The 62,117-nt window shown below is 42.8% G+C and overlaps 4 protein-coding genes across 5 annotated transcripts in view; 2 read left to right on the top strand and 2 right to left on the bottom strand.

Moving 5' to 3' along the window:
* The window catches only part of drd3 (dopamine receptor D3), a 12,678-nt gene extending 6,888 nt beyond the window's left edge, over positions 1-5,790 (top strand). Inside the window, exons 4-7 of the mRNA XM_071541950.1 lie at positions 597-790; positions 3,123-3,188; positions 4,124-4,505; positions 5,594-5,790. Of these exons, the coding sequence (XP_071398051.1) occupies positions 597-790; positions 3,123-3,188; positions 4,124-4,505; positions 5,594-5,790 (839 nt within the window). The remainder of the gene's footprint in view (positions 1-596; positions 791-3,122; positions 3,189-4,123; positions 4,506-5,593) is intronic.
* A 16,442-nt stretch (positions 5,791-22,232) lies between these two features.
* On the bottom strand, positions 22,233-34,673 carry LOC139663368 (queuine tRNA-ribosyltransferase accessory subunit 2-like). 2 transcript variants are annotated; one of them, XM_071542027.1, is made up of 9 exons: positions 34,608-34,673; positions 34,188-34,398; positions 34,016-34,071; positions 32,541-32,617; positions 32,215-32,424; positions 31,777-31,976; positions 28,997-29,148; positions 25,125-25,242; positions 22,233-23,843 (listed from the first exon to the last, which is right to left on the bottom strand). In XM_071542027.1, exons 2-9 carry the CDS (start codon positions 34,388-34,390, stop codon positions 23,591-23,593), a joined length of 1,269 nt encoding a protein of 422 aa, XP_071398128.1. In that variant the 5' UTR covers positions 34,391-34,398; positions 34,608-34,673; the 3' UTR covers positions 22,233-23,590. The 2 variants fall into 2 exon arrangements, with proteins under 2 accessions (XP_071398128.1, XP_071398120.1); XM_071542019.1 differs by having other exon boundaries at positions 28,979-29,148.
* Positions 34,674-35,281: 608 nt separating this feature from the next.
* Positions 35,282-53,172, top strand: LOC139663402 (coiled-coil domain-containing protein 191-like). Its single transcript, XM_071542059.1, has 17 exons — positions 35,282-35,359; positions 36,105-36,131; positions 36,242-36,377; positions 36,507-36,659; positions 37,090-37,268; positions 37,470-37,693; positions 38,370-38,514; positions 38,735-38,925; positions 39,218-39,473; positions 40,164-40,597; positions 42,461-42,543; positions 42,941-43,023; positions 43,237-43,338; positions 43,535-43,678; positions 45,151-45,303; positions 45,951-46,105; positions 53,000-53,172. The coding sequence occupies exons 1-17, from the start codon at positions 35,282-35,284 to the stop codon at positions 53,166-53,168; spliced, it is 2,712 nt and encodes a 903-aa protein (XP_071398160.1). The 3' UTR covers positions 53,169-53,172.
* A 1,152-nt stretch (positions 53,173-54,324) lies between these two features.
* Positions 54,325-60,714, bottom strand: LOC139663383 (palmitoyltransferase ZDHHC23-B-like). The gene is made up of 5 exons (XM_071542035.1): positions 60,394-60,714; positions 58,632-58,781; positions 56,970-57,656; positions 56,395-56,562; positions 54,325-54,654 (listed from the first exon to the last, which is right to left on the bottom strand). The coding sequence occupies exons 2-5, from the start codon at positions 58,769-58,771 to the stop codon at positions 54,381-54,383; spliced, it is 1,269 nt and encodes a 422-aa protein (XP_071398136.1). The 5' UTR covers positions 58,772-58,781; positions 60,394-60,714; the 3' UTR covers positions 54,325-54,380.
* Between the last annotated feature and the right edge of the window lie 1,403 nt (positions 60,715-62,117).

Genomic DNA, 62,117 nt, shown 5'->3' on the forward strand with positions numbered 1-62,117 from the left:
GGGAGAGTCAGATCGCCTCAGTTTGGACATGGCACTTACATGCAATATGCATTCCATAGCTGCGGTCAATGCATGTGCCAATTCACCATCACCTGTTGGAGAATTGGTCCATACTCCATTAATATGATGTCAAATGGTCTGGCCTCTTTTATCTTTGATGAATACAATTACTATCAAATCAATACTTCATACTCAGACTCATTTGAGGCTAAATGCACAGTATACATATACAGTACTGTGCAAAAGTCTTAGGCATATGTCAAAGATATCCATAAAGCAAAGAAACTAATGAAATGAAAAGTTTCTGAATATCAAAAATTTACAATAAACAGCAGTCTACTGACACACTAATGCAGAAAACAAACATCTAAGACTTCTAAGAAATTTATATAAAAAATCTAGGTTGCCTAAGACTTTTGCACAGTACTGTATATATACATAGAATGAGAAAAAGGACAAGTCTCTGAGGTCATTTACATGAACCAGGGTCAAATGTCCACCTTTAAACCACACCTAGGTTTTATTCTTATACTGATTCTGTCAAAATGGGATTTTGACCCAGTTTGTACATATCTGTGTTTTCCCTTTTAACCCAGATGACCCCATGGTGTGCTCCATCTCCAACCCTGACTTTGTGATCTACTCCTCGGTCGTGTCCTTCTACCTGCCTTTCATCGTCACTCTGCTGGTCTACGTCCGCATCTACGTCTTCCTGAGGCTGAGGCGGAAGAGGATCACCTTCGGCCAGGCCAGCGGGAAGGTCCAGCCGGGCTCCACCCCTCCGTCTGCGGTGAGACCAGCGTCATCTCGCTGCTGTCATGTGATCACATTTTCACTTCAATGAAAGGATTACATTCTTCTTGATGGGTTGAGAAAATTCTTCCATCCTCGGGCTTATAAAACCCTTTTAAACCTCACTGGAAAATCACAAAATCTCACAAAAATGCATGGTGCTCAAGCTTAAAACAAGGCTGCTTTTCTTCGCTTCTGAAAAGCGGACATTTTGAAGATACAAGGTTTTCACTCGATAGCGACAATATGTCTCTGATGTGGACACTATCACTCACACACACACACACCCATACTGAGTTGCAAATTGCAATTTATATTTCCTGTTGCGCAATGTCGCACAGATCAGATGCACACGATATCACTTACAGTTTCCAACCGCAAAACCTCTTTCAAACCCGCTTTGCAGCCACATCAGAGTGCAGCCTCACAGCAAGGCTCCGCTATAAGTGGTGTGACGTGTAATCACAGTGATAGACACGGCTATCAGAAACATACATCATGTCAAATCGCCATGGTAACAGATGTTTTTCTCGTAAGCACGGCTTTTTTATGAGCAGGTTTCCAAGGCGGGTGGGTTGACAGGAGATGTCATATGAGATTACTGCGCTCTGATTGTACTGATGATGATTCTGATCTGTAAATGTAGGCAGAGTGAGTGCAGCGGCTCTTTCAGTTGAGCACAGGTCAAAGCTGAAATGTATTCCTCTTCAGAAATGAAAGTCATAAGGTTAAAGTCATAAAGAGTATGATCTAAAACACTTTTCTAAAACACAATATATCAATTATTAAAAAAAAAACATCATTATCTCTAAAAATAGCTCTAGTCTTTAAAGTGTTTTGTGTGCATTTTGGGAACCAAGGGCTCAAGTTACTTGCTGTCCTTCAAAAAAAAGTACCATAATTTCTTCTAAATTTCTGCTATCAATCATTTTGTGAGGAAGGTGACACTTTTTTTCAAATGGTGTATATCTCATTTCAGAACAAAACTCAAATGGTTTTTCAACTAGCTGTCAGTTCTTTCATCACATCCATCATTCTAAGATTCGTCCCAGTTACGTTTATCATGCAAAGAGTGGCTTTATCTTAATATCCACGGACAAGGAGACATTGGGTCGTGTTCTGTGCCTCTGTACCTACACTATTTATAAAATATGGTGTAAAAAAAAAAAAAAAGACAGTAATAGATAATTCAATCTAGAAACCTGATCAGCCTTGCAATATGGTATCTTCCAGTGAAATGTGTCTGGTTTTATTCTATTCCATTTTTTCTGTCTTTGCCAACAGTTAACTCCTCTATTTTAAAAGCAGGTTATGGATAATTGCTTGTGGTTGAGTCCCAGTTTTGGATCTCAGTAAACCAGCTGTAAGATCCGAGGCCTGGAGGTGTTCAGGCTGAGAGAGTTATAATGAAATAGCATTTCGAAATCTCATAATAATACTCAGACTCAGTCAGCTGAAGAAACATTTGATATGGAGAAAGAAGTTTTTCATTTTTTGTCCTTGTTTCAAAGGGGGCTTTTTTCCTCCGGTGAAATTTAATTGAGTCACACAGTTTGGCTCAGGAGTGAGGCTGACTGGATCCACAGCAGACATGCACCACATCAGGAACTCAACTCAACTTCTCTTTATTTAGTTTGTCTGTTTTAGGGACACTGAAAGAGAACTGCTTGAAGTATAATAAAAAAAAACTTGTGTAGAGATGAATCGCACAGTTTCCAAATGGATGGTAAAGATTTTTAATAGCAGAGTTGGGGTCAATTCATGAATGAACTCATCAATTCCAAATCAACTGAGGAATTGGAACGTTGGAACGTGGAAAGTTTAATTTAATTCAATGAAATTTTGTGAAATCCCATGTTTTTTAGTGTTTTTCTTACCACATATCGGAGATCACATGTAGGTTTATACTGTATATTATCAATACTGAATATCATAAATGTTAAAGGAGCATCTCAGGTGGTATTTGATGCATAACATGTAATTGTAATTCATAAATTAGATTGAATGTATCTGATTTGTTTAACTGTCTTTTATTTGATTCCTAATGTTTGATTTATAATGTTTAGCAAGTCAAGACAACCTCTCTTATAAGTGGAATTTAATGGAATTTAATTCTGTTTCCTGTCATTCCAATTCAATTCCAATTCTGTTTCCTTAGAGCTGCGTGCAATTCCAACTCCAGTTCCAACCTTGAATTGGAATTTTCCATGCATTCTCAATTCAATTCATGAATGGCCCCAACCCTGATGAGTAGGCAATCCTGTTTAGCATTTTCTTTGGAAAATATTATTCCATCTCAACCTTCCCTGTGATCCCATGTCTACCTATAGGAGACCTGTCTACAGGAAGAGACCCCCAAGGTGAAGCAAGACCTGTCACCTATCAGGATTAAAGTGGTAGGTGTCAACTAATTTTCTTTTTTAAATGCTGCAATACTGCTCAGTACAGTACAATCTACTGCCTGACTAACCCCCATATTGACTGTGTTGGCGTATTCTGACACGGTGGCATGTGAGGCAGTTCTGTTTTTAGCTTTTCTCGTGGGTCTGTCCGTGTGTACGTTCATGCACGCTTGCGTTCTGTTCCGCTGTGTCGTCTCGGCCCTGAGGTCTGAGAAAGAGCAGAAAATCGTGATTCTGAGCCATGGCTGGTTGCTTTGCGTCACCTGGCCACTGGTGAACTGAGCAAAGTCTGTGGGTGTCGCATTGTATTTGTCACTCCAGCACCTGCATAATCCACAAACTACCTCAAAGATGGAGGGAATACCGAGCTCTAATTTTCCCTGTCTGGATTTGTCTGTTAGGGACCATGGGCAGGGTGGTGGGGCGCATTGAGATGGAATATAGGGAGAGAAGGAACAGGGACACAGAGGTCTGATGGATGTCTCAGATGTGTGAATAATTAGTTCGACCAGTGGTCCTCAACCTTTTTTGGCTTGTGACCCCTTAAAACAAAGCGATGCCAACTCGCGACCCCTCATCACAGTATGCAGAGTGGAGAACAGTTCAACCACAGAATGACTTTCATTTTGCAGGTTGGAGGAGGCCCAGAGGCTGAAAACTATTCAGCATTTCACAAGAAAAAAGCACAAATTAGAGAAAAATCTGAAAAAATAAATATGATAATACATTTGTATATTAGAAATATGGTTATTTACTGTCCCATAAATCACCATAAAATCAACCATAAATTTCACAACCCCTCATCCAAATTATCTTGTGACCCCCAAGTTGAGAACCACTGAGTTCAAGAAGGCTAGAAAATCATGCATTGTGCATCAGTGTTGCTGTGCCTATTGCCTATAGTGTCACTGTGCCGTTTGTCCCAGCAGGAGAGCGTGGAGGCCCCGGCGCCACCCAAGTCCCACCTGTTGTCAGGCTGTCTGTGGCGTAAACACCCGCGGACGGGTCCCGTGGAGAACTCGCTGTTTCCCCCGGTGGACACGCAGAACTACTGCAGCATTAGCCACGCCTCTTGCGGCCGCACCGAGCTGGACCAGGAGCAGGAGCAAGCCGAGGAAGAGGAGGAGGAGGAGGAGAACCAGCAGGACGAGGGGCCACCTGTCAGGAGGAGCTGCGAGGTGAAGGAGCTGTCCAACGGACGCACGCACACGGCGCTGCGGCCCCTCCCCCGCTCCCGATCCAACCAACCACGTTTCAGGAGCATGCACGCACGGGAGAAGAAGGCCACTCAGATGCTGGCCATCGTGCTTGGTGAGTAGAGGCTGTCTTTATTGGGGGAAGCTGAGGAAATGAGAATGTAAATGTTGTCAATGGCAACTTTACAGAGGCTTTTTATAGATGTAACATTTGATTGAGTCTTTTTATATTCCACTGCAACTCCCTATTCTGCTACATTTGCCTGATACACTGTGTGCTTCTCTGCCATATGTTATAGATAGATAACACCTGACTGCAGCAGCTGGTCACCTGTAGTGCACACTAGCCTGTCTGTGATGGTACCAGTATATTTGTTTATCCCATGTGCATCTGCTGCATGTTTCTGCGGAGCCACAGTGAATCAAGCTGAAACGTCAAGAAGTCTGGCTAGTTTTGGGATCACAGTATGTGTCCAGACACATGCTGCAGCACCTGACACAGCTTCCACACGCTCCAATTATCAGCCAGGTTGCTTTTGGTCCGGTCCAGCCAGCCCCGACCAGCTCAGGCGGAGCGCGGATCTCGCTGACAATAATGTAATCAGAGGTGTCTGCTTAATTGGAGAGAAAAATCTGGCACATAAACAGCAGATGATCCCGGTCCGGCCCGCTGCCCAGCTGCCTCTCCACTGCTGACCGCTGCTCCGCCATGGCGTTGTGACCCAATTCCAGTCCGTGAATGTAACGTGCGCTCCAACTACGCCCCAGGATAGTTGTATTCACAATAAACATCAGACCCATTAGACCCAGCTAGTAGACTCAACCCTGTTGGCTGCTGCTGGGTGTATTAAGTGACCTTAAGACTGGGATTTGTATACCACACAAAGTATAGGTTAATTAGGAACCAAAAGCGTTTGATGTTTTAATTATGAATGACTAACATGTGCTCTCTCTCTTTCTTTCTCTCCTCTCTCCTGCTGCCCACTTTCCTCACACTTTCAAATTGTGATCCTCCCCCACTTCATCTTCTGTACACACACACACGTTCCCACTTCCCACATTTGCTTTCTTCCATCTATTTGCATTTACACTTTACTTTAAAACCTACATTTTAAACCTACACTTTTACACCTACGCATTGTCCCACTTACACCCTCAACTCCCTATCGCCCTCTCTGTCTCTCTGCTCTCTGGGTGCTGCAGGGGTGTTTCTCATCTGCTGGCTGCCCTTCTTTGTGACTCACATTCTGAACACCCACTGCAGGACATGCTACGTGCCTCCTGAGCTTTACAGTGCTTTTACCTGGCTGGGTTATGTCAACAGCGCCCTGAACCCTATTATCTACACCACCTTCAACATCGAGTTCAGACGGGCCTTCATCAAGATCCTCAGCTGCTGAGGGAGAGGGAGCACCAGGAAATTAAAATGGAAATGAGGCCATGCACTCATGCTGCAGCTCAGATCTGGTACATTTAGTGAACAATGACCACAGATGGACACTGGTCAGGGTGAAGACAGCCTGGCCCCAGCTGTCCAGAGCACCAGTGCTTACATTTGTCATTTCTCGGTTTCGCTTGTTTGTTTTAGTTTGTTTGAATTTTTGGGTGTTCTGTAGGTCTGGTCTGGTGGAAGCGTCCATCTATGTGCTTTTTCTCGCATCGGTACAGATGTGGGTGCATGAGCGCTGCTCGGATTGCCCCGATTTAATTCCTGACCAATAAAAGCAAGGAAGGTGATGACGTTATTGCAAAGTGCCGCTTTCCTCACATTTTTAAAACATGATGGATACCGCAAATCAAATTTCTGTAGGCACTGTGGAGTTTTTTTTTCGTTTTATGTAGAAGTTATTTGTGTCATTAATATTACTGCACAAACAATGTAGCATCTGCCTCCACTTAGCCATGCTTCAGGGCTTCCAAACACGAGCGAACAATGTCCAATCAAAATATTGTCCTCTCTCCTGACCCCGAGCTGCAGTGCAGTTATTCCAAGCTGCTCGCCTCCTTTACTTGGTTCTTCATAAGTGCTATGAGGGGAGAAGCTATCATGACAATAGGTCTATTGCTACCTATTTCATCATGTACTAGAGGGGCTAGTTGATAAATTAGGCTTTTACTGAAGCCCATTGGCAAGACACCAAGTGCATCTTGTCCCCGAACAAAAACTTTTAAACGCGTATATTGCTATAGCTATATTCAGTATAAGGTCAGTGTTTACATTTTCATCCACCATGGACTTCAGACTACATCTTGACTGATTACATCATCATCCAAGACCCTGCCAACAATTTGAATGATGGAGATTTCCACTCATTGGACTGTCCCCTTCGATGAGGAGGCGACCAGACCTACGTCCTACCTAAAAATTCAAACAGACTAGGCGTGGTTAACATGCGGAAACAAACGAACGATACCGAAGGAAAACAAATGTAAACACAGGCGCTTCGAAGGGCCGGGACCAGGCTACTGAAGACATGCATGCCTGTTCCAGGAGTTACACTGCAAAGGCAGTGTGGAGCACGACAATGAACTCACACTGTGGTGTGCAATAAATGCAAGCAACAAAAGATTGTTACTTTTCTTAGATTTATTCCAACAAAGACTTTACAAACTCAAAGCTTTGTTTTCAAAGAGGGCTGGGTCACCTTTTCAACAGTATTACTCCTCAAATTGTTTATACCTCAATTTTCACCTACATGCAGTCGTATCAATACAACAAGGTGTGGACTTATTTGTGGATATGTAATGTACAGTATGTGTACTGCTCAGCCGCACAGTTCCTCAGTTCATTGCTTTCGGATCAATGCACCACTGTAGTCCTGGATTCATGACTACATTCCACCATCCAATTCTCTAAATTCTGCAAATTTGGAAGCGCTCTACTAGTAGCCGAGATGAAGATGTGAGGCAGATAGATTGATCTTAGATCTGTGTGTACGGGCCACTTCTATCCTGAGGCAGCCTGCCGCTGCACTATGTGAGGTCGCTGACGTTACTCACTACCCCAACCCCCGCCCCCCCCCTCCCAACATCATCATCACTTACTCACCAATGCATGCACAAATCACAATTCCAGCCAGTTTGTTTGAATTGTGCTGGAAAAGTGTCATCTGGGTCCTCGACAACTCTCAAGTCATCATGCAGCTCATCGTGTATATTGATGTGGAAGCATCGTGCTCAACGTGGAGTCTTTTGAATTCAAATGTGAGATTTTGATGTGATGCACAGTGGAAGCAATTTAAATGGGGTTTTTTTTAAGGGACTGTCAGTTTATTGTCAAACCTCTCTTGTGATTTAGAGCTGCCTGCTGGCTGTTCTGAAGGTCTGATGCTCTCTGCTTCCTTGAAGGTATGACTGTAGGTGGAGCTTTGTGATCTTAACGATCAAGCTGGATTGTAAACTGTGAAGTGGGAAGGTCTGTCATGGATGGAGCATACTGTGTGTTGTAAATAAAGTTAAATGGAACGCTTGCAGGCTTGCTATGATCTGTTTGCACACACAGACACTCACACACACACATATGCATACATACATATACATATATATACATATAGTACATGTAGGTATGTGTATGTGTGTGTGTGTGTGTGTGTGTGTGTGTCTGCATGCTTGTGATAAGAGATAGCACCGGGTATTACTGAATTAGAGAGCCAGTTAGCCTTCGGGGCAGTAACACACAGCAGGGGCCCAGCTGAGTGAACGGGAAATGGGGAGATTTAGAGAAAGAGAGAAATGATTTGCGAAAAGAACAATAGAGAAACAGAAGAGAGGGGTGAAAAACACAGAAGGAGATAAGAGATGATGGGAGAGCTGAGTAGGAAGGCAAGGAAAGCCAAAAAGAGAAAGAGGAGATGGGAGGAGTAGAGCTGAATGAGGAAACAAAGTAAGACATGCAGAAAGATGGCTGGAAGAGAGAAAAAAAAAGATGGATGGATAGCTGGAGAGGGAGAGGGTTGGTTGGAGAGGGTGGGGGTGGGGGGGTTGGAGGGGGGGCGGTCTTCCTCAGCCCAGGATCTTAAGCTCTCTTATTTCTCTGAGAGGGACAAACACCTGCTCCCCTGACGCTCTCCGCCTGCATCGCCTCGCTGCACTGACACGACTGATGATGATGACACGTGTGTGTGTGTGTGTGTGTGTTTATGTATGTATGAGGTGGCCAAAAGGTAGGTGACCTATGACCTCCAGTTGGTGATCATCAGCTTGCCATAGCTGCATGTATTATACAAGCCTATCCTGCGTCTTTTGCCGTTTTATGCACTTTTGTTTATTTGCGCTTATTCAGCTGTAATAAATGTTTACCTTTTGCATCTAAGGTGCTTCCAGACTATTTTGTTTATTTTGGTGATCAACATAAGACAAACATCCACCAATATAAACAAAAATAAATTATATTTTCAGAATTGTATGTTTTCTTCTTTTAAAAGACCCTATCCTTATATAACTTACATCAGTACTTAATATGATGTATACTATGAATGTCCATCACAAATATTTGTATCAGGCTAAAAAGAGGGGTAAACTGAGTTTAGGTGCGTTTAGCCTCCACTACACTGTACACATGTATCTTTGTATTTATGTATGTACTGTATGTGTGCTGTAGCTATGCATATTTGGATGGATGGATGGATGTGTGGTTCGGGGTTGTACTATCTGTTGTATGGCATGCATGAGTCAGATGTGTGTATGTGTGTGCATGTCACAAACAGGTGCATGTGCAAATTTGTATTTGTGTGTCATGCGTGATGGAACATGTGTAAACATGTATAAGTGTGTGGGGAGGTCCGAAAGTGAAGGGGAGCATCCGGGAGTGAAAGGCACAGCGGGGGGGGGGGGGGGGGGGGGGGGTTAGCTGCACTGTTCAGTATGTCTGGTGCCGTGCGAGACGTGGATGACACATTTCTAGCAAGACAAAGGACAAAGATGGATGTGAGGCACCGCATGCATGTTTATCAGCGAGTCTCAGGAGGAAGAGAATACTTCCTTTGAGTGATGGCTGCTGGCTGTCTAATTATTCAGACCTGACCAGACTCATGTGTTCAACTCCAACTTCACTTTATGAAGTGTCTGCTGCATCGGAGGCTGTGACTGAGGAGACAAAGCACATGGGGCAGAAATGAGTTGATAACTCAAATTGCCACCACTGCAGTCCCTGCACACACACAGGGTCACGCATACACACACAGACACACACACACACCAAGTCTCCTCCTGACACTTTCTTTTCTCTTAATGGATATGAGAGGCTTTCTCAGACTGTCTCTGTACATGTGCATGTCCTCGGGTGAGTAAACAGATGTGATGGCCAGTTGCAAAGTTCAGCAGTCGCTAATGGTGATGGAGAAGGATGTTGATTACAGAGATGGGTGGCTGTGCCTTGATTGACGTTCAATCTGTCCCGCTTTCCTCCTACCAGTGCCTCCCACCACTTTCTTCTCACCAGAGCCTAAAATCAGCATAATAATATTTCTCTCCCCCTCTCTCTCTCCTGCTCTGTCTCTCTCACTCTTTCTCTCTCTCTCAGCTGTTCAATCTATTTTCAGATCTGAAGTGACTGAATTCTCTTGGCTATATCTCCTTAGGTCTGAATCAAATGGACACCCACATGTGATCCCACTGTCGTCTGTCACATGTTTGTGTGTGTGTGTGTGTGAAGGTTTCCCTGGTGACAGGTTAATAGCATTAGATTCTAATGAATGCATGATGTGGCCAGGAGGGAACTTAAAGCCTTTTAAATAAGTCACCCAGTTTCAGAGGATCAAAGCAAGAGATGGAGCATATCCCACACATTCGCACACACATAAAAACACAAACACACACACATACACACACACACGGACACACACACGCATGCACAAACACACTTGTACACATAAAAGGACAAATGTTTATAACCACAGTAAAGCTGATGTATTCAGGCATTAACAGGTTTAATTCAAGCACTTGCCTTCTCAGATGTGAACACAGTTACATACAAATTTTAAAAATAGCTTGTGGGTGAAGGGACAACAAGTGATGTCTAGATTAAATTGGGATTTTACTGTGAATTGTAATGACACTCCTCTCCACTATGTACGAATCCCTTCAAAGATGATCTGGGAGAAGAAAGAGAGAGGGGATTTTACACATCCAAATGTCTTCACAGTGACTGGAGTCAAAATGACACACGAAATAAAAGAGCTCAAAAGGAATATCCACTCACTTTTTGGCTTTCAATCATGTCTCTTTCATCACTGGCTTAGTGAATAATAATAAAAAAAAATCTACAGCCTGCTTTTGCCAAATATAACATATGGTATCTTCAGTACGTATCCAAGGAAACTAGGAGAAAGTCTTTTTTTGTCTTCAAAGTTTCTGCACAGAGTCAACACGTTAGCACTGAAGGAAATGTTTAAGAACTTATAAGAATGCGATCTTAGATTTTAACATGAATACTTTAACAGCCACACAAAAGCACATGTGATCTAGGCCATGGTAAGAGTCATTGTACATTCTCCAACTCCAGCTATAGCTTACTGCAGGGGTTTGTTCTCTGTAACCCTGGCCTGGTTTCAGGGGCCACGCTGCATTGATTGGCTGGTGCAGTAGCAGCTACAGTGTGGAGACGTGACCGGACTCCGTTCTGTTATCTCCAGCAGTAGTCTGTGGAACATGCTGAGCGCCCTCTGATAACATGCAAATCTCTGCATGCTCCTAAACAGGCTTTTCTTTTCTTAATCAACCCATGAAGGATGTGGCCCTGCCCCGGACTCCCTCACACCTCCTTCATGCATTCCCCGCTGTGTCTCTCGTTCCCCCAGCTCCTGTGATAAGAGTAAAGAGAAGGAGGAGTGGAGGCCTCAAGAGGAGGACTCTCTCCTTGTGTTTCGTGACGAACATTCAGAAGCAGCACAGAGGATTTGAGATCATTATTTATAGTGATTAGATATAATTAGTTCTAGGTAGTTGCTGATGCAGAATGTAAATGAGTGGGGGAGAGGGGACATTTGAAGGACCTTTCAAAGTGAATTAATTTAGTAAGACACCATTAAAACTACATATAGATGGATAGAATAGTATTCTCTTTCTGTGTTCTCTGATGTACGGAGAAAGCCTGTAGCGAATGCTCTGAAATTGGTATGTTAAAATAAGGTAAAGGCAGTATGGAAATTCCAAGTGAAGCGCTTTGAAAATTCAATGTAAACAGTGTATTAAGAATCCTGCACTGACAAAGCTTGTTGTTTGGTTCTGCGAAGCTAAGGTAACCACTGATAAGTCCCTAAGAAACCCTTACACAGTTTGCATGATTACCTACAAACACACACAAAAAAAAGTGCACATGCACACACACACACACATTACCACACGTACTCAAAGAGTCATATAGTCAGCCTTTTAACGTGAGTGCTTCATTTCGATGCATTTTTAGATCCAATTCTATGGACGAGATTAGAGGGGCAACGCTCCTGTCCTGAGAATTAGCATCACAATGCAGGTTGTGATTATCATCTGCAGGCCAGGTCCTGACCAGGGAGCTGCTGCTGGAGTTAATGAGCAGAAGGGGAAGAGGGGGAGAGATGATAGAGGCACCACACCTATCAGGATTCATCTGAGCAGGATTTAACAATCCGCTCTCCCTTTTTTCACTGGGAGAACGCTAAAGGGGGAATCTCCCTCACTACACAAGCTCCTGTATTTCCCCAGAGTGGCTGATTCATTTTCTCCTCAGATGCACTGGCAAAAAAGAGGGAATTACAGCAAGGAAATTATAATTTTGCCCAAGCGGCAGGACGTATCTTGCAAATTGCACTAAGTTGCAGATAAGCTTTGCACTTTAGGTAGAGGCACCTGTTCAATATTTTATCAGCAATTGGCATACATAAGCAATGCATTCTGTGCACGGTCACACCTTTCTCACTTTGGACCCTCAGCACCTGGGCTCCCCTTATTCTGTCAATCTGTTGAGCAATTAAAGCTAAACCTCCCCACCGCCTTGGCAGGGATGACGGGGAGCGAGAGGAAGGTGCTGTGTGAGGGGCTTATGAGAAAAATGTGCACTGATTTGTGGGAGTGTGTGCTTGTGTGTGTATGTGTATGTGAGACAGCAAAGGACGCGTAGTAAAAAAGGGGCTTGGTTTGCATGCGTTTTCTTCCTATAGGGGACAGAGTGACTGCAGAGGCAACTAGTGTATAATTATACACATTATATTTAGACCCAAACTGCCATAATGATCCGTTAATTACACACTTTGTTCCCACATTCATCATCCAGTAGGCTGCCAATACTCCTACAAAAAGGGCAAGGGCGTATATCACCCTTCACCAGCCGCATTCACAACTGCGCAGCAAACAGAGGAGCCGTAAGGCCAACAAAAACACCGTTCCTCTTCACTGCCTTCCTCATTCATACATAATCAGGAATCTCAGGACGCGTTCGGATTCAGCAAGCCTGCCTCAGTGCCAGAGTCTGTGTTTACTGTTGTCCTATTCTCACAAGCATCTGGATTCAACCGGTTACCTTCATGAGCACCTAGACACACACTCCATCTTTCTGTTTCTTAGCAGTCTTATCTGCTATCGTCCTTGCTTATACTCTCACTTTCAATCTTCTCTCCCTCTCTCTCTCTGCCGGGTGAGATACTCTATACATGTGTCTCCAATGCCAAGCCATAGAGTGTGAGAGCCATATTGCATTGGATCAACACGCATCTATTTTTCCTCCCTCCTCTCTTTCCCCAACTCCCCACACTTTATCCACTCCTCATTTCTCCTGTGTCAGTCCTTCTGAATTGTTCCATCTGCGGCTCATTCCACCTTGCAATTGTGTGTGTGTGTGCTTTGTATGTGTGTGTCAGGCACTCATGTATTGATTGTTTAGCGATGATTCACGGTTGAGTGTGCCAGTAAGGCTTTGTGTGTGTGTTTTGTGTTGGCTGCATGCTTCTCCCGCAGTCCACATGTGAAAGTCAGAGAGAGGTATTGCAAACTGAATGGCAGGACAAGTGGAATTGACAATGGACTTCAATACTCAGCTGTTGCACATTATTGCAGGCGAATGTACGACTCATGTGACGACTGATGTGTGCTGCTGCGTTTGAAACACTAAATCTCTCTCTCTATCTCATTCTAATCTATCAACTTCTTTAACTCACTGTCCTCTCTTTTCTGTTCCCTGAGGCCCGGTCTATTTCTCATCCCAACTGCCTCTCTGTCTCTCACACCTTTTCATTCGTATTCCGCTTTCCCCCCGCCGCCATGATCCGCTCTCTCTCTCCCAGCTGCAGGCCCCTGCTGCCTGTTAGTTCTGTGAAACTTGTTAATTAAATCTGCAGATTGAGAGTCCCACCCTGGGGAACGGTGTTTAATCGATGAACACAAATAGATGACTTTGATTCCAGACAATTCCTCCCGTAACTCTCGCACAATCCTTGGCCCAATTGAGAAATGTGTGTGTGCACTCTTACAATTACAGAGATGCCCTCTACACAGTGCAACAACAATCTCAATCAATCACCTCCGCAACCGCCTGCAATCTCCCTCTCCCTCCGTCACAAAAAGTACTCGTTTTTCCTATCTGTTCTCCTCTCTATGCTTTTCCCACAGATATTACATTCATATATATCTTGATATTTCTGTACTTTAAATGCTCATTTCTTTAATTTTTTTTTTTGCTTTTACCCCACTTCCCTTGGGCTCTGTCCTCCCCACTTTCTCCCCTCCCCTCTGGCTGTTGATAAGTAGGCTAAATCAGAGGGGAGATGGTGCTTCTACTGGCGTAGTAATGAGTACCTGAAGAGGCTTTGCTCTAACCAGGGACTGTCGTCTTATTCCCAAAGACGGAGCAACATCACTGGCAATTCACATGGAGCAGAGGTTACATGCAGCCTTTTGTTAAAACACTGTGCATGCCATGAACATGTATAAATTAAGACAGAGACACGCATGCATGCACCCTCCCGCGAACACGTGTGCACTCACACACGTAGGGCCGCTTGGTAATCAGACAGAGGGCTTCAGCTGCAGGCGGGATCCCTGTTCCCCCAGCTGTTCTTTTGCCCCTCCAGCTAAGTCTGTGTCTGACCTCCCCATCTCCAGCAACAACAACCCAACCCAGCTGGCTGCGAGCATGAGGCCAGCTCAGACCGCAGCAGCACCCACAACACACTCACCGAAACACAAAGTCACAGAGAAAACAGTGGTGTGAATCATCACAGGCACGATTTGGTCTCACAACGGTGAAGTCCTGAAGGGCCCACATGGATGTCTTCAGTGACCCACCAGGAACGACAGCTTTTTTTAGGTCTTTGATAAGTGACCTCCAGGTGTGATGCGAAGAGAAAAGCAAACTTCTTAAAGGTCTCCCAAAAATGCCATCTGGCTCTCTGAAACAAACACATTTTTCACTCCCTCTTCCCTCCACAAACCCTTTCGCCTTGGGACCAGGGAGTAAATAAACTCCATGGCCTTTGCCATCAGAGCTGCTAGACTTTGGAACAACCTGGCTGCAGGAGCCCGGGCTAAATTTATATCACATTTTAAATCACGTCTTAAAGCTTGTTTTTACAGGCTTCAATTTATTTTCATTTTGACTTTGTGGTATACTTTTAGGTCGTTTGCGTTGTTTTTACAGTTTTTACTTTGCTTTCATTCTCTTTGCTCTCAAATTTTTTCTGCTTTATATACACATACATACATGCAACTGTGTTTTGAGAACTGCTATAGACTGAAAAATAAAGATATATGATTAGGATTATTATTATTATGTAAATCCCTCAAATCCCTTGAAAGCACAAACCCTAAAATATAATTCCCAGAATACTTTGAGGACCGCTCCAATGTGGTGATTTTAAGTGTTATTTCACAACACTGCACACGCTTTTATTAGACTTTGATTAGAATGGTGTGTCTCAAAACCTCGAAATGATCCTCTCAGTATGTCATGTTTGGTGTCTTTTGATTGAAAATGTAGCAATGCAGCTACTCCTTTGAATGAAAAATGCAAATTCAGACTCCCTTGTGTACTTGTGCTGAAGAGAAACAAGATGTTGTGTGACAGCAAAACAGGCTGAGGCCGCAGGTATCTGAAAGGCATGTGGCCTTAGGGACCAGCAGGCTGAAATAATGTTCTGGTCACGTTTCAATTCATATTCTTTCCTCAGTTACTATTTCCTATTGTTTGTATTGTTTGTAATGATAGATGTCGTTTGTGTACATTTCTTCTGCATCTTTTGTGTTTTGTCTGAATAAACCAAGTCAAAGAGTTTCTTCCTTTATACTGATTGCAAATCTAAGCTATCCAAAATCCAAGTAGTCTGCTTTACTTACTTAATAAGTTGATTAACATGTATGAAAATAAATCATGATAACAATTATTGATAAGAAACTACTCCACACGTTTTGCTTGCATACAATTTCAACAACCACATTTTGTTCACCGACCTTAAAAAAACCCTGAAGAGAAATGTGGAAGTATTCAACTACGTACAAGTGTGCTGTGGACTTGCATGCATTATATAGGCCATGTGAACAGAGACACAGGATGAAAAAAGTCACTCTGCTCTGGTGTAATGATACTTGAGGCGGTTGCAATAGTGCTGATTGGAGGTGGGTATACTGCGGCCACATCTTATGCATTTCAAATGACTTTGGTTTCATAGATGGGTGTGCCTGAAATACCCCCCCCCAACCCCCCAAATATAACAGAGGTAAATATCCTCTGTTTACCTGTGTGTGCTCTCAACTGTCCAACTGATCACGCTGCTGTCATCAATTCTCTGCTAGATGTCCCAGGAGGGGGTGAGTAAGTGAGGAAGTGAGGTGGACGCGAGATATGTGAGGAGCAGAGGACGACAGCAGAGATTTGTGTCTGTGCGTGGCTGACAGCCTTTTCATCAGTGGAGTCACGGCCCCGCGCCAGTTTCCAGGCCCCGCACTGCATCAGTCACAAACACACACCCTTCAGCCCGGAGCAGTGAGGCAAAGTATTAGGCTCGCACTTCCATACATCACTATTCAAGAGAGCTGTGACCGGCTCAAGACTTAACGATTTACACAAGGGTTAAACCTGCAATAAGCGATATCAGACTCATAACCAATCCTGAATCTAATGGGTGTTATGTGGAGATTTAATTTAGACATAATGATATAATGATATAAACCAATGTTGTGTTGCTGTTTTCACCTCTTTCTAAAGCTTGTTGTCAAATTCTGCTCCAGAATGAAGCTCCTCCCCGGCCATTTAGTAGCTTTTCATTTTTTAAAACTAGCTTGGCTCCTCCCTCGCTGTTTAAAAGCAGCGCTCACTCTCTCCCATTCCTGAGAAAAATTCTCAGAATGGTGGTATCGATGACGCGAGTGACTAAACTTGTTCAACTAGTAAACTTGCCAGCTACCTCTTCACTTGTCATTGTGGGACATGTAACCTTCAGTGGGAGAAAGATCTGGCAAAGTGAGACTGGTAACCGGCAACACGTTCTCCGTAGGTATGTTTAGCTTAGCTATTAGCCTGTATGCATGGTAGCCTATGTCCTTAGTAGGCCTCCGTAGTGCATTGGCTTTGCTGTGCTTTAATTACAAATATGTTGATATATGAAACTCACTTATTGCAGCTTTAAGCTAGCAAACACTAGCTGCCCCATTCTAGTTCAAATGTTTTTTATTTTGAATTTTGCAACATACATATAAGAAAAAAAGAAACAAGCATGCAGGCCCGAACATGGTAAACAAAACAACACAAATTAAGTAGCACACCTAGTGAAGAGGCTACCCCCCCCCCCCACCCCCCATCTCCACCCCCACCCCCACCCCCACCCCACCTAGCTGCCGCCTTCTAATAGATGCCCCAGTTAAGTACCCAATCTTGATTTCATCACAGCATGAAGATTGCTTTCTACTACTAATGTAGGTGTCAGATGATAGATAGAATCTATCACAACTCCTGGTTCCATGCTAAAAACTGAGCATGAAAAAAAAGCAGAAATATAGGGAACTCCAAGAATTTCCCTTTTGTGGTAGTTCTGCCCCATGCTGAGCAAAAGACATGTGATGTGAACTAAAGTCTGACAACCTCAGCGAATCTGCTTTTGATGATCAGAGCGAACTTCTAATTCTCCTCTAACTGTTTCCGTCTTGCTAGCTCCAAGTGAATGGGTAAGAAGAAAGCAATCCTCGTATTTAAGAGCAGAATGATGGGACTTAACTCCACAATCTTGATTTATCCCTATTAAAAATTCACTTTCTATACTGGTCAGTTTCTCTTTCAAAGGCTGCTGCCGCCCCCTCCTCTTCCTCACCCCCATCCCTCTATCTTCCTCTCATTCCCATATATCTTTTTTTCTTTTCTCATCCTTTGATTGTCTGTTTCTCTTCTCCACATCATCCTACACTTTATGAATACCAGGCTTGTCCTACAAAAAGAGAGAACAATGAAATCTCCCACGGCTTTTCATAGAAATATGTTGATGTTCTGCATCTTTAAGTTTGCGCCACTATAAAATGATGGCACACATCCAGCACCACTAAGTAGCTCATGCAACAGTGGGCAATCATGTCTGTCTGGGTCTTGGAGGCAAGAAGACAGACTCTCAGCTGATGTTTCACTTCATCATTACAAGGAGCGACCAAACTCTCCTGAGAGTGTGATCACTATTTAATCAAGACTCCGCATGTAAGCTCATCAGGGTGTTGAGTCACGCTCTTGAGAAAACAAGCCTCTGGCTGTCATTACAAGCAAAAGTCTATTGATTTTAATTTGATTGTCACGTCATTGTTGATGCCAACAACTGCTCAGTCTCCTCCAAGTGTTAATGTATCCGGGATCTCTCTGTCTCACGATCAAAGGAGACAGGCAACAGTTCACCTCATAATAAATGCTTTTCACACAGCTAATTAATTTGAACACTCACGCACACTTTGAATTTATGAAGCATAAGGCACGCGGCTGAGAAGGACGTGAGTGACGTGGGAGTGTTTGTGTTTTCTGTGTCCTCGTTACGCAGGTTCACACCTCTGGTAAAAAGCTGTAAATGAAGCAGAGAGATTACTATCAGTGGGGCAGGAGACTTCTGAGGTCCATGCTGCCATGAGAAAAGACTAACATTATACTATGTACTGTGAAATCCAGCATACTTTGTTATTCTTTATGAATAAATAAGTCAACTTACATAGAAGACCTGAATTATGATTTGATAGGCTATGCATCTGAATAAATCATTTGAACCACGTGTGAGTGGTTAGATTGAGAGCATCATTAAAGCTAGCTCTCCTGCACATCAAATTAGTCTCTGTGGATCCGCCGCCACAATAGCTGTGAACAACTGTGGCAATCAAATATAACTAGTTTCAACTTGCATCACCAATTACCCCTGGTGATCCACATGGAAATGGCATAAACAACTCCCTCTAGATTTGATCTCATACGTATCACGCCACCAGGAGAAGCTCAGTTCCCCAATCACCACTCATTGTGAGGCCGCTTTCAAATTGCTGACTATCCAGAAACAGCAACGCATCCGTGGAAATATCTCTACCTGTAAACACTTCACTCTGACAGTATATTACTCCGTGCCATTTCTCTTTACATTACAGTGTGTGCTGTTCTCATAATATGCACCAAGATCTTACATAGAGAAACCTTTTACAGCGTTAATGTTTTACCTAACACCGTTCCTCTTCCCCGCATCTCTCCCTCTCATTTCACCAAGCAGCCCACACCAGAAATTATGCTGAATGAGACGTTCCTCCCCCGTTTCCAGTACTAACGGATGACGCTCGTCAGTAAAGGTCATATCCTACGTGACCTTTTCATCCGTCCTCTGTCCTACTAAACTGAACATTGCTGACCTTTTGTTCAACTTCCTGTGACCTCTAGGGCAGTGGAGCAATAAAGATGAAAAGCTTGCTCCAGCCAAACGCAGTAACTATGGCAGCATTCATATCCTTTGCAGAGACTGGCTAAACTATCCTTCAGCTATAACATTCGGTGTACTTCTAATATTATTATCAACACAGTCAACACATTTTTAGCATATTTCGCAATGTCAATCAATGACTTCCAGACTATCCAAATAAAAGTGCAGTGCATACAGTAGATGTGTAGATGAGCCATTGATAGAGATTATGTTCTATCTGGAGTTTGGCTCCTGGGATAGTAATTATCTACACAGTACAATTATGCCTGCAGGGTCCACATCACTATGCAGATAGAGTGCCACTCCTGCAGTTTTAACTACGTGACTTTGTATGAAAATAAAGCAGATTCATACAGTATGAAAAAATAATGAAACATGATACCCAGAAAAAGGCTGCACACAGTGCTGCACTGTCATCCAAACAGTACACTATGTCTGATTACTGGCTGGATTTAAACCAGATCTAGATGTGCCCATTTTTTTTTGGCAGACGCAGCAAAACAGGACTAGTCGACACTCATCTCAAAAAGGGAACCAGTCTGCCTTTAGAGATTTCACATCACATCCCATTAAGATGTACAGCTGCACAACACCAGTGCAAAAGGGCATGAGGTATGTTAACCCGCAAGTCTGGAGCATTAATGTGTTATGAACTTCCCTCTATATTGTGGCAGAGTACTAAAACCCACACTTATACATTATGATGCGGAGAGTCAGGGGCCCTGATGAAATATTCACACAGGGTTTCTCAGGCGGAGGAAGAAGGTCCCCGCTGATTTGGAACACTGTCACCTGGTGATTTATGTGTATAAATGAATCCTGAAATATATCAGCGAAGTAATAGGGCATTTGCCCTCCTGTTTAGTGAGTAATCATTTACAGTCAGCCTGAGCCAAGTGGCGAGCTTCACGGCTGCATCTCACCAGCTGTTTAACAGCCAGCGGTCAAGGGTTACCATGGGGACAGAGCGCAGGGTCAGGAACTACCGATGGAATCACCGCCATGACAGTTTATGACGCTCTGAGCATTTCTCATTGGGTGAAGTGAAACAGGAGCCCCTCTTATGTAAAGTGACAGTTTGGCAGTGAGTGTGTTTGGGAGGGAGCTCGGTCCACTATGACACCTTGTCAAATCAATGAGCCAAGCTTACATGAGATCTAACGCATCACGACACTCAAACTGACAAATATTGGCACTGCCTCACTGTTGTAAAGACTTCCAATACAATCCCTCATTGATAAAACCCTATCTGGCCATAATTTCCTCCATCTAAAACCCCAGTCCAAACCATTAGTTTTTTGCTGGGAGAGCATGTGAGTTAATTTGTTTCAACTTTGAGCTGCCACAGCAGTGGATAGCAGTCTGGCTGCCATGTGAAGTGTGAGATAAATGTGCGGCCGTGCTCACTCTGCAGAGTTGTCCAGGAGAGTGGAGAGAGAAGGGAAACTTGTACTGATCCATTGGAATAGCACTTTCCATCTCTACAATTGGTTGAAATGAGCTATGAGGGCCACCTGCTCACTGTGCCATTCAGACCCCTTTAAAATGGAAATTGTGCCCAATGTCACTCACTGTAGCAGTGAATGAAATACACACATAGCATGTGTATCACCATAAGCCTCAGCCTGCCTCACAAAAAAAGTCAAACTCCTGGATGCAGATGTATGTGCAAAATGCTTGTACAGTACAATTCAAAGGCTCAAAGCCAAATAGGCATTTTGGGCAAACATGAGTTTTGTTATTAAAGCTCTGCAGTGTGTCTAGCACCAACAGTGCAATGTGGAAATAAATACACATAATGTCAAAAGTTTTAACTACTCAAATTTGAGAAAAATACTTTTCTATTGTACAATTGCAAATGTTACAAAAAAGAGCCTGGCTGTCCTGTGTGGCACAGGAGAGAAAGTTAAATTTCTTTTGAGTTAGCAGTTGATCAAATTCAACATACTTGTGTTGTGACTGTTTCAGACAGGACCCATACATTTTAGAGACTAATGGTAAATAAATATGTGATGCTCTATTTTCTTTACTCCCCCTTCTGAAATGGACAACATGGTTGACTAAGTGACAAGGTGAGAGCTGGAGGCAGCAAACTTCTTCTGGTCTTCTGACCATTTTCCTCCTGGATAAAAGGTTCAATCAAAAGTATCCTATCTGTATATTAACAAGCAGTTATAGCAGAGTTATAGTTTCAACTTATTTTGCTCTACCACTCTCTCACAGTCTATTTATCAAACACACAGTCCTCACTTTAGTAATGTAAAAATATCAGTCCTGAAAATCTCTTTGTGGCATGTGCAAATCCATCAGCATAAATGGAATTTATTTGATAAGGTGAATAGTTTGTAGATCTGTAGATAGTAGTGACTTACAATTTAGCACTCAACTGTACTATGGAGCAAAGAGTCCAAATGACTTTAATAACCAGACTAAAATCTTTTTTTTAACACCATGGTTTATTTACCCAATGCAGATTTAACAAGCATGCATGCTTTTTTCATCTTTTCCAGATACACATTCACACCTGGAAGCTGCCCAGTAAAACCAATCCTCTGCTGTTGGCTCCTGAGCAACTCCATTAGTGAAGTGTCAATAGTAGTTGTTAAAAGAGAGCAATTCACCATCCACTCTATATTTTTACGAGCCAATCTGCGGGATTGACTTGACAACCTTCTAGTCACAAGCTCAGCTCTCAATCCTTCTGTCTGCTGTCATCCACATTAACCAGCAAAATAAACCCAGTCTAGAGGTCATTGCTTGTGTTAGCGTTCACCTAATTTCCCCTCAGGCATGAATTAAGTTCTTTTTATCCTTCCCAACCCATTTCTGCCAACATTTCTCAAGGATTTACATTTCCTTATTTATACCACCCACCTATCGATGACAACAAACCCTCCCACCCACTCCTATACAATGCGATGCTCTTCAGGTAACCCACATGTACAACAAATATCCACATCAACCTCCCATAAATCTGTCACACTCTCCTCTCTCTCAGTCTGTCCCTATCCCCCACAGACATCTGCACAGTCTGGCAGTCAATTACAGTCCGTCACCTTCAAAAAGCTTCCCTCCATCTCAGCATGGGAGGCAGTGGACTCCCATATCTTTATCTGCTCTTTATCCTTTCCTCAGCGGCAGGAATGGCGGAGCTGTCAGCTCAAACCTTCAGTTAACCTCCCCAAAACCCAAGGGAACGGTTCCTCCGACACCCACCATCACATCTATATGCATGGAAGGGATGCAAACACGTATAATGTGACGCACATTTTCATCATACATGGCTGTTATTCTGTGGGGTTTGCGAGTACATGAAGTCACTCTACATGTGTGGACATGCGTGTGGAAGGTAAAAGAGATCATCAATTCTCCAGGTAAAAAAAGCAATTGTTTCAATTTATTATGCATGGCAAAGATCATCTTATTCCAGGTATTCAACTGAGCATAAAACATATGCATGGAGCACATGAGGAACAAGCAAGAAAGATGCTTGATGATAAAAACAGAGAAATGGACAGATCAATAAAGCAAGAGGTGACACCATCAGGGAGCAGTATGCTGAAAGGGCACAACTTGCACCAGTGTTAGTGGGAAATAGCAAAACAGAGCCTCAAGGAAATCTTATTGGACACATGGTGACTTTTTAATCTATTTCAGACAAAAACAGGAAGTTCTTTTGGTCAATTTCTCCCCCCCCGGACATAATTGGTTGCTCTGTTTGGTTCTCCCTCTGGTGTATAGATATGTGTTAATGAGTCCAGGGGACATTAGTCATCCGCTGACCTGGAATAGGACCACGAGGACCAGGCACACAGGGCTGCAGTCATGGTCGATACTCCACCACCATCCGTCCTCTCACTACTTTATGGAATCTTATCTCTCTCTCTCTCTCTCTGTCTGTCTTGACCCCTCGTTCAACTCCTTTCCCTCCTTCACTCACCTACCCCTGATTCGGTCTCCCCGTCATCTGCTCAGATCAATACACAGGCTTAAGGAAGTGGCCTTGATGGGAAACCCAGACATAAACCCCAGACACAAACAGCAAAGGTTGTCGTCTACGCTCTCGCCCTTCATCCTCCTCTTCCTCTCCCAACTGCTCTTTAGAAACCTGACTCTACCCATGGACCGACTGACTCCGTCTCAAGCTCTCTGCAATATTTTTGTTTCTCCTCTGACCGGACTGGACGGTGGAAGGTGATGCTCTGATTTCCCATAGCCAAGTTAATCCAGTGATCCTTAAGAGGAAGAGCATTTCTTCCCCCACTAACGTCCCGTCTCAATGTCCATATCAATCCCTCTGTCGGACTTGTCCATCTTACTCCTTTGTTTCTGTCTGCCCACCTCTCTCCTTTAGCACCTTTCTCTTGAGCAGGTCCAGTTTATCGTTGGCCAGAGCTTCTCTCAGGGCACCAAAGAAAGCGTGGTAGTGGGCCGTGTTGTGGAGCATGAGCAGGACTCCTGCCAGCAGCTCATTGGTCACCAGCAGGTGGTGCAGGTACGCCCTCTGGTGGTTCCTACAGCAGTAGCAGCCACACCCTTCCACCAGGGGACGGAAGTCGCCTTGGTACCTGGACAGAAGTTGCAAGGTTCAAACAAAGTTTGACGTTTAAGTAGAGTTCATGAACTGGTGTCCCAGATGTAAATCAAATGTCCCACAAATTCTTGACAGCAAAGATTTATGGGCTAAAATGGATGCCAATTTTTTTTTTTCAATGCGTACAGTGAGGTTCACAAATGTTTCGAAACTTGAAGTTCCACATCAACATTGTGGAATGTGTGAGAAAGTTTTGTCTGCTTTTGCCCTATTTTGATCATAGTGGTGGGTGTGTCCCTCTTCAGACACTCACTGGGTTCATTTGTACAAGGGTCAGTATGGGCTATTCACTATCATGGTTTGTGTGTCATCAAATATTATTAAAATGCTTACAGAGCTTTCAGAATAAGCATTTTGTTGTTGAAAATGCACTAACGGCTACATGGGCTTGCTAGCTGTTTAGCCTGCTTGTGGTAGTTTACTACAGAGATTAGCGATTAGTCAGCCTGCCTTGCTTTTCTTGTAGTAGCTGAAATCAGCCACAACGTTGAGGTTGTTAACAAATATTTCAGAATGAATATACATGATTGGTTAGCCTTACAACAATAATGGCGTACATGTTTGTTTCTTTCATCCTGGGACTGATAAGGACACCGTGGCCTCATTGGCTTTCTGCCAAAGTCAATGAGCCAATGCCTAAGTGTACCATATGCAGCACATACTGATTAGTATGTGGTGTACTGGTGTACTCTTTGGTGTACTGGTCGATGCTACAAACTTTTGTCCGGAGGTCACCTCGTCACCAAGATGACAAGAAAATTAAACAAGTGTAAAAAAATAACATCATTGCCTTTAAAACGCACAAAGTGGTCAGACTACATTGAGCCCTGATTGGATAGTCAAATGGCATGTAAAATCCAGCGTCCTCATTGGCCAATTAAACTGTGTCAATTCTGTGCCAAAATGCCGTACTTGTAGTCGATGTGTTGCATGTAAATGTGAGTTGTGGATGTAATTTTCATTATCACATTTACCAAAGTTAATGTGCAACTACAAGACTTTCTTACAAGACTTTCTGCATTCACAAATGTGAATCTAATTGTACAAAAGGGTTATTTTACAAATTTACATTTGGATTTATTTGTTTAAATCTTCAACACAACATACAAATGTTGATATACAACTGCAAGTTGCAAAACATTTGTGAACCTCTCTGTACATGTTTAAAAAACATTTGCCACCCTTTTGAGCCCATACACATTCTGCACACACTATTGGTGGTAAATCCTTGAGGTCTTTTATAGCCACAACAAACCTCTTGTCTTTCAAGTTGATCTCAAAGGATGTCATCATCTGCGTTTGGTCATCGAGATTAACGTCTCCGTTCTCTTGCGTCTCCCCTGCTGCGTCCCTCTCGTCGTTCAACTCCAGCACTGCCAAAATTTACATCCATCTCATTAATCCCGACACATCACAAACAATTCACACCGCATTCTCATCCTTAACTGAAAACAAAGTCCCTATATGATGCCACTTTGTCAGCCAAGATCCAAAAATAAAACACCAATGGATAGTTCAATCCCCAATTCAACACTGCTGTGTCCTAGTTTCTCTCAGCCATGGTAATATAATTACTTACTGGCTTTGTTCTAACCACCATCCCTAACCAAACCAAAGTCTCTCACACATAGGTAATGTTCGCTGCAGGTTGACTTCACTTAACTTGGTGAGAACTAAGAGAAGTAACTTGAGCTGATGAGGAGTTGTCAAGCACTATTAGGAGAGCTGTTGATGTTCACAGGAAGGCACACCAAGCTGTCCAGCCAATTACAGAGGAGGTGTAAGAGAGACAAAGAGAGAGAAGGAAGGAGGGAGAGAGAAAAGAGAGAAAATGGGCTACAGCATTGCATATGATAGTGTGTGAAAGATAAAGAAATAAAGGGAGACAATAGAGCAAAATGGGAGCGGATGGGAAAGCAAAAAGGATGAAGCAGAGAGAAACAACAGAAATTATAGAAACAAAGCAGCTAAGGGGAATTGTTATAGGGGATTAGTATGGAGCTAAAGTGGAAAAAAAAAAATAGTGATTAAGCATAAGAAAATGAATGGACAAAATAAAACGGGGGGAGGCTGGAGGATGGAAGACAGGTACTAATTAAGAGTACTAATTAAGAGAAGTAACTTGAGCTGAAGAAGAGTTGGTGGAGGAAGTGCAAGAGGGGGAGAAAAGAAAGATTGGATGATGAAAAGAAGAAGTTTGAAAGATTGGGAGAGAAAGAGTGACAGAGGAAGAAGGCTAGCGGCTGGATTAGCATATAGCTCGCCGTGCCAAAACGGAACACTGATTGGGATGTGGGGGTGTGACACCCCACCCCCCCACGGGGCCTTCTAATTGGCTGAGAGGGGAATTAGAATTTCTCTTCGGGTTTGCTGGTTGACACCGGCACTGTTCTCACCTCCACTGAACTCCATTACACTCCCTGTGCCGAATCGATTAGTGCCGCCTGACACTAGACCCTGCCGGATACCGAGCTTCACTCCGTCAGCCGAGTTTAAAGCAACTTTTTAATCAAATCGGGGGTCCAGAGTGGGCAAAGTCAATGCATTTCCAATAGCTCTTATCGTAATGCTTCTTATCTTTTCACTCAGGACAACAGACAGAAAGCTGGACATGACTTAATTGTTACCTCACTACTGGAGCTGCTATGAGATACACTATTGATTTAATTTCCCCATCCGACTCTCTTCCTACCCAATTATTTCAACTGACCTGGAGCTAGAGAATGCACACTATCAACAACAAACAAACAAATACATACACACACAAAATATTCTTAGCTATTAGATCTCTGCTTTTATTGCAAAATAAATCCCCCATCTGCCAGGCACCGTGACCACTAAATGCGCACACACACTTCTTCCCTGTTCATTATGTCCAAACAGGACATCAACATGCTCAAGCACCAGTCAGTTTTAGCTTTCATTGTTCCTCATCAAATTGAAAGCAAATGTCTGTGAGGACGTTCATTAATTTATGACTATGAATTATTTTATCAGGTCTATCCAAGTCTAGTTAGAGATAGTCTAATTGGAGACAAGTCTTCATGCTGCCTCCCTACTGCAAGATGAATGCCCCTTTATTTTTATATGAGAACCAGCACCATTATCACTGGAAGGGTTCTGATCTCACTCTACAACAGCATATGTGTCTCCTTTGGAAATGATCATGAGGCCCACTATGGCTTATTATAGTCAGTTCCATTAATAACATTAAAATGCTGACCACGCCAATTACTACTTGCCATAAGCACCGCTGCATATGACATTTCAAAGTGTTAACGGCAACAGTCGGGAGTCTTATCTCAACCCTCTGGTCCATGTCCCTTTCATGTGGAGAAATGGTTCTAAGGGAAGCAATATGGTTACTTATGATGAATGAAATTTCCCACCATATTACTTTTCATTCTAATTCTATTTTATTTGATTTTCAGTCTAATCCAAATGCATTTGGGAGAGGATTTTTTCCCCCCCCCATTTACTAATGACGTGAGATCTCGACATCAAAATGCGTCAGTCGTTTTAACTAAAATCAGTGCTTGTCAGTGCCTGCTCTCTGATGAGATGTGAAATAAAAGACTGAAAAACTGTGGAGGATAAATCGATTTGATTTGATCAGACTTTTACCTCAGGTATTGTTTCAGCCGAGCTGCCGTGGCATGTTTACTCACCATTCTGAACGAAATAGGTTGTTACAGTAAGCTTTAATGATAAGCCTGTACCGTTACTAAGCCATGACTGAGTTTCCATGTGCTTTTGCGAATTGAGCATAGGCCTACATTCAATGTTTTAAATGGGAATCATGTTTTAATTTAAATTTAGATTAGCAGTATTTCAGTGTGTATAAATGTTTGTGCATTTGGCCTCTTCATTTTTTTTAGACTAGTCCGTTAAATATCTTTGGTTTAAACAGCAATATTATTAAATGCAATTCGCATCCCTAGCTTTAGGCATATAATGCAGGCCCTTACGAGGAAAACACGTTTTTCCATTTTTTGGGTCATTTGCTTCATTGCACCTACATGTTTCCAAAAAAAACAAAAAACATAGGCCATTTCTCATTATATGGCTTTGGGCAAAGTTGCATTAATTGAAAGGTCTTTCAATTTGATTTACAGGAGCAGAAATGTGAAAATAATGAGGAAGTGCAGCAAAATTCCAAAATGTCTCATTTGCAAACCACTTGTGCATAATAAAAAACTTTACCACTTTTTATTCAGAAACAAGCCATTTTGCTTTGAATCAAAAGCTACATGTCCAGAAGCACAGTGGCATTTATCTAAGTTATTGCCTCAAAGAACATGAAACACTTGGATTTCTCTACAAAAAATATGGGCACTGCAGAGTATGAAATGACGGATTTATATGAATGCCTTTCAGCAGCATAATAAGGGTTTGATGGAGCTTAAATGGGATCGTTAGAGCAACCGAAGGTAATGGGCTTGATCTACATCTCACAACAACTTCCATGCATGGAACAATGTCAAGGTGAGCCTGAAGCAGAAGAGAAATAGTACTAGAGATGAATGAAAATCATGAACACAAAAAAAAGCTATTTTGTTTCTTTATGTCCGTTCGGTGCTGGTGGGTGAATCACATTTATATTACTGCACATTCATGGATCAATATCTGTCAGCGTGCAGAGTGAAGAGGACAGAGGGGCTGAGATGGTTAATGGAAACGGTTGCACTGTAGTACCACAGAGTTTTTGAATACAGTTTATAAACAACTGTATTTACGCACAAATCAATTTTACCAAACATTATACCAGAAAATGACGTTCAACAACTTTAGACAGTCCAAGTGCAACTGTGGAAGGCATGCAGTGCAACAATTTTTGTAGTTTCAGTTCCTTCTCTTGAAAAATAAAACTTTCTACTTTCTATGTGTATCAATTGATGAAGTGGATAAATCAAAGTTTATTGGTTTGATTGTAGCATTTCGCAAAATATTAGACATTATATTGCATCATTTATACGTTTATTTCATTACCTTGGTTTAGTTTTTTCTGTGATAACGACTTAGAAGCGAAACCATGTTACTTGAGCCAATATCAGTACTAAGGTAAAAAATTGTGACAAAACTCGTCTTTAGCACAGTGATTCACCACACCTGCAGGCGGCGCTCTACCTGCGCGCTCCGGGTCCGGAGAGATGTCGAAGCTGAAGCAGAGAGCACAGCCTCGCTCCGTCACCTGGAAGGGGAAGAAGCTCTCAAACAGGTCCACTCCTGCCTCCACGCACGCCAGCACCTCGTCAGGCCTTCCCACACCCTGCAGCAGCCTGGGATTCATGCACGTAACACACACACACACACACACAGAGAAAACAAATGTTAAATGCCACCCAAGACAGAAATACAGCACAAAGCTAGGCACTGAATTACGCATGAAATCAATGTAAACGAAGGATCCATAGACATCGATAGAACACACACAAACATCTATGCAGATAATAGGCACACACAAATGTCAACAGCATTCCCCTTCCCCACAACATCATGTGCACCCTTGAGTGTGCGTGTTTTCACTTTTCCAGGGCTTCCTATTAAACTAGCTCTCTCTGACCCTCCTGCCTGTAGGTGCCAAGGTCAAACCCAATTTAGCATTCGATAATGACTCCACTTGGTCCAGGGGGAAACTCTGTATCTCATAACAGCCAGAGCAACCAGCAGGGATGCCGACCGGCTGCATTCGAGATGAGTCTATTCAGAACCAAACTCAGCAAGGCCCACAGGGAGCTCCTGGGCTCCTGGATATGGGCTACCACTCCTCACAGATCCTCTCTCTCTCAAACTCCTCCATCACCTCCAGGAGAGGAGAAGACATGTGGGATGTGCCCCCAGTGAAATGCCACTGAAAGGCTACCGGCTGATTTGGTTGGGAGAACTGGGAACCTCCGGGGGAAGTTTGTCCCCGTGCCTTTAAAGAGACTCTGCTCAACCAGTATATGAGAGGAAAGTTGGTTGCCATGGCTTCCAGGCAGAAAGGCGGTGGTTTCCATGGTTTCTTGGGCATGTAGTAAGCATAATCACAGAAAGTATAGATGGAAGAGGAGTGGACGGAACACAGAAGTTGAATGGATAGAAAGGAAACTTCCTGGTGTCTCATGGTGGGTCATTTCCTTTGGTTCACCTAACATGGTTTCCATATAATTATGATAATGTTGCCATGTAAATGAACATTGTTCCAGTACAAGTGTGGGAACATGAGAAGTTAGAATGTTCATCACAACTGCCATGCCGTCGCCATGGTAACACATTAGCTTTCTCAGCCTCAGGCCGCAGCCACACTGATCCTTCAGAAAACGGATCACAGAATTACTGATAGATTTCTGTCCGTTGGGCTGTATTGGACCGTCAACGTGTTTATTTAAAAAAAAATAAAAAAGTAGGAACGCCTCTGATTTGCTAAATGGACGGTGACGAATTCGTCCGTCCAGAAAAAGCTCAACTGGGTCTGAAATCTGACGGGGACAGACGCATCATCAGCGCTGCCCAGACAACGGACAGCTCTCATTGAAAATTAATTGAAATGAACAGAGACGGACAGACACAACGGATCAGTGTGGCCGCGGCCTCATGCACCAAATCAACACTGGTTTCCATAACAACATTATCAAACATTCTATGGCAGCCACTGTTAAAAATTACCATTCAAGAGTGAAGATTTGAAAGGGAATGACTGTTCTATCAATTCAAATTCTATGGGAAGGAAGGGTGGAGAGGCATACAGTATGGAGGGCTGACAACAGATCAGGGCTTGTTTTCCTACCTTCAGAAGAAGACATTCATTAAGTATGACAAACAACTTCCACAAACCTGAAAATTGCCCGAGCTAGATAATCCATCAGTGTAACATAAGTTGGCCTTAAGTTGGTTTTGTCAAAGTTTCTGTTTTATCGTTATTTCATTGTGCCCGAGTTGAGTGTTTTCATATCAATGCACATGTTACATTACACTCTGCTTACTGTCAATCACCTGATCATTTCTCCCACAGGGAGAAATGGAAGTCTCCGACAGGAAATAATTCCTCAAAAACATGTCGCCTTACAAGCTTTATTGTCACCATCCATGTCTTTTTATTTAGGGCGTCTTTGTTAGCTGGGACAGAAGTTAATTTCAAGCTAGGTTTGACACTGTATAGTTTGTATTACAAAAATGATAAGTAAATGATAAAAACTCAAATTACATACGGCATGCACTGCAATTTTATTAGGGGAATTCTAACTAGACAGACAGCAGTAAATGGGCTGCAACTCTAAATGACACCGTCGGTACTATCCTTTAAGGTTGAGCTGAGATGGAAAATAATGACTGCTGACAGGCAGAGGAAAGGTTGGGGAGCACACCAGAGCTGCTGGGTTTCCACATGTGATCAATCAATCAGGATAACTAATTGACTGGGCAGCACCAACTCCCCCCAACTGGACCTGGCCGGTCTCTAAACCACATTGTTGCCGCGGTGAGAACAAAACACAGATGGCCACAGCTGTACCAGACAGGCAGAGTGTGATGAGAAATGGGAATCTGTTACATGGTTTTGTTAAAAATTTCAAATAAATTAAGCAGATAAGCTTTCTGTTAAGGCAGGAATGCATTCCACCTGCATGCTGGTCTTCATCCGGTGCATATATACAGTACGTGCCTCTGAGTTACATCTCTCTCTTTGTCTTTGAGGTCAAGGTAATGAATGACAATACAGAGGACAGAGTACGTCCACTCACCCACCTGCCTCCTTTTGTTTGCTTGCTGTTCATTGACTGTGTTTATGTATTTAATCTTCATTTACACACTGGGGACGGGACAGGGTGACAGTGCAAGGCAATCTACGTCTCCCCCTACAACTGTGATCAATACACACTTTAGAGCTTGCCTAATGACTGAGTCACACAGTCACATGAAATGCCGACCTGGGTTTGTCCTCTGGCAGCTCTTTGGTCACAGCAGTGATGAGTTGGATCCTCAGGGCCTGGTCCATGGAGCCCGTTTGGAGGCCGTCCAGACAGAATCCAGCCACGGGCCTCTTGACTGTCTCCTTGGCTGAGCGCACCCTCTCCTCCAGGATGTCTCCTCCCTCAACCACCCCAAACACCTCCACCCCCTGCAACTCCTGACAATGACAGGGAGAGCTGAGTAAATAAACAACCGATTGAAAGAAATCTTTGAAAGACAGAGAGAGAAAGAGTGAGAGAGGGAGACAGAAAAAGACAGATATTGAAACCTAACAGGAAATAGAAACAGTCTCAGTCCGCCTCTCCAGTCATTTCTGTCTCTCTGACTTTCACATCTCTCTGGCATAAGTGAGAGAACTATGGAATGCGTTGAGTGATTGCTGGTTGTCTGTGTACCTGTGTTTTGTGGTGCACTAGCAGACACTCGTCCAGGTGGGCCAGAGTTCGATCCACTGATTTTCGAACCCTTTTGCGAGAGGTGTTGCTCTGCCAGGTCTCTCCGTCTGCCATGCTCTGGTACCAGTCTGGCTGCACTGTCTTCTGGAGGGCCATGAACTTGGCCACCGTCAGCTCTATCCGCCCACCGCTGCCCCACACCGACACCGTCTGGCCACAACCGAGAGAGAATATTTTCACTTGACAAGACACTTGAGTGACAATAATACCTATAATAATACCTATGAGAATCTCAAAAGAAACGTTAGCCTGAGCATGACCCTGACCTTGTTGGTGATGTGGCCTGTAGGGCATGGGGTCACAGGGTCATGAAGAGAGCAGTACAACACTGTATCACGAAGACCTGCACAAAGCAAAACAAGAGTCAAGAAAGAAAAGGGTTATAGTCAGCAAAGGACTGGTACAAAGCAATGTGATAGAGCCAGATGTTTCATTGATGTTTGTTAATTTCACAACTGAGTCTGGAGAGAGGACTCAGGCGTGGTCTTATCAGCAAACCCAGCTGCAGCAGAAGATCAAAACGTGACAAAACAAAGACGCACACAACAACAGCCAATACTGCTCATTTCTAATTATCCAATCAGAGCTTTCCCTTTCTGGGGCTCTGATGTCAACACTGTAATAATCCCCTTGCAGTAAAGAGTAACGCTACCGTAATTATATTTCTAATTTCAAATGTGGTTGCCTAAAGCAGGGTAAAGCTTAGTGTCACAACAACAGCATAGACAAATGAGGTCACTCTTCTGGGACATATATATATATATGTACATACATATGTGTGTCACACAAAACAGAACTAGTTTTGAGTGAAGCTCATTAAGCTAATCCGCTTTTCAATAATATATGCAACATATATTTAGAAGCACTGCCAATTGCTTCCCTTTTTACAATTTAGCCAGAGGAAATAATTCAGAGTGAATGTGTGCATCATGCATGTATGACATTTATATTAATCAACTAGTTACACCGATGCAGGATTTTGAGCATGTAAATACTCAGGTACAGGTTCTTCTGATGTGGTAGTTAATTTAAAATGACGATAAAGTTGTCAAGAGGGCTAAACAAGAAATAGTTTTGGGGCAGAACAGCAATAAGGTTGAATGATATGGTTGAATAAATAAATAAATCACTTCCTTTCCTCCACTACCGCCGCCTTACCCCTGTGACACGGAAATTAGTGATTCAGATCCCGTCTTATCTGCTGTCCCAGTAGTATATTGGTAGGGGACAGGCCTGTTTCAATACCTACCAAACCTTCTACAATCAGAGGATGCACAGGTGTGTCACTGTCCAGAGTGTGAACACAACATAGTTCAGATGTCATACTTTTCACAGACATGATTGGTCCATTAAAGGGGAAGAAAAAGACAACTTTGAGAGAGATCTAAACTCAGAACCTCCCTTGCCTGAACCCCTTGAAAACAGAGGTCATTCAAAACCTGGAAATGTTCGGATACATGGTATCTTAAAATCTGAGTATAAAATGTGTTTGGGTGGACTCTTACTCCCCATCTATTCTAATTTGCAGTTTAAACTGTTTTTTAACTGCACACATCAAAGCAATTCCAACGATTTTGACAAGATGTATTCGGTAGGGTAACTGAAGGTCTACTGTAATGATATAAATGTAACCCTATGTGACTGACCTAGTTATTCTCTGGAAGGCAAGTGGTAGTGAGGGGTGAGAAGAAACTGGAGATGGTGAAACAAATTAATGTAATGCAACTTGTGCTTACAGTACCTGCAAACTTCCTGAATCCATCCTTAAACTCCTCCAATACTTCCTGGTGTTCTGCTCTTGAGGGAAGAAAATAGGAATGGAAGTGAGAAGTGTGTGTGTGTGTGTGTGTGTGTGTGTGTGTGTGTGTGTGTGTGAGGGAGAGACAGAGAGAGAAACAGAGAGATTGGCTTACATTGTGGACAGGGTGAGCTGAGTTACCGAGGGAAGGCTGCTCAGGGTGTGCAGTGTGTCCTGGGTAAGGTGGGGCACTGTGCCACAGCGTGTGTACAGCAAACACCCCGGGACCTCCAGGGCGTGCTGTCCCGTCCTGCCCAGCCCCTTCAGGACACCCAGCCGACATCCTCCCTGAACCACACGGGACAGTTCCAGCTTCATCCTGCCGCCTGCCGTACGAGCAGACAGTGTGGTGGTTAGCCTCTCAACGGCGACACAAAAAGAGCTGCAGTCGATGTGCACATAAACAAGATAGGTTCACTCAAGGTTTACACTGCAGCGTCTTAACAACACTTTTGAATGACGGTGGCGCCAATTAGCTAACGTTAACATTAGCCTAATGAGCCTTTCTATTAGCCACGTAGCTAACGACACTCACGTGTTACTGTGTATACACGGCTTCCTGCAATTCCTGGATACGGAGATGTCGGCGTTTTAAGATGTTTTGTATTTCAGCCTTATGTATTTTAAAAAAGCATACGCAACACTAGCTGTGTTCATTTCAAACAGCATGAGTTTGATAGCATCGTTCGCTTACCTACAAAAAGTCTGCCTGACAGCCAAAGAACTACAAGTCGCGCAAAGATGGCGTCATCAGCAGCAGCAGACAACACTTCGAAAACTACAAATAACTTCGTGCCACCGTTTTGCTTCACCAAAGCTCACATCTGCTGTGCCATATGAAGAACGTTAAACAAGTCATGTCATTGGATTTTTAAAATGTATTTATCTATGTTTTGACTTCGAAAAACTACTTTGGCTGATTTAGGGAGGGAACAAAGTTACTATGGTTACCAAAGAGACGCTTTAGGTGCTAAAAAAGTCTATTGGGACACGTAGTCCAGAAATGCTTCATTGGTGCGACCGTTAGCCTGGAAAAATTATTCATACACTACATTACCCAGAGTACTCAGTCAGTCCATATCGCAGACCTCACTTGATACAGCTTTTGCGTTTTAGGATGGTTCTTTGTACTTACTTATGTACACATTTTCATACATTTTTTTTATGTAACCTACACAAGTTCAGGTATATAAGTCTGACATACTGCTGATGATGACATTCCCAGGGCACAACCCTCATCTCTTTAGCTGGAAGAGATTCACCAAATGTAAAACATCTGCAGAGAAGGTAAGTTTGGTTTCTGGATTAATGCGAAGCCAAGAGGCGAACAGCTCTATAATGATTGGTTTAGACCTTATCTTCACTATTAGAAGAACGAAAGAAGCTAGCCGATTCGAGATAATAGCCTGAGGTGCTCCTTCTTCGGTCATTTGACTTTAATATTGCTCACCCCAACACTGCCATTTATCAAAGAGGAAAACATAAAATATTCAATGTATGAACTGTATCATATTTCTTAAGTTTCCAGACCTTTCCTTGGAATATTAAATCCCCCAGAGCGATAAACCATAATTGTAAATGTGTCCTCTTGGATTTCTGAATAAAGGAAAGGTGCACATCAGTGTAGCTATGTATCAACTCATAGCTTATTTCAGTGTCTGGAAGGCTTAGCAATGGCATACAGATGGCCTTTCTCAGATACTCAGATGCCTGTGGCGTGAGACAGGGATAGTTGAATCACAGCGAGTAGGACACCGACTTTTTGACGTCTGGGAAATGATTCTGAAGTAATCTGCTGATTTAAGGCAATGGCTAAGCTTTGCTGTGGAATAATCCTCAGACATCAGGCATTGGCTCGGCCCTCAATTTGCACACTGTGCCTGCAGCTTACAGCGTCTGTGAACTTGCTTGGGCATTACAAGCAGGCAAAGGTGACAGACAGACCTGCTTTTTCACGGGCCCCACGGTGTCTCTGAGAAACTATCAGCTTAAGCTTGAAATCATTTTCTTTCAATAACAGATGCGTTTGAAGAATGGGGATATTGATCAGTGGATGAAGGTGAGAAGAACCCTTTGGCTCCCTTATGTCTGGGCGCAGGTGTGATTGTGTGTGCATTTACATGTCTGTCTGCCCATATCCACTCCATTCATGAAATTTCTTGTCCTCAGCGAGTGGAGATGGCTTCTGAGTTTGCTGTGTCGGAAGTTTTCTCCCACAAGAAAATTAGTTCAGGCATAAAGAGCCAAACAATGCCGTTGCAAAGCACTGACCAGTTACAAGATCATGATGACGCTTACAGTGAAGGTAGGTCAACCCATAGAAATAATAATAGAACTGTCTCTAGAGAAATGTTAGCTAGAGAATAGCCAGTTGAGCCTATGCAGCAGCAGACTGAACAACGGACTGCAGGTATTTGTGTTTTATGTCTTGCAGCTCAGGCTCTCCTGAGTGATTGGATGGGCAGTAAGTTGCGGCTGGAGCTGGAGATGGGGGAAGATGATGACCTGATTAGCTCCACCGAGAGGAGCAGTCCTGTTGTGTTGGCCGCTGCTCGGCCTACTGCCCTGGACTACAGTAACTTTGACGGTACTGAGCAAGGAAACTGTATTACCCACTGCACTAACCCGAGGCCGATCATTTTCAATCAAGGCTAGTTCAAATTCAATGTCATTGGCCAGAATGGGAATTGGGACTAATGGAGAATGTACAGAGATTGTAGTAAAATACTTGCAAGGCTGGGGAAGAAAACCTTTAAAAGGAATAGTTCACCCCAAAAATGTAAATGTAAATTAACTCGAACCAAATCAAATATAACATACACCTACTCATGTAGTAGTGCTGATGGACATACAACATAAATAGAGTTCAGCAAGTCACTGTCTCTGCCCAGTAATGTCTGACTAAACAGACCAATCCAAAACTGTCCTGAACTTTAAATACACCTCAATTGTGATCAAATATTTCAAAATCTATCTCTCTCTCTCTCTCACTTATTCATACAAAAATACATACTCAGACCTGTACAATCACCTGGCTGAGGAAGAGGAGAACTGTGCAGTCAACAGCTTCCTACAAGACCTGATGGAGCAAGAGGTGCTGGACTCTGGAATAGTGCAGGACCTGGCACTGGACACTGAAGAAAATAGGAAGAAAATGAGAGACCCCAGCATCACCATGGAGGCGCGACACCGACAGGTACGTCACCAGAATGACGCCAAAGAATTCTTGAAGTTGTGGAAGAGATGTGAATTGGGGGGGGGTCCAGTCGGGGGGGTCCTGCTCCAGTCGCTTCACTCAGTGCCACTCATAGTGAGTGGCACTGAGTGAAGCGACTGGAGCAGTGCGCCCCTGAGCTATGTTCTCAGTCACGCTGATTGCTGCTGATTGCCACTGAAGGTGCGTGAGAACAGGGCCCGGCGGGATGCTGAGAGGCAGAGGCGGCAGACGGAGAAGGAGGCTCGGCGGGGGGCCAAAGAGGAGGCGAAACGGAGGGAGCGAGAGGAGGAGATGAGGAGAAGGCAGGAGGCACGTAGGCAAGAGGAGATGGTGCAGCAGGAGATGGTGAGACTGCGTCGCCAGATGGAGGAGAGGAGAGGCCTGGAACAGCTGGTTAGACAGAGGTATGGTATCCACAGCAACCACTGACCCCCTGCTGCTGTGCAACATCTATCCCCCACGTCTGAGATTACCATCAATTACCTGTCTGATTGCATTACCTGTGGCATTGCCTGTTACATAAACAGCTTTTTAAAGTGGATTGAATGGGTTGATTGTAGCCTAATGACAACAGAAGTGAGCTTATGATGAGCAAGCTCCCCTACCCAAACAACTACTGTCCAAGTTCCCTTGAGAAAAACACTTCACCCAGCTTCTCAAGTGGAGCAGCTCACTGTCTCTTCCCCTGCATATACTGACCCAGGCCATTGCTCCAATTGTAAATGTGTCCTAAGCCAACCTTCATCATGAACTCCCTTGTTAATTAAGAGTGAAATCAAATTCAATAACGATTCAGTACAACAACAATACCATGTAATAAATAAAAGTTCAATGACTGTGCAGAATTCTCAGTCCTTACCGCAGCAACCCAGGTTTGAATCCGGCCCGCGGTCATTTGCTGCATGTCGTCCTCTCTCTCTCTCCCATACCTTCCTGTCTCTTTCTCACACTGTCTCTATCAATAAAGCATGAAATGCCTAAAAAAAGAAGAGAATATTGTGATTCATTTTTCTCCCCCACGATACGTATTGTCACATTTTTGTATTGCAATATATTGAATTTCAATATATCATCCCACAGGGAGAGGGAGAGGCTGGACAGGCAGAGGGCAGCCAGGAGCCTCCAGTCAGACCCTCCACTTCCCACAAAACAGCAACAGAGGGACACAGAGCGACTACACAAAGAACAGCAAATTCAGACCAGGGTTCACATGCACAACCTGAAGGTTGGTACTTATACCCTCTGTGTGTGTGTGTGTGTGTGTGTGTGTGTGTGTGTGTGTGTGTGTGTGTGTGTGTGTGTGTGTGTGTGTGTGTGTGTGTGTGTGTGTGTGTGTGGATACATGAATCCATGCTTCATTCCCATAATTGTCATTCATATGCATTTGAGTGAGTGTTTGCCATAGTTTGTGTGCCTGCATGCATGCATTTGTGTGTGTATGTTAGTGTCTGCAGAGGCACTTCTCTGGATGGTATTCAGTGCTGCTGGACCAAAGGCTGCGTATGGGTAAAGCTGCAGCCCTCTGTGACTGGAAGAGACAGCTGAGAGCATGGAGAGCATGGCGAGCGCTGGTGTGGGCGGAACAAAAGCAGCGAGAGATGGAGAGAACAGAGGAGGAGCTCCGAGCTGAAAACAGGCAAGGACTGAGGAGAACGTTTTGAGTTTCAGTGAGGTCACTGGACCTGTAAACCTGTGATGCTATAAATCCTAAACTACAATTTAGATTTGGCTTTTTAACACAAATGACCTATACTACAGGTGTCCTACCTATACAGAATGAAACTGACTGCCAATTGATACAGAATCTAGGAAAACACTCACTGATTGTCAGAGCATTTATACTGTTACACTGTGAAACTGTGAATAAATAATTTAGTAATGAGTGAGGGCTAAAAATAAAATATGATCCCAACTTTCACCTCCTCTAGACGATGCCAGCTGGCCATGGAGAGCGACCGAAGGCGATTGCTAAGGCGATGTCTAAATGATTGGCAGCTATGGTGCCGGATGGAAAAAGAACAACGAGAGCTTTTGGCTCAGCAGGGGGAAACTCGGCGCAAGATGGCTGCCCTAATCGATGCTGCATCCACAGGCAAACTCAAGGCCACAGAAACCACAGCTCATGAGGCACTAATGGCTCCACCTGAGGCATCTGACCAACCAGACACTGAGAAGCTGAGAGGCGCACTCACAGATCAAAATATCGACAGCAACAATGCACAGGTGCAAATGCAAATGTTAACACTGTTAATGCTACCCACTGGAAACGACCTGACAAATCATGTTGTTGACAGGGACCCAAAGGTTACAGAGTGACTCTAATCATGAATAAAACATCAGCCATACTGTGGGCAGGTAATGCCAAAGGCCTAATAAGCAAAGCAATAAATAAGTTTGGCATTGAACTAAATAAACAACTTATCTTTCCCAGTTTCAAGAAATGACCTGTACTTTTCTCAGTCCATCATCCGGGGAGAGAAACTTTCCCTGCTGAAATATTCACAACCCTGCTAGGTTTCACCAGAGAATGAGAGTGAGAGAAAGAGAAAGAAGGGATGGTATAAATATAGAGGAGGGGCGGGGTGGGGGGTGGGGGGGTGTAGAGCAGATGGAAACAATGTAAAAGAAATAACAGATAGAGGATAGTGGAGCAGAGCTCGAGGGACAGAGGAACGGGAGATGTAGAGACGGAGCAGTTCAAGGTGGAGGGGTCAGTGGAGGAGCTGTACTTATATCAGGAAGCCTGGAGCTGGGCCAAGTCTCAGCAGAGATTAAATTGACCTAAGATACATATGGGATCTCAATATGTATGTTTTCCTCCTTAAGCTGTTTGTAGACCTGGACCTAAGGCAGGTTTATCTTGTTTTCATGTAGGAAGATCACCACAGATCAGGCACTCTGGCCCCTGCCGCCACCGCAGCTCATCAGGAGAACACCCCAGTGGGTGCTGTGGCCCGGCCCACCCAGCCGTGGCAGGTGAGCCGACGCCATGCGGCACTGACTGCTGGTGAGCTCCGCCAGGCGCGGCAGAGAGGTGAGGAGGGCGGTGGCGGCGGTCCCTCCACCCGTTCTCGAAGCGCGGAGTTACTGGGCAGCCGGTTTGAGCGCAGGCACGCCGTCCAGCAACAGACCATCACACAGCAGAGGAGGCTTCTCCGGGAGCAGCAAGAGAAAATTGCACGGCTGCAGGAGGAGCAGAGCATGATGGGATTGAAACTGGAAGCGCAGAGAAACACACAGCTGACCCAACTGTCGATCCCTGCAGCTTCCAAGCCAATTGGCCTCACCTTTGACCCTAAAGAGCAGAGGTAGGCTCATCGTACCTCAGGAAACAGAGAGGCACCAGGCTCTCTGTGTGGGTGTATCTATATTGGTGTATCTATGTATATTGGTGTATCTATATTGGTGTATAGGCAGAAGTGATGGGAGTTGAAATTGGCTGACTATGCTTCCTTGCACACAGTCACTTTTATATTATTTGCAATCCACATTTAAATATTTTACTTTTATTAGAATTTTATAAATTATTGAGGAGTAGTGTCTCTGTCTCTCCAATTGTTGCCCGGATTCTTCTGTTCTTTCTTCTGTTCTTTTCTTCTGTTCTTTGGGGAATTCATGCCTTTATTTCCTCTTATGTACTTTACGTGACTGGCAAGGAATATCCCTTGTATATTTTTTATGAATTGTTGCCCGTTTGGGAGTATTTAGGTGTCCCGCAAGGTTAGGTGTCCTCCAAAATGGAAACTTTGCTTGGAGTGCAGTACTGTGGTTTTAGAAGGAACTAAGAATAATTATACGTGAAAGATTTTGTTGAGTTGGGGGAATTATCACCATTCAAGGATCAGTTTTATTAAAACAATATGCCAGTCCCCTTTAGGATTCCCTCTACTGCAGGCTAATTCAAGGTTTACTATCAGAATCATTATGGACTGTTTAATGCATATTAATCAAGCTTGAAAATGTACTTGGTGAATACTCTTAACAATTAAAAGTTTGCATTGTTATGCGAGGGAAATGTGAAGCGAGGGACAGATTTCTGATGGGGTTTGTTGGGAGAAAGTGTGTCTGAATGTAGATTTGCAGTCACAGTGAATATTTCATGACATGGCAATCTGGTCTTTGTACGTTAACAGTTCCAGTAAGATAACTTGTTAGAGGTTTAGATGGTTAGAACACAAAACAACAAATAAGTTATAGTAAAGGTTAGAAATTGTGTGGGAACATGGATAGAGTATGCAGAGTTGTTGTGGAGGATTATAGAGAGGAATTTGCCATTCCAGTAACTATATACTGTATATGTGTATGGTAACTTGATGTGATGGATGTGATGTAGCTTGGCATGAGACGCCTCTCTCCCTATGCAACCATTTCCACTGCAACCCCCTATGCAGTTCATTGTAAAGTAGATTGTCTCCATAACTGCAGTAATGTGTCCCACATCTGCTATTGGCTCTAAAACGCTCTACAGATGATGAACAATGTAATCACCAGCCTGCTTCTCTCTCTACCAGAGCAGAGGAGAGGGAAACATATGGTGAAACTAGTAGTTTCCTAATATTTGTATTTCTATATTCAGAGATAATACTCTTTCAAACTACACTGAATGGACAACATATTAGGGCCACTTTTCATACCCTGATGAGGTGAATCCAGGGAAAAGCCATTATCCCTTATTGATTGTCCTTATTAAATCTATACCAATTATAAAGGAGGAGATGTAGATAAAGAGAAGCTTTGGGACAATTGAGATGTGGATTGTGTTCATATTTTGTACATTCAGTGTAGTTCATATAGGTAAATATTTATGTGACTATGGATGAAATATGCCTTAAAAAATGTTTAAATACCTTTTAACATAATTGGTAACACCTCTGCCCAGTTGTGCAATCAGTAGTTTGAAAGTAGTCAGTCTATATACAATATTGAATTGTATTTTCATAATGTTTTTTTAACAGAAGATATTGAAATTCAGCATCACACACTGACTCAAGACCTATAGCTTGAAAATGTGCTTGTTGAATGTTGAGTTGAGTTATGCGAGGATCAGGGAGAGGTGAATCTGAGGACTGATTTCTGACAGAGTTGGCTGGGAGAAAGTTTGTCTGAATCTAGACCTACTGTATATTTCACATCCTCTCTTCCTGGTCTTTGTGTGATGTTTACTGTTCCAGGGTCACTGGAGAAACCGACAATCGTTGTTCGCCTCCCAAGAAAGCAGTCAAGCGCCAGCCTTGTCCCCATCCCACCGTCACGGGTCAGTCAGCAAATTCCTCCACTCTGCCACTGGAATTTAACACACAAACACACACAGACACACATACAGTACACAACAAGCACACACATCTACCTCCAAACAGATGGTCACAGAATGCCCTAGCTCTTTTGTCACTGTGTATAATGGAAAAAGAGAAATTTAATTTCATGGCCCTGAATCAGATGTATGGAGCAGTAACCTTTGCAGAAGAAATAAAAACCGGTCCTCAGTTCTCCTGACAGCAGCGCCCGTGTGTTTGCCTCAACTTCCAGCTACGTGGTCAGAATATGAAGGGACAAACATACTGTACACAAACATGCACATATCTACTCCTGAGATTATGTCGTACCTCAGAAGAATACCTTGTGCTCCTCTCTCTCCCTCTCTCTCTCTAAAGCCATGGAGGAGCGTGCTCGGCAGCGCGAAGAACGAAGGAGGGAAGTTGAGGAAGTCAAGAGAAAGAAGGAAGAGGAGAAGCTGGTGAGAGATTGGGGGGGTCATGCTATGGAGGATCCAGCTGGTGGAAAGTATCAAATTGCTTTCTGTGACTGCAGCAAGTTGTAATCGTCTGAGATGGCTCCTTTTTGTTTTTGCGGGGCGAGATTAGTTAGTGTGTGTGTGGGTGTGTGTTTATGTTGGGGAAGGTGTCATAGTCTGAAATAATGGGGGGAAAAAAAACAAAAATGTTTTCAGGCTCAGATGAAAGCCGCTGAGGAGGAGAGGCAGAGGGAGGAGGAGGAGGAGAAACGCAGAGCAGCGGAGAGGAGGAGGGAGGAGAAAAGGCAGGAGAGAGAGGTGAGAAATACTTCATATTTTATGAAAGAGACTGAAAGACATGAGTCAGAATACAAGAAACTGTCCTCTCCTGTGAGTTTTATAGAATGACTCACAGCAGGACAGCACTCTTGTGACAACTTCCAGAATGTTAAATAAATGTCACACACACCAACTATGTGTGTGTGTGTGTGTGTGTGTGTGTGTGTCCGTCCAGAGGGAAGAGGAAAAACAGAAGCAGCTGAAAAGGGAGCAGGAGCTGCGGACTCTGGCCCGGCAGCACTACCACAGAACCTTGTTACTACGGCGAGGCCTAGCACCATGGAAACGCCTCCTTCAGCTCACACAAACCAACATACAGGTAATCATCAGTCATGTCTATTTCAGTCAACGTCAGCCATGTTGATACACATATAACTATAACACACAAACTATTTCCAGCCAAATTCAGCCTGCCCTTGGTTCTCTAACTCTAAGACTCCAAGAACCTAGGAGACCTGTTTGACCATAGCTGTTTTTTTTCCATCTCGCAACTATTCTTGCAATATTGCAAACATTAGATATGTCTTAAATTTTACATTATACATTCTTTTATTTTATCTCACCTTGAATATTGCGGTGCCTCCAAACAGCTCCAATGTGTTCAAAATGCTGCAGCGAGGCACCAAGAGACGGGACCAAATCTCCTCCATCTCTCCACTGCTTGCCTGTCCGTTTCAGAATTGATTTAAACATTTTATTGATTATTTTTAAGGCTTTGCACGGCCTGGTGCCTAGCTATCTTTCTGAACTTTTGATCCCTAATGAGCCTGTGTGCAGCCTGAGCTCCTCAGGCAGGGACTTTCGACTGTTCCTGTGTCCTTCTGTCCTTCCTTCTCAAAACTTACTTCTATCATAACACCTTTCTATAATCTTTGGCTTCTATTCAGTTTTATCTGTGTTGCTGTCCATTTATTCTATTTGCCTTATCCCTATGGCTTTTTTTTTACCATTTTATCCCATTCTGTTTTATTAACCTTTGTCAATTGTTACTGTATTTCCCATGGTTATGAAGCACTTCGTAACTTCAATGTCTAACTAATCTAATGTAAACAAAGCTAATTTACAGTACTTGTTCCTGTTTTAACCACCTAAACCTCTAACTAGTGCAGTTATATGTAAGTAAAGCTATCCTGCTGGTAACAGAAGGGGGCTGAATTGTAGCATGTAACTTTGTAAGTTAAAATATTATTCATAAAGTACCACATACCACGCACTGCGTATCCACAGGCAGCCAACTCTCACACATACAATAGACTGATAGTTGTGAGCTCTGAGCAACTGTTGAGGTAAAAATACTCTCACATGACAGCAAAATGAGGCGGCCCAAGCCAAAGCCATAGCTAAACACATATACCCACCAGCCAGCACACACTCATATACATGGATGTACACACACAAAGCACAGACGTCACACTGAGCACCTGTCTGACCACCTGTGAAAATAGCACAGACAGCGAGTAGAGGAGGCAGGGGGGAAAATGTCCTGACAAATGTGAGAAACGGTGATAAAGTTCATATGAGATGTAGATTGACTGCTCAGTATTTCATTTTCATCATGCATTTCTTCAAAATGTCACTGCCTTAGTTTAGAGTCACAACAAACTCTGAATATCTTGTGTGTATGTGTTTCACCAACAGTGTAAAAAAGCTTTTTTTAGGCGATGTGAAACACAGTCTAAGACGGGCACTTCTTCATTTCATGCCATCCCATTGTTTGTACCTGGCGCTTGTGATTGAGTTTGGATGCATTCATCATCGTGCATTGGCGCTTTTCTTTTCTGTCCCCGCCAGCTGGCCGAGAGCCATCACAATCTCTTCCTCCTGAGGCGCTGCACACTAACCTGGCAGCAATCTGCAAGCGAGTCCCTGTCTCAGAAAGAAGCCTCGGCTGACCAACTGCACCAACACTTTCTGCTTCGGAGGAGCCTAGGCTGTTGGAAAAGAGTGTGTATTCGCACACAGTCGCACACACACATTTCACATTTATCAGAACTGCAGACTCAGTCCTCATCCTCTGCCATTGACTGAGAACACTTCTTTTCAGGCTACAAACTTTTTTTTAATCTCCTCCTCTACCTGCCCTTGGTTGTTTTCAGCTACCCTGACTTAAAAAAAACTGTATATCATTTGTAGCTCTCTTCTAGTGTATTGCCATTCCCTTATTCACTTATTTGTTAGTAACTTGCAATTATGTTTTTTCATGAATGTTGAGTTATTCTACTACTTATTGTAAGTCAATATGGATACAAGCAATACCTAAAATGTAAATGAAGAGTTTCATTCCAAAATGAGATCATCATCATTTGAAAACACTGACACCTTTTCTAACAAAATGATTGCTGGTATTAATGTTAAGTCCATTATGGGTAACTATTGAAGCTAGGAGTCATCTTAAGACCATTACTTACAAAACAGTTATGTTTTTATGGATAGAACCATCTATGATTTTGAAATATTGATTGATGAAATTTAGGAAACAACATTTTTCCAAAATGGATACATGTTTTGGAGTGAAACCCTTCAAATGTAATATCAAGGCCACAATTTCAAAATGTCATTATCTGCATCTGAGTGAGTGTTACCTGTTTCAGCTGAAGGACTGGCGGATGGTTCTGGAAGAACGAGCCGAGCGTTTCTATCGTAAACACACTCTGAGGAGAGTCCTACTGGCACTCCTGGACCATGTGACCCAGGAAAGACTGGTGGAGTGGGACCGCCAGGAACTGGCTCAGGAACACAATGACAGGTCAGCTACCTGTGGCTTTCCCATATGGACACTGTGTGGGTGCTGCTCTGTGTTCCCCCAAATAACAGTGTCTGCAAGTTTCATCAAATTAAATTTCACACCTTGTAAGACCTTTTTTTAGTGCCAGTTACAATGCTATATCAGGCCATTTTCGTAACAGCGCACCAAGAAACCAAATTTGTAAGTCCTTTAAACTGAATTTAACACTTAAAATGCTATATTTAACTGTACTCAAGATCTCTCAAGGCCTTTCTGTGCACATGCTAGTAAAGATAATATGATTTAAGACATTTTATGACTTATTCACAACCTGCAGACACCCAGAATAAGCTTGAATTGCCAATTCAAATTCAGCCCCCTTCCGTTAACAGGGTAGCTTTACTCACGTATAACCAAACTAGTTAGAGGTTTATGTGGTTAAAACATCAACAAGTACTGTAGATTATGTTAAAGGTATAATGATGGATTTTGTCCTTGCATTAATGCATGCACAGTATATGCAAATGGTAAATTGATGTATTCAGGCATAAAACTGAATGTATGCTACCCTTTTCCACTGCAACCGCCTGTGCAGTGGAGTGTAAGTTACACTGTGTCCATAGATCCAGTTAAGTGCCACATATCGGCTGTTTGCTTTAAAATGCCCTTCAGATTAAGAGTAATAAAATCACTTGGGGTAGCATTCTTCTCTTTCACTCTGCTGCCCTGCTGGAAACTTCAATATGGTAAAACTAGTTGGCATGGCACTGTCTCTTTCGACTGACTGGTCGCTAGAGGTCGGCAAAAAATGTGTTTTTTTATTTTCCTGGAATAATATCCTTTCCAACCACCTCATATAGTCAAATCATTTTGTGACTACAGTTGAAATATGCTTTATAAAAAAAATTACATTTGTAAGTTTTCATTCCTATCTGCATTCAAATGGTATCACGTGTTTGTTTTCTTGAAAACATATTTTAAGGGGGCGCCCGGTGGCTCACCAAGTAGAGCGCGTACCATGTAAAGGCTCAGTCCTTCCCGCAGTGACTATAATATTCTCGCTCTTTATTATTTTTTTTCTTCTTAATCCGTACGTTTTTTGGCACCTATCTACGCCTTCATACTTTAAGCTACAAACTCCATTCAAACTTTAAAATGTTCAGCTTGTTTAGGACATGCCGGCTTGTATTCAACTTTGATATCTATTATATTTTTTAAACTATTCTACTTTTTTCCACTTTTTTTTACAATGGGAGTCAATGGACGGAATGTTCAAACCATACCCTGTTTGAACTCGAACTACTCTTTCATACTTTAAGCTAGAAACTCCATTCAAACTTTAAACGGGTCACCACTTTTAGTACTTTATCACTTTATCAGCTTTTTGATACCTTTTGTACTTTTTGAGTAATCACAGTTTAAGTTTTATACTTTTTTCAACATTTATAATGGGACCCTATGGAGCCAGCCTAGAGTGCGTGATGTCATAACACACTCTAGCAGACTTTACAAGCTGTACTTTTTACTAAATTCACACATTTTAAAACTGTGACAGTTCACACAACTTTAACACTACGTACATATATTATATCAAACCCTTCAGCTACTTCTGCTCTCACTCACAATGTCAGTATATAAGCAATACGATGTACAGTTTTTACGATATTAACGTTTGTACTGTTTTCACAGTAGTTTCTGCTGCACTGCTGCTCTCTTACACATCTACAGCTCTTCTGCTTATTTCACTCTTCTCCATTTCAACATGTCTTTTACATATTTTCATACCTTTGTACTCTTTAGTATTATTAGATTGTAGTACATTTCTAACTATTACTATCTAATTATTACTTGTCACTGCCTTCCTACTCTTCATACTACTAGTACCCTCCAGCTTTTCACATAAGCCTACTGACTAACGATACCTTTTTACTTAGTACTATTACATTTTAGTGCATTTTAGCACATTTTAGAACATTTCCACTCTATTTCACACTAGTTTCTGCTGCACTGCTGCTTTCTTACACATGCAGCTCTTCTGCTTAATTCACTCTTCTTCATTTCAACACGTCTTTTAAATATTTTCATACCTTTTTAGTTCTTAGTACTGTTACATTTTAGTACATTTCTAACATTATTACTTGTCACTTTCGTATTTTCTGTTTTTTCTACTGAATATATACCCACTCTTCATATTTCATACTTGTTGTACCTTCCAGCTTTTCACATAAGCCTTCCTACTCTTCCTACCAACTGCATATTTTTTATACGTATCTTAGTATTGTTACATTTTAGTACATTTCCACTCCATTTCACAGTAGTTTCTGCTGCACTGCTGCTCTCTTACACATGCAGCTATTGTACTTATTTCACTCTTCTTCATTTCAACATGTCTTTTACATATTTTCATACCTTTGTACTTTTTAGTATTATTAGATTGTAGTACATTTCTAACTATTACTATCTAATTATTACTTGTCACTGCCTTCCTACTCTTCATACTACTAGTACCCTCCAGCTTTTCACATAAGCCTACCGACTAACGAAAAAACAAACATAAAACAAATTTAAATTTAAAACAATTTATTTTCTAAAACAAAATTAATCTAATTTTCAATCAGTTGTTCAATGTTGTTCAATTCAGGTTGTTTGTGATACAGGACATTCACTATCGAAACCACATATGTCATCAATCACCAAGCATGCCAGTCATATCCCAAACTCATCCCAAACTGGACTCTGCCTTGTGTTTGATACCTCAAGTACACTAGTCATAATGTAATTAGAGATATCTTAAATTAGCATTTTGACTAGTCATAATGTAAAAAAAGATATCTTAAATTAGCATTTTCACTAGTAATAATGTAATTAGAGATATCTGTAATGAGAACTAGTGGAATTACCACTGCTAGGCCTATACTGCTGCAGCAGCTGTAGTAGTAGCAGCAGCAGCAGCAGCAGTGTTGTTGCTTGCCACTACTGACTAAAACCACGCGGCTTAAAAGTACTGCTGCAGCAGCAGCAGCAGCAGCGGTACCCACCGCATTCCCTGGAGCCCCTGGTAAAGCTCTTGCTGTGGACTTTGACAAGGGCTTACAACTCTATAAGATCAGATAAGATGGCATTAAATGAAGTGCCACCGCTAACCGCCAGACCACATTTGCGTCTCTTTGTACCAACTACCAGCTCTTTAACGAACCGCGTGCGCTAGCCGCCACCCACCCAGTCCAAACTATCAAACTTAACTAGAAACATTTTTTTTTTTTTCTAGTTAATTTTGATAGTTTGGACTGGGTAGTTTGGATAGTTTGGACTTTTTTCTAGTTAATTTTGATAGTTTGGACTGGGTGGCGGGTTTGCATCTCTTTGTACCAACCAGCAGCTCTTTAACGAACGGCTGGCAAGGCTAGCTTCAGCGGGAGGCGAACCGCGTCTGTTCGTACCAACCACCACCTCTTCAACGAACCGCCATCACAAACCACCAGACCGCACCTTTGGAGCGGCTGGCAGGTTGGCTTCAGCGGGACGCGGACGGCGCCTCTTCGTACCAACCACCTGCTCTTCAACGAACCGCGTTTGCTAGCCGCCACGCCACCCGATCCAAACTATCAAAATTAACTAGAATTTGTGTGTTTTTTTCTAGTTAATTTTGATAGTTTGGACTGGGTGGCGGGTTTGCGTCTCTTTGTACCAACTACCAGCTCTTTAACGAACCGCGTGCCCTAGCCGCCACCCACCTGGTCCAAACTATCAGAATTAACTAGAAACATTTTTTTTTTCTCTAGTTAATTTTGATAGTTTGGACTGGGTAGTTTGGATAGTTTGGACTTTTTTCTAGTTAATTTTGATAGTTTGGACTGGGTGGCGGGTTTGCATCTCTTTGTACCAACCACCAGCTCTTTAACGAACGGCTGGCAAGGCTAGCTTCAGCGGGAGGCGAACCGCGTCTGTTCGTACCAACCACCACCTCTTCAACGAACCGCCATCACTAACCACCAGACCGCACCTTTGGAGCGGCTGGCAGGTTGGCTTCAGCGGGACACGGACGGCGCCTCTTCGTACCAACCACCTGCTCTTCAACGAACCGCGTTCACTAGCCGCCACGCCACCTGGTCCAAACTATACTATATAGATACTATATACAAACTATACTAGCTCGAAAAAAAAAAAATACAAATAAAGAGAAAGTCTCCAAATACGCCCATAAAGCGTCCAATAGCTACTGGTCTGAAATTAGGACCATGTAAAAAGGTTCCCAAAGAGAGCCTCTTGCCACGGTCCAAGCATCAGCTTTACCAGCGCCCAGGGGAGGATACCTTACCGAGGTAAGGTATGAAGCTTAAGACCTCGAGCGCGGCCTTTTATCCCCTGGGCTGCTGCGACCAAACACCAGAATTCTGATTGTGATGTCAACAGTGCAGCTGAGACAGGCTCTGATTGGTAGAGCACAGTCCAGCTCCAATGATCTCATAATCGGTCAGAATGGAAGCATGCCGAAGCGAAGCCGTCTTCTGATTGGTTCCGACTGAATGCCCAAAATGAGTTTGGATTATTGTGTGATTGCTGAGTCAGCAATCACAGGTATAATCTTCTCTTTTTTGGCACCTATCTTCTCCTTCATACTTTAAGCTAGAAACTCCATTCAAACTTCTAAATGTTCAGCTTGTTTAGGACATGTGGGCTGGTATTCAACTTTTTGATATCTATTCTACTTTTTAAGATATTCTACTTCTTTCCACTTTTTTTTTTTATAATGGAAGTCAATGGATGGAATGTTCAAAGTCAGCACTTTTTGAACTCTAACTACTCGTTCATACTTTCAGCTAGAAACTTCATTCAAACGTTAAACTGTTCAGCTTGTTGAGGACATTATTACATGTATTCAACTTTTTTATATCTTTTATACTTTTTGAACTATTCACCTTTTTAGTACCTGTTTTTACAATGCAAGTCTATGGGAGGACTGTTCAAACCATGCCCTCTTTGAACTCTAACTACTCTTTCATACTTTAAGCTAAACACTCAATTCAAACTTTAAACGGGTCACCACTTTTAGTACTTTACTACTCTTCTTCAGCTTTTTGATACCTTTTGTACTTTTTGAGAAATCGCAGTTTAAGTTTTATACTTTTTTCAACATTTATAATGGGATCCTATGGAGCCAGCCTAGAGTGCGTGATGTCATAACACACTCTAGCAGACTGTACAGGCTGTACTTTTTACAAAATTCACACATTTTAAAACTGTGACAGTTCGCACAACTTTAACACTACATACACATATTATACATCAAATCCTTCAGCTACTTCTGCACTCACTCACAATGTCAATATATAAGTGATGCGATGTATAGTTTTTGAGATATTAACGTTTGTTCGACACTAGTGTTCCACTCTATTTCACAGTAGTTTCTGCTGCACTGCTCTCTTACACATGCAGCTCTTCTGCTTAATTCAACATGTCTTTTACATATTTTCATACCTTTTAACTTCTTAGTATAATTAGATTTTAGTACATTTTTAACATTAGTACTTGTCACTTTCTTACTTTGTTTTTTTCTACTGAATATATACCTACTCTTCATACTCCTTGTACTCCACCCTTCACCTCTACCCTTCAGAAAATAGCCTTCCTACTTCATACCTTTCATACTCCTTCCACGTTTTACACATAAGCCTTCCTACATATTTTCTTACTTTTGTACTTGTTACTATTATGAAATTTTAGTACATTTCTAACAGTATTACTTATCAATTGACACTCATTACAGCTCCTTCACAGAAGTGTTTTAAACTGCCACATTTCTCACAGTTTTAACATTACATACACATATTATACTTTACTTCAGCCGTTTCAGTTTGAACAGACGATCCACAGTCATGTTCAAAAACATGCACATGCACACACACACACACACACACACACACACAGCTGCTGGTGCGTATATAGTACCAGTATGTGTACCAGTATGTGCAAGTACCAGTACTTGTATACTCTGCCACACACACTACACACCAGTACACACACACACACAGTTACTGGTACCAGTATGTGCGAGTGCCAGTGCTTGTATAGTCTGCCACATGCATTACACATCAGTACACATCCACCCGCATACACACACACAAATACACAACACACACAGCCACTGGTACATATATAGGACCAGTATCAGCACCAGTATGTAGATGCAGTCAGTTGATGTTACCTATCCCTGTTTTACCAAGAGAGTGAGACAGCAACTGAAGAACAGGGAGAGAGTGAAGCAGACGAGTCAACAAGTGGAGACAGACATAAATATGTGACATAAATACAGCCATAGGATAAGAAAGAGGGAAAGAGGAGAGTGATAGACCAGTCACAGACAGCCAACAGAAAGGGTAAGCTGTGCCCACACTAAACTGCACCAGACAAGCCACAGTTTGCACTCTCAGCAATCACATGCATTTTCTCCAGAAAATGCAACTTTCTAGTTGTCAGATATGATTTTGTCCAGAACTCTATGACTATATGTATTGTAGTTAGAGAGATAACATCGAAACTATGATCAAAACAGACATTCTTCTACATTCTCTAACTTCTTGTAAATGAAATAATGGTGAAGTTTAATAATTCATCAATTTGCTGGGGACCCATGGTGGTCCCCGGACCCCATGTTGAGAACGACTGGCCTAACTTCATGATTTCAGTAGCACCTCCCCAAAATATGAACGTTTATCAACTTCAGCTTCTCAGGAGAGATCCATGCCATGACAACCAGTGAATTTCCACCTGCTGCCTAAATGCCATTTTGAATGAGTTGAATGAGTCGCTAATAACACGTGAAAACTCATGATGCCTCCTTAACCCAGACATTCCTAAATTCAGTTTCTTATTGCTCACTGGCTTCATCTCCATCTCTCTCTCTCTGTGTTTCAGACGGGTGTTGCAGGGATGTTTCCTGGCCTGGCGGCAGTTTCCAGCTCTGCTGCGCAAGGAGAGAGAGAAGGAGGTGAGGCGGGAGCAGCTGAGACGGAAAGTGGCCGAGGTTCTGCCTGACTTCCGCTCCTCTCCACTGGGATGCCCCTGGGAAAAACCCTCACTGTAGGAGACAACACTCATACACATACACCGATCTCATAATATAAATGCGGAGAGGACACTCACACCTATACAAGCAGAAAATGAATACACATGCACATATTCAAGTGTCTCTTTCACACTCACTCAGACACACACACAAACACATAAAATTGAACCCATACTTTTGTTGGTATATATAAATAATAAAATCTTACAGATAACTAAAGCAGCTGGCAAATATTGAAAAGCAGACTTTCATTCCACCAGCTGACTTTATTATGTATTGATTTATTCATTTTTCTGATTCTTTTTTCATATTTTCAAAGGCTGTTTGATTCAGGAGCCAGTTTGAACCAGCCTAAAAGAGTAAAAGCAGTTATTCATATCACGACTCTCAAATCATTCATTATGTTTAATACATCTGTGAAACACTAATTAGCCTGATTGTCTGACTTGTGCTGCGATGTTTCATTTATCCGTTTGATAAATATCTATGACCCATTTCACAAAGCTGCACATTAAAGCCAAAGTAAGGTTCCTTCCTTTGTGAGCGCTGTTGATAAGTGTTTGTGAAGGAAGGAAGTGGCGTAGTTCAACTGGAGGACCCAGGTTCAAGCCTCTGTGTCGGCAAGCATCCACCCTTCTGAAGTGTCCTTGAGCAAGACACGGCAAGGATCAATACAGTATCACATTGTTATTGTTAGCATTATTATTAGTTCACTCTTTCTTGCATTTTTCTTGTTTGCTGTGACACCCAGCAAGGCACTAGACTGGAAAAAGGGGACAATATTCACGCAGAGTGTGAGAGAAGAGAGCCACTGTGAAGGAAAGACTGACATTGATAGAGTGAGAGAGATGGATGAAAATTGGAATGAGGCAGTAATGGAGGGAGAGATAAGGTCAATGAGTGAGTGGATGCAGCTGCACGGAGATGTCGGTTGCCAGTCAGTGACATTAATGGCGGTGGAAGGAGTCTTATTAGGGTTGGTGGTTGTTATTGCTCAGAGTCAGTGTCAGGTCAACTCAGGTGGCAGCTCCATAACTGCAGTAACCCAGTATCACCTTGACGAAGGCTTGCTGATAACATTCCTGGTAGATTCCAGCTTCGCTCCCCAGCGGGACCCCGGCCGGCGAAGTGAGACCGGAGTAAAAGAAGCCATGCTGCCATCCAGTGGCCACGGACACAACAGCAGCCATAAGCCCAAAACACACTGCTCAGTCAGACTGCGTAAAGGTCTCACACCAAGTCTGTAGGGCTGGCAGAGGGCAGATTCAGATTGTCTCCCATGGTCATGAACGCCGCCCAGTTGCCATGGAAACCCTGAGAGTAGACGCCGGTGTCCACGACAAGGCCCCAGTAGGCGCTGCGGGCGGTTTTGTCTCGCAGAGCGCTGCGTGCCTCACGCTCCGTCACGTTGTAGCTGACGTTGATGACCTGCAGGATCAGCAGGTGGAGCAGACCGCCGGTCACTATACTGCTGTACCACGCACAGGTGAAGCACAGCGCCGTGCTGGAACACACACACACACACACACACACACACACACACACACACACACACACACACACACACACACAGAGAAAACATGATACATCCTGCTGCGGAATATAGAACATAATACAGACGACAGGTACAAGTGTTTACAAGGTTATTACTGTCAATGCTAAAAAAACAAAAAATCATCAAAAAGGCTCTGATTTAGTGTTTTCACCAAAACCAGAAAGAGTTGGTTAAGGAGAACTGTGTAGAAATCAATAAGACGCACATACGATATTGACAAATCTAACAAAAAAAACATCTATCAGTGTAGTTTTTATGTACAATGAGTGCATAATACTGAATACGTCAAACACATGTGCACAGCCCTAAATGTCAAATTCTAAACCTTCAAATCAAAATAATAACCCTGGTGTTCATAGACATACATGCCGAGAACTTGATTTTAACCACTAACCCTTTATAGTGTCCCATCTTACGGAATGAGGCACTATAAAACAGTGCTTCAATGATTTCATCCTGAATTGTTTAACTTACCCTCTTTTATTTAAGGCATGCACACATATAAAATTCTCTGCGTGATCAGATTTTAAGCGTACTTCTCAAGGAGCACATTCCAGTACCAGCTCACAACTAACATGACCATTATTTTTGCCTTTCTACACATTTCAGTCATTATAACCTTACCGTAGAGTGGTCTGTTCAATTACAGTCTGAAGTTGAGATGAATGAGGTTTCACTGGAGGCCTATTTTCAGAGTGTGACGCCCACAGCAGTGCTAGCAGGTTTGTCAAATTGGCAGAGAGGCGCCAGAGCAGCCAATTTAAAACTACTTCAGATCCACTCTCCCACTGCTCGATGCAAAAAGACTCTTTCTCCAGCAGCTCAATAGGCTCCACTCTGAGAAACTGGGTCAGCTCTATAGTGAAGGAAGCCTTCTGTCCGATATGCAAGAACCTTAGAGAAACCTCAATTAGCCTACATTTTATGCTTAATTTTGAAGAAAATATCAAAGCGTGCTGCAGTGCTTCAATTAAATTAATAATTAAGAGAAGGTAATTCGACTCTCTGCTGGCTATCTACCCTGGCCTATTTCCACGGGCTTCATTTGAACTGTGAATGTGCACCAAGTCGTCTGTTTTATGCATGTACTTGTTGTGTACTGAGCATTAATTATTGAGAAAGTTGTGTACTTGAGCAGATGTGTAAGTTTGTATTGTGTGTACACTGAGTTAGGTAGTAATGGAACACTTGTAATGGCATTATGTATTCTAAATATAAAACATGTAACATGTATAATTGTTTATTTAGTTACCTAAAAAATAATGTATTCTGATTACAGATACTTGTTTAAAATTGGAGCACTTTCTTCTGGGATTACTTCTAGGGTGAAAGTGAGAAACTACGTCTTTAGAAAATGTGGTGCAAAACAAAATTTGTGTTTGTATGCAAACCTGAAATAAATTTATGAATAAAAATAAACGTTGTAATTTTTACTTTTTCTTATCTATACCTTTATACCTCAAATATGGCAAAGTAATCTGAAAGTAACTGAAAGTAATGAGAATACATGTGAGTTTGGTGAGTTTGAGTAATCCCTTGGGTTATGCTACTGATTACTATTTTGATGGGGTAACTAATGGAATAAATTTTTAAAGCAACCTACTCAACCCTGTGTGTATATTTACTATGCGTACAGTGTACAGAGTGTGTGTGTGTGTGTATATGAACATGTGGCTGTGCTCTCAGTACCTGTACTGGTTGTAGACCCCGGGGCAGTAGAGCAGGGCGGTGAGGAGGTTTTGTTGGGGGCACACACTCTGCAGCACCAGGCTGATCCCATACAGGGAGGTCAACAGGAAGAGGAGGAGTGTCAGCAGGAAGCTGCGGTGATTGGCCTGCCCCACACAGCTGTTTATCCTGCCCCGACAGCCACGGAGAGGACACACACACATGTATTCACACAGGCAGACAAAACATCGTACTGAGACCCCAGGGCTACGCCACACACACACATGCAGGTGCGGTCACACATTGGTGCACACACACACAATTGTAGAAGTGGAGGACGGCAAGGAAATGTTTACTTCCAACTGTAACTATAATTATGTGAATGTGGAATGTACTGGGACTCAATGTTGACACCACATACAAATATGGTCCAGTCAACACACAACAGGTGTAAACAAGACAGTGTATTTAAAAGCCCATAGTTTAGGAATTTTAAAGGGTGTTTTATATTTATTGAATAGACTTTGAGTGTAGAAAAGACAAAGCGAATGATTGAGGACACTGAGAGAAACACATTATGCTTTAATGGAACCCACCAGACACAGTGGTGGTCGAGCCGCAGCACGCAGACGTCACAGATCCGACAGTGTCCCGCCCTGGGGGGCCGCACCACCCTGCACACCGGACACCAGTTCAAACGCCCGCTCTGCACCTCCTCCTCCCCCGCCTGCTGCGACGAAGCCGCCCGGTTGGCTACCGTCGTCACCTCTCGCCTCGTCCCGTTGACGGCAGGATCTCGGTCGACCAAAGTGCTGTAATAAGTCACTGTACTGTGGACGTCTGCTTGCTTCGGCCGCACAACCCCAGGGTCTTTCTTGGTGTGGGCGAGGGCCGCCATGGTGAGGACGAACCCTACGGTCACCGCCCCCATCTGGGCCGGTCCGACGTCCCCGCGGGGAAACACCTCGGTGATGAACAGGTAGTACATGTAGGTCAGGGAGAAGAGGGCCAGGCTGAGGAAGAAGAGCGTGCGTCCCTTCTTGCGGTGGGTGAAGTAGTAGTACCACAGCACGAGGCCCGGCAGAGCTGTCAGAACCGCCACGCCAAGCAGGAAGTGGAGAGCGGCCAGGTGCAGCAGGACAGGAAGGAGAATAAGAGGTGGGATCACAGACAGATCCAGTTTTCGGGCTCCTCCCCACAGCCAGGGAACACGGATCCGGTCCATCACGACTGCAGACAGCCGTGACAGGGAGTCCGGTGACTGGGGCTCCCGCTTCATCCATCTAGAGGAGGAGAGAAAATATTAAGGTATATAAGGTAAAATATTATTACATCAGGTTATCAACAATTCCCTCATTACCTGCCAGTGACTGCTGCATAGACAAACCTACACCCCCTTAGCTTCTTTTAAGCTGAGGCCTTGAGGGACAACTTGTGGATGTTGTGAAACATTACCCTCGTCACTGTGGTGCTATCTGTTACAATGCTGAGTTCATAGTTGGTGTGGAGTGCTTTTAAAAAAAAAGGGTGAGTCGAAAAACTCTTCACTACTCCTGTTCTGTCTTCCCTCACTTCCACTCGTTTCCTAGGACGTAAGTTGGAGGAAACAAGGAGAGGAAAGGAGAAGAGTGGATAAACAAATGAGGAGAGGTGAGCAGAATTGGGACAGAACGCTTCCTATTACCGTCACCGAAGCTGACAGCAATTACTGCTAAAGTGGCCCGATCACACTCAATTAATGCTACAGCCAGTAGCAGGGCTTGTTCATGACCGACCTGTTTAAAGTGCCACAGGCCTGGCTGGTTTCGTTCTGACATGGAATATCAAATAGACATTATACAAGACATCTATCGTGTCATGTACAACTTCTTATATTTACATAATAAAAGGCTACAAGGCAACTTTCGTGTCTGCAAACAGTTTTACACATGAATATTTAAAGGATTGTAGAGTTTACCTTTCAACCAACCAGCCAAGTTAAAGCTGAAGGATAGGTTTCGCAGCTTCTGTATTCTTCCTGGCCGCTTCATCTTCATACATAGGTTAGCCTATAGTAGTCCTAAACTTGGTGCGCAGCCAGTAATCAATTGGATTCCTGAATGTCTACTTTCTGCTAATCTCATCGTCTCTTTAAGTTGATTTGGTGTCCACAACGTCACGGTCATTTCAAGTAGGGGAGGAAAGGAGGAGGCACTTTTGGACAAACAGGACTCATCCAAAACATACTGAATAGTAGCTGTCAATATAATGTCTCTCACCTGTCACAGGCCTCATCCAGGTCCTCGCAATCACAGCAGCAGGCTGCTACATGGCTCCGCTCTCCAAGCCTGTTCACGTACTCGCAACAGCACAAGGTCTCCTCCTCCTTCTCCAGCACCTTCTTGGCTCGCTTCTTCATGACGGACAGCCTTGCAGCCAATCACATGATAAAAGAGTCTGTTACTACCATTATCAAGGGGTGCGCTTGTGTGAGCGTTTGTGTTATATTTGGATAGATGAGACAGAGTGAGTCAAGAGGCAAATGAGATGAGACAGGAGACGGGAACAGAGACACGGACCAAGAGACAGACTCCACTACATGAAAATATCTTTAAAAGCACACTTTTGAAGATAGAGTTGAAATTATCATTGCAGTTGATCAACCATTTGCATGTGTTTAGATGGTGGAATGGTTCCAAATAGAGTTCATGTTCCACAACACCATAACACAAGCCCTGCTCATTTGACCCTACCTAGATTTTCTAGGAAGGTCAACCTAATGCTCTCGCATCTGTCACACATCTGTTATGCTTAATGATTTACATGAAGTATGACAGTCCCATCATTGCAACCCGCTGGCTTATTTACACAGATGGAACCTGGTGGTGGTGAGGCAGTACTAGGCGTTCTAACAATCACAGATCTTCAGTAACCCTAAATCACAGAAAGCAAGGCTGATGACTCCCCAGAGAAACACTAAGTGGGATTACTCAGTCAAACCCCTCTCCAATGGGAACTGGCTCTCTAGCTGTATGGCAGGGAACCTGAATGAGCCTCTGATTAGCTATAAATCAAAGCTTGGTGTATTATTATTCTACCAGTCCAACTAATACTGGTCAAAAAGCATCAAATACCACATCTGCTCCCTAACAAAAAAACACTATTTCTACTATTTTACACACTACTTCTATAAGGATTCATAGTGTATCCGGGGGACTCAGCAGTGGGTTTATAGTGACCACATCATACTTTATGGTATTTTATCTCCTTTGGTAATACTATATACTGTGGTATATCTTTTTACCTGTAGTAGCTGCAAGATATTTAAAAGGTTTTGCTGTGATATTTGTCTTGTATCCTTCTGAAGTGTATCATAGGATTACTATATAGTTCATTAGCAATGCCTTAGTTAAAGACTTTAGATGACAATAAACACCACTTCCTGTAATAATATAATCGATGATGATAATATCTCATCCGAAAGGCAAAATACTAAGGTACCAAAGTATTGATAGGGGAGAGAGCTTGATGACAGTTAGTCTAATTTGCCCAAACCTCTTTCAGGATGAATGAATGAATGAATGAATGCACAATTTTGACAGCTGATATAGAGTTTTGTTAATGGGCAACAGGATACTTTGACATTAACCAGGCATTGAATCAATTTAGACACCAATTGTGGAAAATTTCCTTGAGTAAATTATCTTATCATAACCAGGGATGTAGTGGAGGGTAAACCCCCTATTACCTGAGTTTACCCACATTTTTATTTGCAGAAAAGACTTTTCCCACCTAGGCTTACAGTATATAAATCTTTATGACCTAAATTCATAGTCAGACCAAGTGCCTATTGGTTGTTCGCGTTATGATAATCACCGACTGGAGGTCATACTGTAGTTTATCCAGCTTTTCAGTTTACCATTTCAGCACTGATCATAACTACCACAGCAAGCCATCGACCGACCGGGGTGGCACGCTGCGTCAAACACGACTACAATGTTGCTCTAGTGACACAAAGAGAGAAAATACAATGTAACATACCTGAACACGGACCTGCTACATGTTGAAACCTTCCGGTTTAAATCGACCGAATGGATTTTTTCCCTGCAGGCTTCACGGCTGAAGTCTCTGTGCTGGTATCCAGTGTCGTGTCCGGGGTTATCTGAGCTGCATGAGGCGCTCTGTCTGTCTGTGCCATGGAAGTCACCAGAACAGCAGCTTATCGTAAACCGTCCGGGCAGAGTTATCTGTGGGTGTAAGTGTCCGGACCGAGAAGGAGCTCCATGTCGGAATGGAGGTTTTGTTTGGCTGGCGAGACGTCTGGTTACTCTGTTTACCCCCGGACCGTGCAGACAGTTTCCCTCTCACACTCCTGACGTCAGATGAGATGACTTCCCCGCCCAAGAACACTCACTTCCTCCCACACCTACAGCAGACCAGTAATTTACACTGGACTGACCTATAATTTAATATAAGACTGACTGGGAGGAATTTCTTATTCTGTATTTCTTACGAAAAATAAATAATAAAAATAATCCTATAATACATGTTAGAATAGGCCAACTATACAAATATCACAACAAAACTTTAAGTCCCTATAAGAATATTATAGGACTATTGTAGGGACTTGAGGCAATATAGCGATACCATAGGAGATAATAAAATATACCATAAGGTACGGCCTAATTCCTTCTAGGAATAGGTTATTATAGAAATATCATAGGCATAGCATAGAAGATAAAAGACACCATAAGGTACAATAAGATCATTATAAACTAAATATCAAGCACCACAAACGCACTATAATTCCATATAGGAATATTATAGTGTTTTTTCGTTAAGGATGTTTAAAGGTGTTGCTACAGTGATGCCACTGAATTAATAAAGACTCAGTGAAGCATTTCACCAGTGACTGAGGAACACACACACACAACCTGCTCACATTACTTCCTGCTTCTCTTTCCTTATATAACATTAACTGCAGTCAGCTCCTCCCCAGCACAGTAGGATCTACAACAAAACTAAGAAAAATGTGTATTGCTGATAATCTCTGTCTTAAGTTTTACATCAAAATATATGCACTAACATCTGGCAAGAAAATACCTTTTATTCAAAATACCAGCGCATTACAAACAAATGTACAAAACAGCAAACAATCAAATTTAAACATTGGTAGTGGATCATAGGTTTATGTAAGTGAGGAAAAGACAGATACACCACATTGTGCACTACCTGTGTCTTTAAAATCCAAGGTTGATGGCCACACTGTGTAAACATCAAACGAGGAGCAAACTGTACGTGGGTGTCACCAACAACCATCATTGTAGAATAAAAATAAACAAACGAATAACTAGTGTCCCTGTCAGCTCAGAGCTCACAAAACAAACTTCTGTCTAATAATCAAGTCTTGATAGTGTGAATGCACCGTACTGAGGTATCAGATGTGTGTGACCCCTAGTCCCTTCACCTTTATTGGAGTAATGTGAGAGAGAATGGTCTAAATCTGTGTTCAAAATGACACCAATCATCCGTTTTTAACTTTGGCTCAATGCAGACAAAGGGAAAGGAAGAGGAAATTGCATACAACTACGGAAATACAGATGGGGATTAAAATAGGCATGCCACCATCTTTTTGGCTGCTTAAATCACAGAGCATTCCATACGAAGATCTGTCCAACAGGGAGTTGGAAGAAGTTGCATTAAATATGTTCTAGTTTGGAAAACACATACCATCAGCAGTATTTTCAGCAGAAGATTTGGCTCAT

The sequence above is a fragment of the Centroberyx affinis genome, unplaced genomic scaffold (genome assembly GCF_046629955.1).
Source record: "Centroberyx affinis isolate AG114_WGS23_722 - 3 ecotype Tasmania unplaced genomic scaffold, CSIRO-AGI_Caff_v1 ptg000224l_1, whole genome shotgun sequence".
Lineage (NCBI taxonomy): Eukaryota > Metazoa > Chordata > Actinopteri > Beryciformes > Berycidae > Centroberyx > Centroberyx affinis.

Coding starts and splice junctions, on each gene's coding strand:
- LOC139663383 (XM_071542035.1), bottom strand. CDS start 58,771: ATGAAGAAGCGAGCCAAGAAGGTGCTGGAGAAGGAGGAGGAGACCTTG. Junction 57,657..58,631: donor CTGGATGAGGCCTGTGACAG/GTGAGAGACATT, acceptor CTCCTCCTCTAG/ATGGATGAAGCGGGAGCCCC. Junction 56,563..56,969: donor CTCGACCACCACTGTGTCTG/GTGGGTTCCATT, acceptor CTGTCGGGGCAG/GATAAACAGCTGTGTGGGGC.
- LOC139663368 (XM_071542019.1), bottom strand. CDS start 34,390: ATGAAGCTGGAACTGTCCCGTGTGGTTCAGGGAGGATGTCGGCTGGGT. Junction 32,425..32,540: donor CAGGCCACATCACCAACAAG/GTCAGGGTCATG, acceptor GGTTGTGGCCAG/ACGGTGTCGGTGTGGGGCAG. Junction 29,149..31,776: donor CTGCCAGAGGACAAACCCAG/GTCGGCATTTCA, acceptor CATGAATCCCAG/GCTGCTGCAGGGTGTGGGAA.
- LOC139663402 (XM_071542059.1), top strand. CDS start 35,282: ATGATGACATTCCCAGGGCACAACCCTCATCTCTTTAGCTGGAAGAGA. Junction 36,378..36,506: donor TGATGACGCTTACAGTGAAG/GTAGGTCAACCC, acceptor TATGTCTTGCAG/CTCAGGCTCTCCTGAGTGAT. Junction 39,474..40,163: donor ACACTGAGAAGCTGAGAGGC/GCACTCACAGAT, acceptor GTTTTCATGTAG/GAAGATCACCACAGATCAGG.